This window comes from Scomber japonicus, chromosome 2 (genome assembly GCF_027409825.1).
Source record: "Scomber japonicus isolate fScoJap1 chromosome 2, fScoJap1.pri, whole genome shotgun sequence".
NCBI classification, from domain to species: Eukaryota; Metazoa; Chordata; class Actinopteri; order Scombriformes; family Scombridae; genus Scomber; species Scomber japonicus.
In genome coordinates, this window is record NC_070579.1 from 23,326,669 (window position 1) to 23,398,757 (window position 72,089).

The following is a 72,089-nucleotide window of genomic DNA, read 5'->3' on the forward strand; positions in this document are numbered from 1 at the left end:
TTCCTACACATGGCTGATAAGAAGCAGACACAGGAATATGGTTGGAGGCTGGGATCTAGGGCATAATACCACACAGAGAGGCCCAAAGGCGGAGCTGGTAATACGTGGAGGTCTTGTAAAGCAAGATTTATGGCTTTAGAAATTTCCAAAGCATGTGATCAGTATTTCTGCAATTCTGCAGAGGTCAGAGACGTTATCAAACCAGAACACATATCAAAAAGCACATTTAACAGTAACAGTCATCAAATCCTCTTTAATAAGACCTAAAAGGTGTATACTGCAGCTTATTATCCATGTATTTCATTGTATTCCCACATATATTCAAAGTAGAGAGAGCATTAGAGTAGCAGAGAATAGCATCAACTAAAATAAATCAATAAATAAATCTTAAACAAAAGATAATACAATTTCACTTTTTCTTTTTTTCTTTCTTTTTAAAAAATAAATAAATTACGAAACAACTCAATGTCCATAAACACAAAGTGCCATGTTAGATGTTCAATACACCATTCACCCCTTAAACAGAAGTGCATCTCTTTGGCTTTAAACAATGTTATAATCTTTGCTTATATACAATAATATAATTTTATATACTATATAATATTCCTTCCTTTGTTTCATGTTTTCTACTATTCAGAGTGGCTCATTACATGTACTGTGTACTCCTTGTTACTGCTAACTCCCACTGTCAACACTGCAGCTGTGTATGATGGAGTCAAGAATAAAGCACCACACCAGGGGATTGAGCCATGGTCCTTGCTGTCTGGTGGATGAGTGTTTTTTTCCCTCTGTGACACCCAGGTAGCTCAATTAGGGTGCTACTGTTACTGACTTGACTAAATGCACTTTGCAATTCTTTAGCTCAGGCTGAACTGATATAAATGTGTATCCTAAGTTTATGAAATAACATAAGCATCTGCTTTTATGAGGGTATATTATGCACCTCATAAGTGCAATATACTTTTTAGTGTCATTTCAATGCAAAACAGACCAACAGGGACACTCAAGGACATTTACGACTGAGAGATAAGTTAACTTTACATGGTCTTCGACAGGATGCATGAATGTGCAGCCATCATTTCAAACACTTACTTGTACCTCATTATAAGCCAGTAAACTGGAGCAGCTACGTAGACAGTGAAGGGGTGACTTCCTTGTTGGTGGACAATGTTTATATTATGGAAAAAATACATTTTACACATACACTTTATTTAACTGTAGAGTCTCTGGTTTGCAGACAGCTTACACAGCTTTCACAGCTTTTTATCAAAAAGACAGTTAAAAAAAACAAAAAAAAAAACAATGATGTACATACTTTTTTTTTGTCCACACTGTGAGAAATAATATCTAATTCATTAACTAGGCACTTTCTGGATCACAAAGCGTCGCACACTCTATATAGTTCACTTTTATTGCCAATGCCATATGCTGAATCACTTGAGAAGGAAGTTTGAGGTTAAAGCTTAAGGGTTGTGTTAACTGTTTAAGTTGTATTTTTTTTTTACATTTTTCTCTTAAATGTTCCCATTTAAGAGAAAAAGCAAGATAAACTCTGTAGCTACAAATCAAAGATGGACCAACAACATCAACATGATCCAAAGGTCATGCAGCTCAGTTTCGCCCTGGTTTAATTTGTGTGTCTGTAGCTCCCTCTGGCGGACAAATAGGACGGCACATCTTCCACCTCCTCTTGTGCTCAGGTGAGGGCAACTCTGGTGAATGTTTCACCTGGTGTGATGACGTCACGGCACCTTCAGGAAAAGAAACGCTGGAGTCCATGATCACCTTAGGCTGTAGCATGTCTTCCGTCTGGATGGCGAAGCGATATTGAAAGCAGTTAAGACTTGAGTTCAACTTTTAAACTGAGTTTGTGTGTTTGTGTTTAAGTGCGCTTTATTGATCCTGTGGGTAAACACAATGTCTGCCTCCGCTATATTTGTGCTGGATCTGAAGGGGAAGGTAGGATCACCACTACTACTTCACAACACTGGTCAACATTTATGTGACTGTATATGGCTTTATTTCAGCGATAGTTTATCAAATCGCAAAAACTGCTTCCCCTTTTACACTGTTCATGTGAAGTTTTTAACTGTTGCTTTAACTTGTTAAACATGAATAGCCTCTGCGTCGTTAAAAATTCATTAAGAGTTTGCGCAGACTCATTCATTGGCCTTTATTCCCATTACTTCCGGATACAGGTCTTTCAGTGGAAATACAGGTTTCAGCCTCTAATAACGACATGCCACTAAACAGTGAAAGTGACCAACCGTGTCGCTGCACCTGTACACCTGTCTGTAGCCTTCAGTCATGGTATTTTATCTTGTTGACACACTGCATGACAAAATCATCCTCCTCTTTCTAAACAGAAAATGTAACCTGACACACGGGTCAGTGCTGCAGAGAAAAGAGAAGCACACATGGTTTCAGATGTCCTGTGTGTGATCTGTATAGTAACACATCATGAGCCCTTTTCATTTGACCTGATGTAGGCAACATGCTGTTTTTAAAACTCACAGTGGGATATAATCTGAGGTTGTCAGGTTTGACCAGTTTTGCATCTCTCTTATCTTTCAGTTGTAATTGAGCACATCATTGTTTTTCAAGTGAAGAGAGTATGGAAACTACCAGGAGTTTGTGACAGAACTGGTTCCCCTCTTAGTTGTGTAATTACTATTATTGTAAATCAGAAGGTATCCTAAGCAACCTATATTTAATTTTCACAAAATTATTGCCCCACTGAAATATTTAAGTTAATTGTATCAAAGCTCACCTGCCTCTCTTTATACATCTCTTTTTTGCATGTGATAAAGATAACATAGAATCACCATCAGAATTAAAACAATATAATTGAATTAATTGACATTGTCAGCCATGAGAAAATGAATTGGAAAACATTTTGTTGCTAGTGATTTTTAAGCCAAAATTTTTAAAATTGACTTCCTCTAGCTCCCCAAACTCCGATATTTGCAGGCTTGTTAAGTCTTTCATGACAGTAAACAAAATACCTTCATGGTTTTGTATTGAAAAACAAGCGATTTGAGACCTGGGAACTTGTTTTTATTGGCCAACCTGGGAGAATAATGGTCAGATTAATCATTAGATGCAGCCCTACTTAATTGCATATTGTGATTGATAATGATGATAATAAAGAAACGACTGCAAGCTCCTTTTTAAAAAAAAGATCCATATCTGAAGCTGTTTACTGTCATGGCTACAACTGTTGTGTTTAGAATCAGCTTTATTGGCCAAGCATGTAAACACATACAAAGAAAAAACTTTTTTTAAATGTAATTCCTTCCAAAGTCTTCACTACAAATATTATGAGTCTGGACAGACATGGATGTAAACTGCAACTTAACTGGTTGGTGGAGGATCACAATTGCTAAATGATATTAGTTTCTGTTTTAGTCCCTTTATTTTCATTTTACACACCACTAATGGTTAGAAATCTGTACTATAAAGGTAGTATTCTCTTCTGTGACCAGTAACAACCATAGTCAGTTGAACATAGGCTTGTCTAATAACCATGTGATGTTTCTTTCCCTGCGAAGGTGTTGATATGTCGGAACTACAAAGGCGATGTGGACATGGCGGAGATTGACCACTTCATGCCTTTACTCATGCAACATGAAGAGGAAGGCCTTGTCAGTCCTGTAATGTCACATGGCAGTGTTCACTTCATGTGGATCAAACACAGCAACCTGTACTGTATCCTTATACTGGACGTCGTGGTCACACACTAATTAATGAGGCCAGAATCGTTATGTACATGTAATAAGCTAAAAAATGAATCCTATGAGTTCAATTTAGGGTTAAAATGTACTGAAGTGAACAGTAATTGTTATTTTAACTGTAACAACACATGAATGTGTACATTTCTCCCTAACCTGACTTCTGCACAGTGGTTGCCATCACAAACAAGAACTCCAATGCCTCCCTTGTGTACTCATTTCTCTACAAAGTAGTCGAAGTATGTGCAATTACACACAGTGGTGATTCACAATTCAAGTTTCCAAAGAAAAACAGTGTTTATATGAAGAGCCAATGGAACATAGCACTCAAAGATACCAATAATCCAAAGTGAAAATTGGCAGTTACTCAGAGCCAGAAAAGATAAGGCTGATGTCTGTTGTGCGTATCATGCAGGTGTTCACAGAGTACTTCAAAGAGCTGGAGGAGGAGAGCATTCAGGATAATTTTGTGGTTGTGTACGAGCTACTGGATGAGCTGATGGACTTTGGATTCCCTCAGACTACTGACAGCAAGATCCTGCAGGAGTGAGACATGCACACATGCACATAGATAAAGTATCTACAGTGTATATGAGAGCAGTGTTGCATCACAGCAGGTTACTTCATATCACATCCTCTCCTGCAGATACATTACTCAGGAAGGGGCCAAGCTTGAAGTGGCAAAGAGCAAGGTGCCCACAACAGTCACCAACGCCGTCTCCTGGAGGTCTGAGGGTATCAAATACAAGAAGAACGAGGTCTTTATTGATGTCATCGAGTCCATCAACGTACTGGTACGATGGCATTTTGCATACTTGATATGTAATAGAATAGATGGTACATTTGTGGTGTCACCAAATTCCTGAATTAATTCTAAAATGTGTTATTATTTACAATTGGAGCTAATTCTGTAATGCGTAAAACATCACAATTGACCAGGTAGTGTGAGATTTTTTTTGTAAAGCAGGTAAATATGATAGTATAGTATTCAGTATATTAGTAAGCACTGTAACATTGTAACACTTGGTCCTATAGCTGCTTCTTAACTTACAACTTATTGTAGTAGGTAGTTAAATGTTATACTATATTTTATGGTATAGTTTAGGGGTAGGGTTTCTCTGCTTAATACTTGATTTAATTGACTGATTTATTCACCTCCCTGTGTGGTTTGTTCAGGTGAATGCTAACGGCAGTGTGATGAGCAGTGACATTGTCGGTAGCATCAAGTTGAAGACTATGTTGTCTGGGATGCCTGAACTGCGGCTGGGCCTCAACGATCGAGTGCTCTTTGCCCTCACTGGACGTACATATGCAGTCTCTTTTCATCCCTATTATCAATCCAGTTACTTAGATGGATATGCACCAAATCTGTCTGTGTTAGTTTTGACAAGAAACTGACGTTGTTTGTGTTGTTATGTGTTCAGGTGACAAGGGGAAGACAGTGGTGATGGAGGATGTGAAGTTCCACCAGTGCGTTCGTCTCTCGCGCTTTGACAGTGACCGAACGATCTCCTTCATCCCTCCAGATGGGGAATCTGAACTCATGTCCTACCGCATCAACACTCATGTTAGTCCAATTCAGTACCTTGTACAAATTCTACATAATAACTTGTATATAACCATGTGCCATGTGCCATAATAACCATGTGCCAATTAATGTCAAATAAAAGTATGATAGGTCTGGTGAACCAAAATTAGGTGCTGGTCATGGCACACTATGACCAGCTCAAATTATTGAATCATATTACCATTGTTTCGATCACACCTTATCTTATTCAAGGCAAGTAAAACACAAGTGTCAGATACGGCCTTACTGCATTACCTGATGGCAGTCATCAGTGACATCATTAAAAGGTACACCTGAGCTCAAAACAAATAATTAGTGTTAATTAGAAACAAACCTTTGAAAAAATAAGTTAACAGTAATTTCTGAGATGAAACAAGAGAACTGTATCTCTTTGATTATGTCCCAAAACTGTTCAAATGTCTCAAAACCCCGGCACAAAGAATGAGGTCTATAAGTAAAGGGCTACATAGAATGACCAAATGATTTAAGTATTCAGTTTTTTTACTTTTTAAAGAAATGTCTAGATTGGAGCCCTCACTAAAAATGTAGATAAAATAGAAACAGAACAAAAGGACAATTCAATAAACCCGTCTGTACAAACCATATATAAACATATAATACAGTGAAAGCTATGATTGACTATTGCTCTTTATATATTTATGCCTCACATGAATATATATTACTTTTGATGGATGCTTTAAGCCAAAGTAACGTGTGTTCAATGAAGAAAGTTAGAATATGAATATCACTGCTTGTCCTACATACAGTATTGTCAACCTGTTATACTAATGGCAGAATCATATGCATATGTAACCTAAGACAGTATTTTTTATCCTGTTTTGATTGTTACAGGTTAAACCGCTGATATGGATCGAGTCAGTCATAGAGAAATTCTCTCACAGTCGAGTGGAAATCATGGTTAAGGTGATGAATTTTGTGTATTTTTAATTACAAAGGCAACAATCACTAGTACTGTATCACCAGTGATGCATGATTTTACCAAAAACTGTTAAAGCAAGAAAATCAGAATGAAATCAGCAAAAAATATTCCTGATGTGATTGCAACCTTGAACTGAGCCACATGGAGGCTAATTCAAGTTGTCTTCTGTTGTATTTTTTAGGCAAAGGGACAATTTAAAAAACAGTCTGTGGCAAATAATGTGGAGGTGAGGGTCCCTGTCCCCAGTGATGCTGACTCACCCAAGTTCAAAACCAGCACAGGAAATGCTAAATATGTGCCTGAGAAGAACCTGGTGGTGTGGACCATCAAGTCTTTCCCTGTAAGAGACTGAAAAATAAAAATGTTAACAGCTTTAGATTCAAATTACATTACTTTATATAATGGCTATTATTTCGGTTTATCTGTGTCTTTGTGTAATCCAACTGTCCATCTATTTAGGGAGGTAAAGAGTTTCTAATGAGGGCTCACTTTGGTCTGCCCAGTGTGGAGAAGGATGAGATGGAGGGCAAACCTCCCATAACTGTCAAATTTGAAATCCCATACTTCACAGTCTCAGGAATACAGGTATGTATGCACACAGGTTTATGTGTTTATGCTGTAAGTGTCAAATAAGGTTATTACCTGTGTTAGTATTAGTCCAGCTGCATGCAAAACACATTTTTACTGAATCTGAAACATGTCACAGCGTGTATATTATGTCAAAATGAGTATGGGTGATTAAAGCTTTACAATCACCTGAGATAATCACAGATTTGCATTGGGCGTTTGCAGTTTACAGCACGTGGACTGTCAAGTCAGGTCTCGTAAGACCTGATATTCTGTGTTTAGACTGGCAAATTAAACTAAAGATGATTTGAGGATACACATTATGTTTCTTGCCTCAACAAGTTGAGTGTCTTATGCAACTGACTCTTCTTCACTAGGTGCGATATATGAAGATCATAGAAAAAAGTGGTTACCAGGCATTACCGTGGGTCCGCTACATTACACAGAGTGGAGGTATGTAGTTAATTTTCCATTAGACCTCAAAATTACAAGACATACTGACTTTGGACATATGTGTACTGTTTAAGCAAGTGGTTCAATGCATGTGGCTATAGATACTAACTCACATTTTAATTTAATATTTGTCTTCACATTTGCTGTCTTTCAATTCAGATTACCAGCTGCGGACCAATGTGTAAAACCTGAGGGGATACTGTATATGACTTCCAGAGGAGCATCAAATGATCACTTTAATAACTGGACTGAATGAATGTCTTCAAATTTCACCTTCTCTATTTAAATGTCACTGATCTTGTTTTATGAAATATGTGTTGAACATGACTTGTGTTTTTTGATTAATAGACCATTGCTAATAATTAATAATAATTTAAATGTCTGATCCTATTATTACTTTTAAACAATTTTGTCAGTTTCTTGTATCCTTTTGTTGTTTATTCACAAGTTTGCACCACCTTATAAGTGAAGATTTTGTCTTGACATTGTAGTTATGCATTGTGCAATCACAGTCACTAAATTCCGCCCAAAATTAAAAACCTACACCCGCCTTTTTTCCACACTTGCGTCTGGAGATCTACTACTAAAAGGTCAGAAATGTGAATGAACTGCCTTTGATGACAACAACATATACGAATCGCCCGCTTTCTTCGCTACGCGCTCTGATTGGTCAGCCGCTGGTGTTGCCACGGTGATAGTGTAGTAACAGAGTTGTAGCTCCACCTCTTTAACCATATAAGGAAGAGCGACCGCCTCCAGGCGCACTGTGATTGGTCAACGCGTGTTCTGCCCAATGTTTGTAAATTGTAGTCAGGAGACGCCGCTGTGTAGATCTCAGCGCGCAAATGTATTTTCTAATGTTGATAAACCTTCCCTGCTTGGATATTATTTAAAAGTTACCGGTCTTTGGAGAGAGAGTGAGCGGGTTGGGACAGCTTGGCGACGTTGTGGATCTTGGTGAACCGATCAAGGTAAGGTAGGCTTCAAAGCGTTTGCCCTCCCGTTTTTAATGTTAGCAGCTAGCATGGGTGCTAACCGTCTGTGAGGTTCAGTTGACATAACATAGCTCTCGGTAGCAATTACACTTTGGTTTGAGGGAGCTTTGTTGATAAAACGTACTATTTGTTTAAACGACCTGATGCAACATTACGGTAACCGAGTCAGTTAATATGGCGTCAATGGGGAACTGAAGCTAGCCGGATGCTGTGGTAGTAGCAGCAGCAGCTAGCTGTAGCAGACGTTAATCTTCCTGAAAAAACAACGTCGTTTCTTCTCCCTTCATCTTGACGTTTACTCTGAGGTGCCCGTTGTTCACTGTTGTACATCTCCCACTGAACAGGCACAAAGGAAGACTATAATGGTCCTTAGTCAGATGGATGCCGGTAAAGCGTTGACGGCGGCAGCAGCCAAAGGGAGCACGACCGAGGTGCAGCGGATCCTGGAGGAGTGCAGGGTGCATCCTGACACTGTCAATGAATTTGGCAGGACTGCGCTACAGGTGAGGACTACTGATCCATACTCATCTGTGTATTCACTCAACACATACATATTCTGTATTATTCGGTTACAGACGCGTCTCCTCTTTCTCCTCCTCTTGGCACATACGGTACATAAACATTGTGTTATAACTCCCTGTGTTAAACGGGTAGGTTCACATTTGTTCAAGTCTGTCTTAAAACAACAATCAGGTGCCCAAATGAACACTGATACATGTTGTCTAGCTGTAATCATTCCTCCTGTTCATACTGGGTATTAGTATGATTCCTTCATAATGCACTTACAATGTAAATGATGGCAGACAAAATCCACAGTCCTCCTCCTGTGTAAAATGTATTAAAAAGTTTTCTGAAGCTAATATCAGCTGCCCAAATGATTCAAATCAAATAGAATATCTTTCAATGTTACAGTCTTTTTAAAACCAAAGTTCCTCTTTTTGTTACTGTACTTCCACCACAGCTCAACAGGAAAACACTCTGAGGAATCAAAAAAGAGGGAATTTAATGCTAAAAAGACTGTAAAAGTGACAGATACCCACATGATGTGACTAACTCAGACGGATGAAGCCTCATATAAGCTTCAGATAAACTTTTTAAATGCTTTTTTACACAACATGACTGTATGGACAGACTGTTGATATTGTCTGCATCACTTACATTGAAAGCACATTTGAAGAGGACCTTTAATATCTAGTATGAACAGCAGCAATGATCACAGTGAGGAAAACCTCTTTCACTATTCATATGGACACTTGACTGTTTAAGACATATTTGAACAAATGTGTAACCTGTCCTTTTAAGGCATAGTTAACAGTACAGTGCCTGATTGTCCCTGCAAACCAAGGAAACTCCAGCAAAATGAGAAACATTTAACTATTTGACTCATTGGAAATAAATGGCAAGAGGACATAGACATAGCTCAGTTTAGAAGGTTCAGTAATGCAGCCCTGGAATATTATCTTAACTTCATCAGGTTATAATGTTCAGATTTTGTTGTATCTGTTTTAGACATGATTCATTTTGGAGACTGCTGTTTGTAGTGCTGTTGAATAGCATTGCATAATTGTGAGAGGTGTTTCAATATTTTGTCTAGACTATATATCAATGAGGAACTAAATATTATTTACATTATGGAATTAGTGATTGATTAACCAATGTGACGCTCACTGAAAATACTGACTATAGCACTTTATATGATTTTATGTTGTTTGATGTTCTGTTTGTCCTTTTTTAATGATGCTGCTCCTCATGCCTTTTAAATTACCCCTGGGGGAGTGGGAGTGTTTTGAATTGAATTGAATTAAAACATCAGAAAATAGTGTCAAATGCCACAATCAATTTCCCAGGTCTCAAGTTTACTTCTATAAATTGTATTGTAACCAACACTCCAAAAGCCCAAATATATTTAACTTGCAATAAAATATTAATAACTTAAATGTTTAATTGATTATCAAAGTTGTTGCTGATTAAATTACTAATAGCTTCAGCTCTAGAAACACCTATAACACAAAAAAACTGTTGTTATATGTTCACATTATAGACAGCCGATTCATGGATTAGTTACCAACTATTGAATATTAGTAGTAGTAATAATAGTATTTTGATCTTGAATGAGTCGTTTGGAGTCATTTTTAAAGAAAACAATGTCCAAAATCTCACATTCCAGCTGCTGAGATGTGAATATTTCCTACTTTATTTAGTCATGTACGACAGACCATTTTCAGACTTTTTATGGACCCAAAGCTAATTGATAAATCAGGATAGTAAGCAAGACATGAATCTTTAAATAAAATGATCATGAGTTGCAGCCTTACATTATATCAACACCACAGACATTAACTGTATTTACTACCTAGATGATACTGAATATGGATTGAAGATACTCAGGCTGTAAAAAAAAAAAATCATTTCAATCCAGATGTTGAACATAATAAATTAATAAATGTGTTCTTGTCACATTTCCCGATATCTCTCAGGTAATGATGATGGGGAACTCCAAGATTGCAAGTATGCTGTTGGAAAAAGGAGCAGACCCCAACGTCCAGGACAAACACGGGATAGCGCCTGTCCATGATGCAGCCCGTACAGGATTCCTCGACACAGTGCAGGTTCTGGTGGAGTTCGGCGCTTCAGTAAACATCCCTGACCAGACCGGCACCTTGCCTATCCACATTGCCATCCGGGAAGGCCACCGGGATGTTGTGGAGTTCTTGGCACCGCGGTCCGACCTGAAGCACGCCAACGTCAGCGGTCAGACGGCGATAGACGTGGCCCGAGCTTCATGTGTGCCTGATATGATTGACTTGCTTTTCGCTCACATTCATAGTTAGTCCGACTTCTGGGTTCTGGGTGCCTTCGAGGTGACCTGAACTTCACACTTTTTGCTTCAAACCTGGTGACTTGAATTCATTGCTGTGTAAAGGATTATTTTTTTGTTAATAGTGGCTCAGCATTAATATGTGATACAGGACATATTGTCTTGGCAGCTTATTGTCAGTGGATGGGTGGCTATATACAGTAGACACCTCTTTTGCACAGTGCAATTTAGGCACCTTTATATACAAATATATATATCTGTTTTCCCTATTAATTGGGAGTGCACATTTGTAGATAGTTCCCCCAGTGTTTTGTAATTATTTCCATTGTGTAAGAATTGTAACAGTTGATACATTTTATGTTGTTTTTTTTTAATTTACAAAACTTGAAGTGGTGCACCCTGATTGCTTTGCATAGTTGTGTTTCTCTTAAGTAGATGTACTTAGAATTTGAATTTACTCTTATTTATTGTTGGAATAGGACTGAATATTCCCGTGACTTTGTAAATAGCAACATTTATTGTGACTTGTTGAAATGTTATTTATACAGATACTTTTAAAACAAAAGTGAAATTATTCACTTTACTATTTGAAGATGAAAGCACAAAATAAAGTGTTGAACTTGAAGATGTGAAGTCATAGTTTTGTTTCCAAATGGCAGAGGGCACTGATGTATAAAACATACAGCTAAAATGAGGTGAGTTTATCTATTTTTCACATGAATTTAATTTCTGACAGGATACAGATTAGAAACAGCAAGCAGATAATTATGTAGGGTTACACTGTAAAACTTTGGGATAGTGAGATGATTAACAGGATAAAAAGTATGCTAAAAACCTACCTCTGCTTTACTCTGATTTGTCAGGCTAGTTTATTCTGGTGATTTACTTAGTTTGACCTCCTTCAGGCTTAAAATGTATATAATGGTGAAACTGCTCACACTTAAAATATGCAAGTCATCAGGGAAAATGGATGGAAACTTCTGTTTTCGAGAGATACACAGAATATCCTACTTACCCTACTGTAGTTGCCCTGCCTTTTTATTTTAAGTCTTGACAAACTCCACAGAGCGAACAAGAATAGCTCCATTACAATAAACTCAAATTAAATTATATAATATGATTTGTGCAGCTTTGGTGTAAGTGAAACCGATCTTTACTAAACCACATTAACAGCATTTTCCTTTACATACATAATGACCGTTTCCTTTAAGAGACAAATCTTTTAGGTCATTGTTTACTATATTACATGCATACTCAAGTATCCGCCACTTCCCCAAGGTGATACATCAAGGGCATTTCTAATGACTCCACACTGGTATGCAGTGCACAGTGAAAACCCTCTGAAAGGTCACACAGATAGCTCGATTGAAACTCAAAATGAATGAGGGCCCTGTTTTGTCGAGGCTTGTAGGTAACGGTGGCACAGTTTGCTAATGTTTGTGCTCAGGGCTCTCGTGGTACAATGGGTATTTTGTTTGCTTGTGTGCCACGAGCCAACTTCTCAAGCAGAGAAAGGAGATACAGTTCAGTTGACTGTGTGGAGGGAGGCCCATGATGTCACAGAGAGACCGTGTACATATGTTACGGTGCTGTTACATGTGCTTATGTGTATTTCTCACAGTAACAACATATCTCTCCAGGAACACATTCAAGTGCTCTGAAACGTTACTCTTAAACCATATTTTGTTGCTTCATTTATGAATTTATTTGACAGGAGAATTGAGCTTTCTGTGTGATTTCAACAGTGGTGTCAAATTACTATAGTACTTTATACCTAATTATATTTTACTTTTTACTCCACTGTACACAAAATATATGAAACATACATACAACATATGAAATATATATGATTTGTTCTGATACATTAAACTACACAGCAAAAGAGGAAGTAGTTAAAAGTAGCTTCAATTACAACATGAAAATATACAATAATGCAACAGTAATAATGGTGCCACTTTACTCTAAATTCATTATAAGTATTTACAAGCAGTATATAAACAGTTAATAAATGGTTTATAACACACTGTAATGAAGTTGTAAGCAGATAAGAATTTATTGATACTTATCGACAACTATAACATCCAGAAGTGGAGGCTGGTATGTAAAACAACATTGTAACACTATAATATGTCTTCATAGGAGAAGTTATAATTATTGATATATACTGTACAATAATAAATACTTTAAAACGTCCCTATATTTGTCTACTACTATATTGTAGTGTGTTATAAACCATGTAATAAACATTTAGATGCTGCTTATAAATGCCAAACCAGGGACTTAAAGTGTCACTAAAAATAATACAGCACTCACAAGACTCATGAAAACTTTTACTTTTGATACTTCAAGTACATTTTGATGATAATACTAATATACTTTTCCTGTCTTTTTAAAACTTTATTGAACATCTATCTCAATTAATCAAATTTCAAGTCTTATAGATGCTACAGTGATGACTAATGGTCAAAATGATAAATAATGGTAATGCAAAAAAAAGAAAGAAAAAATGGGTTAGAAAAACACACAAATAATAATTTCCAAATACAGTGAAGCCCAAAAGCCCAATAAGTATTTGTGCATCTATGTGCATTTATTCACATAGATGAGACTGAAGGCAAAGTCTGTTTTGTTTTATTGCTCCTCACATGATGATTTAATGTCTGCACTATTTAGTAAAATGTCTTTAACTTCTAATTAATGTTTCTAGATGATTATTTTAAGAAACGTTGTGCTGTGTTTCAGGAAGAAAACCTTTTGTTCGGCTTATTTTATTAGTAGAAGATGGTGGAACAACAGAAGACATTTCTTGGCTTTTTTGATAGTTACATAAATAACTATACAAATATACTTTTACAATTTTTTTTTAGAATTTACTGTGTGGTTTTGCTATTTTAACTTTAATAGAGTATATGAATACTTCTTCCATCACCAGATTTAAAAGCCTTACTCCGCATTCACGTTTTCTCCTCTGTTTTGAATTTATATCCATCCATACATGGGCACCTGCTTGGAGCCGCAGGCTAACCTTTTCCACTTGAATAACTTTACTGTAGTCGTTGGAGGTAAAATGCATCTCTCAAGGCTACTTCAGCAGTCAGAGGAGAGAAAAGAGATATGAATGTTCCCCACCCATATTTTCCCAGCCAGTTTTGAAACAGTCAACCTTCTGGTCAGCAGTCTGCTTCTCTTTCTTTGGTGCTACCACACCCTCATCTTGTGTAATAAAGACACACAACCACAAACAATGCTTTAATCCTCACACAGTATCAACTCAATCAGTCACAAAGCAGTTATAAACATGAGAGCAAAAAAAGCAGCGTCAGACAGGGATGTATCCAACCACTAGGTAGAGCTGCCTGACTTTGCTGAGCAGCAGTGTGAGAGTACTGCTGGATGTGTAAACACTCCTTGAATAAACACCGTTGTGGTTCGTTTGTTCTGCAGGTTGGGTAAGTTAGAACTTTGCAAGCAACAAGAAATAGTGGGTGTGGACAAGAAAAAACAGCGTCAGCCGATTACTCATGTAGCCAAGCATACACAAACAGAGATGTTTGGAGTACATGATGATGACAAGATGGGGGGGGGCGGGGGGGATTAGAGTCAAGTGTCTGATGGCAGAACTGTTCCTCCTTTTTGAGAAAATATGACAAAGGGATTAACTGTCTAACATGCCCGTCTGTTTGAATGTATGTAATTGGAGACTTTTTCATCCCTTTTTTGGGGGAATTTTCTCTTCAGATAGTAGACAGTGAAGAGACGACAGGAAATGAAGGGAGAGAGGCGGGGGATGACATGCAACAATGGCCACCGCCAAAACCTCCATTAATGTCTTATACTGCTCAGCCACAAGGACAAATAAGGGTCATTAATATTTTGCGACTGTAGGCATATTTTGTACATGTGTGAAAAGGTTTTTGTGCACACATACCATTGGCACAGTGTGTAAAAAGTTTTTGTAGCTCTTGATATATTTTGTGTATGTGTAATTAGAATTTGTGCAGGGATATTTTCAACATTATGTTTCACAAAGTCTGAGAGATAGACACACATTTTCTACCTGTGTATGCAACACTGACCCTGTTTTTTATGACTGGACCAGTAGTTTCAGTCTGTCCAACCTGAATTTTAAGATGGATAACAGTGCAGCTTTTCCCAATTGTACTTTAGGATGTGTAGAAAATAATGGTAAACATTTAATGTGTTGTGTATTAAGCTTGCAGTTACTGTAGTGTGCTGTTATTGTACAGAACACAATTATCCAAATGTATATTTTCAAGTTCAGGTAGGCAGCTTTATGTACCCAGAATAGCACAATAACCTAGCTTTGGGATGTTAGCCAGTGTCTGCTAGTGTTACCAAAGTAGCAGCATCAATGCTGACGAGGAAGTTTTCAAGATGAATTCAAATAAATCACTTGGCTGCATTACATACTGTTGCTCTGCTTTTGCATTTTTGATTTTATAATGTAAGCATTGTTAGGCAAACCATTCAAATATACTTATGAAAACATTTCTCTGAGCAAGCTTTATCTTCAGATGGATCAGCAGCTGATATTATTGTATGACCATTATTTGTTGCGCTGCCACTGATAATGGTGAAGTTTTATTTCTAACATCTTTTTAATAGGAGCAATATCCGGTCTTCCTTTGTGCCAATAAGTAAATAACTCACTTTGTGTGAAGTTACTAAATACATCTGTGAGGAGCAGCGCTGTATTATCAGACATATCTGCAGCTTTGTGTGACCTCATAATAACACCCATTTGCTAGTAGACATGCATCATCGTTCTCATATTTCAAATACTGAAGGAGGCCAAAGATTTCAGCTCCATCCCAAAAGTTTAGAGTGAAGTGGTAATAAAATGAGTGGTATCAGGGCCTAGATCCAGAAGGCCAGATGATGAAAAGCAATTTGATTTGCATTCTTCTGTACCAGCCTTGATTACTCAGGAGCCATTGTAGACACAGATCAGCAGCATTGCATGAAAATGTGTCACTGACTCCACTGCTGTGCAAGGAGTGGTTGAGTCATACATACAACATATGAATATTGTTTGCCCAGTTAATCTATTTGGCAGTTCTGGTCAAACTGTCATTGCTGCTTCCTGAAAAGAGAAAAGTGATTCAAAGTATTTCAAAACCACTTTTCTTTTTTCTCTTGGCATATGAGGTCTAGTAAAAGTAGAAGTTAATGGCACAATGGTGTAACAAACAATTCACTATAATACCCTTTTTAAAACAAACAAACAAACAAACCAATAGCACAAGAAACTGCTTTCTGTGACACTCTGGATATCAGATTCTCCAAAAACAGCAATTTGGGATGACAAATCAGTGACCAGGACCCAGAGTTTCACACTGTCATGCAAATACAGTCAGTTATTCTCTGCTGTTCCTGGCACCTCAGCTATTACCTGGGTGTCATTCCTGATCCTCTGTGCAACACTCCTTCCTGGAATATGTGTGTTCATATGCAGCAGTGTTGGATTTGTCTCTAGTCCTTGGTTGTAGCATTTACTCTTCAATGCTGTATTTCTCTGCGTTTTTGACCTACACGCTGAGCAAGATCTTCAGCGCCAGGGTCATTGACACCATCTGCCCCAATTTTTCACAGCGCCTGCTATGCTCACACTCCCACCTTTCTCAAGAAACAGAATAAGATTAATATGCATGGTCTTCATAGGTGGGCACTCTGTTTTACATGATCATTAATAAGACTTTTTTTTTGGCAGCGTAACATGAACTCACTAATCAGATGAATGGCTGTCTAGGCATAAATGAGGAATAACAACATAATAAGAAATCTAACACTACAGAAACCCTACAGTCAATTTTAATTTAATACGTGTGATTGGCCCACTACTGCAGCAGCTACAACCTATACAGTTTGTGGTGATGAAGTAACGCACAGTGTATTTGATAAAGTTGGCAAATTAGTATGCCAAGATGCCACAAAAATGTTTGAAATAATGGCTATAGTACTGACCTGTGGCAGGATTATTTCAGGAAAGTTGAGGAATACGAGTAACATGTAAAAGCATATCATCAAACTTCAGGGTGGACAGCTACAAGGTGTTTGCAAGGCCAGTGTCATCATTACTGAAGGCCTGCAACCTAAAGATACACTACAGTAAATTCTGAAGCTTCTTAATTCTACAGTGTTAGACTTTCCTAAATCCACAAAATTGAAAATGCAAAGACGTGGGCCAGCATTGATGTTTATCTGTGTAATTATGGTACATGTTTTCATTATTGATTTGCCTTCAACTTGAAAAGTCACTTGGCAGCATTGATGCTTTTACTTTGATACATGCGCAGATAATCATTAACTTCCCTCAAAACATTTTACTGTTCTATTCTGGATACATAAAGCAGCCATCCTTAACTTGAAAATATACATTTGCACAACTGCAACTAACCATTATTATCTACAGCATCCTCAAGTACAATTAAACCCACCTGGGTTGTGGGAAAACCTGCACTGTCGTACATATTAAAATTCAGAACCTGCATGGGGATGAATGCAATACAACCAACTACCCTCTGATTGGACAGATTGACTCAGTGTTTGACAAATTAGGTTCAGCTGTAAAAACTGGGCAAAAATTCATTCTCGTAAATTGTAGCTTGTATCTTGATACACACAGGTAGGAAATGTGTGTGTCTATCTCCCAGATTTTGTGAAACCTCACTGTTGAAAATATTCCTGCACAAATTTTAGTTACACATATGCAAAATACAGTATTTCAACAGCTACAAAACATTTTGTGCAAATATGTGTGCACAAAACTCACAAAACATGCACAAAATACTTCTACAGCTGCAAAACTTTATTATACATTCACAAACCATTTAACATGTTCAAAATTGTAATGACTTTGATATTTTTCACTGTTCTCTGGTTTCTTGACCAAAACATTAATTGTTTAATTGAGAAAAAAATGGCAGATTAACAGTTAGTTAGGTGCAGTGCTGATGTCTTTCTACTGTGAAAAATAATGACACGTTCAAAAGAAAAAGGATTAAAACTTAGAGAATAGGTTAATATTTTTTTAAAGACTAAACTTATTAAACATATCCTAACCTGTCCTTGAAACTACAGTAGTTCTCCTTCATGGGTGTTTTAAAATAAAGTCATAAAATAGAGTCATAAAGTGGTAAAATAATATCAAACATTTCACAAGTTATAAACTTTGATACCATCTTTCTTCACATCGTACTGAAAATGAATGAATGATCTGAATGGTGAATCATTCTCTATGATATGCTTTGTAAACCATAAACTCCCACACTTAAATTCATGCTTCAACTCACATAATCAAGCTGCTGGCAATCACAGCATACAGGAAGTGAATCTTAACCGGACAGACTTCAGAACAAGAGAAACTGAACAGAAAAATGGCAGGAAGTAGCTGCCCATACTCATTTTCCTATTCAAATTCAAAAACTGCATTCAGATAACCAGGCCTGAAAACACGCTCCACAAGTATTTCACACTCAACTCAGCACACAAAGTAAAGATGTCAGCTCTGCCCCCTTAAGGCAACCCTCCTTCCAGCCAAGCCTTATTCACCATGACACAATCACATGGTTTCTGGTTAATACTTGACTGACACCAGTAGTGAAAATGGGGACAGAAAAAAAGAAAAAGGGAAATCATTGCCAGAGCATTTTGACATTAGCTTTACAATTTTGGCTCTGCATCTTTGGAAGTTTACACTGTTTCATCTCCCTCTGACCCTATTTATTCTACTCAAATCATACAGTCTATGACTCAAATCCATCTAAATAGTGCAAAACATGACAGAACCTTGTTCTTTTTATAGGCTTTGAGGTGTGTTGCAATATGGGCAGGTCTGAGTATTACTGAGGTATGTTCCTAAACATTGTATCCATGCATGCCAGAACATGACTACACTGCAGTTCAGACTGATAAAGTGGAAACCCGCTGCTGAGGAATACAGAGGAATGCGAGAAAAAAAAATCAGAATGAAAACAAGCGTGCATTTGTTTGTCGGAGTAAGAAGAAAATGTAGAAAGAAAAAGTAATAAAGTGAGACAGAGACTGAACTTACCCTAATTAAAAGCACCTAATGTACCCCTCATCCTAAAAGCAAAGAAGAGCAACTGCAATGACCTCCAATTTAGCAGTTTTAGGGTAATAAACACCATGTCTTAAGGGAACTATGCATCTTCTCATTGTCTGGAAGTATCATCCTAGGTTTCCCACATTTCACTGTAAATGTTTGATTGTTCTTATGAGGTAGTAAAAACAGAAGAAACAGAAGCAAAAGTTAATTTTCAAGGGAAGCTGCACATTTATAAAGAATGCGTAGGAAAGAAAAGAAGAGATCAGTGAGTCACCCATCACCACTGACATCACTGCACTCATCCAAAAGGCATTTTATTTTAAAGACAGTTTTATTTTTCTCTTCAGTTCATAATCCTATGTATGAATTCAGTCTTTTCTCCATTTGACTGCACATATAAACAGAGAGATGAACACCCATTATACTGCTACTGAAAGGCTTTTTCTCCATCCACTTGTTTGGTGCCTGAAAGGCAGCAACATGAGCCACTCAAGTGTGGGAAACAGTTCTCCATGCTCATGCTGTATAAACCTGTCCAACAGGATACAGCACTGATGAAAAAAAAAGAGTCTTGCCTCGTGCTCTGAAGAATCCACAAAATATTCAGTAAATAACAGCCTGAATGAAAAATGCTGGTCAATGACAATTTGAAGATCACGTTTTATATTTGTGAAAGCGTTTAGCCCTTTTTCTCATCCACAGAGTACTTTTGAAGTGAGACAGTATTTACAGGTCACTTAATATCATCCAAAACATTTAAAAAATGTATCATTCATATGCATACGAAACACACACAAAAAAGGTGCGACATTTTAGTTATCTTAGTGTGTGGTTATCCTTTTGTGTTTAGTTGATTTTGGTTAGTTTCTCCTTTGTTCTGTTTTGTATGAAATAGTCCCCTTAATGGCACTGATCAATCCTCTGTTAATATTTTCTTTCTCCGTGCAAGTCAAAATACCATGCTGCACTGAGAAAAGATTAGTCAATGACAGTCCTTCACTCTGCAAACTCACCCATTACTCAACCTGCTGCGTACATCTGATGGCAGCAGATCCAGCAGGTTGTCCTCTACTATCAGCCCATTGAGAGTCAGCAGGACACAGTCCACTATCTCCACTGGTAGAGACTCCAGACGGTTCCCTTTGATCTCTAGGCGAACCAGCTGAGCCAAGTTGGCCACTCTGGAGCTAAGGTACGACAAGCAGTTGTTTCCAAGAGCCAACGTCTTTAACCTTTTACAGGAGAACAGCTCCTCTGGCAGCATCTCTAAAGAGTTGAATGCAGCGGAGAAAAACTGGAGGCCCTGCAGGATGCCCACTTCAGGAGGAAGCGTGGTGATCTGGTTGTGGGAAACATCGAGGTGTCTGAGCTTGGTGCAGTAGAACAGTCGAGAGGGAAGTTTTCGCAGCTTGTTCCAGCTGATATCCAGTGTCTCCAGGGTGTGGAGCTTGCTGATGTGATCGGGGATGTAAGTGATTTTGTTGTGCCACAGTCGTAGTGTCACTAAACGCCGGCAGTGCTGTAGACTCAGAATCTCCTCCACAGTGGTAAGTTTGTTTTCTTTGAGGTCCAACTCCTGCAGATTGTTCAGGCTGAAGACAGCACTCGGGATGCGCTCCAAACCGCAGCCCACTAACTCCAGTGAGACTAGGTTGGTTAACTTCTTCAGGCTGCTGAAAGCTTGGAGCTTGCTGCCTTCATTATGGATGCACAAACGTTGCAACTGCGTTGCAACATCGGCAACGCTGGGTGGGATCTTTGTGAGGTTGGAGCGCAGAGTAAGGACTCTCAGCGCTTTAAGCTCTCGAAAGGAGTCTAGAGTGGCACCTCGGGACACTTCATTAGTTAATGGACCATTCAGATGTAACTCTTCTAGCCCATGCAAGCTGTACATCCACAAAGGCACCTCTTCTACACTTTCAAAAGCTACACACAGGACCTTTAAATTTTCCTTGAGATGGTTCAGGGCAGGCAGCTGGAGCTTTGCAGGACAGTACATCAGTGATAACTCCTGCAGAGACTCGAACTTTGCCACACTGGCTGAGATGGTGACATTTTTAACTTGCTCCAGTTTGAGTGATTGCACCTCAGGAATCTCAAAGATTGTGTCAGGAAGCCCCGGCAACATTGACAGGTGGAGCTCTAACCGGTCATTTGCATTCTTGGACAGACGAGTACGCAGCTTTTTGGCGGTCCACTCGTAGTTGAGGTTGAGCTGATGGAGACGGCTCTCACTGACCTCAGAGAGAAAGACAGCAAATCTTTTAGAATAAAGAGCATCATATTGGTCCACAAGGTGCAGGAGGAACGCAAAGTCATTCTTAACATCTGGTATGTCATTAATTCCAGTCTCCAGTCTGACTTGCTCGAAGGAGTACTCCTTCAGAGGTCGATGGAACAGCCAGTAGAGGGTATAGATACAAAGAAGTCCGTACACTCCCACAAAGCAGATATAGCAGTAGGCAAGCTTAGAGAAAAGATGGGCTTTATTGTGGTTGCAGCAATAGATATCAAAACCAGTCAGTTCAGGTGGAACCAAACAGCGCACCACTATCTCAATGTTTGGAACCAGTACTGCAGTGTAGATGATGATTAAAACAAACTTAAAGACTTTAATTGATGTTTGTTGCACATACATGATATACAAGAGGTCCGCCTCTTCTACATGAGTTCTGAACTTTTTCACCTTTTCAAACAAAGCCTTGGCCTGCTCGCCTTCCTTTTTATCCAACACAGAGGCAGCTGACTGAGGCTCTGGAATTTTCTTTTCTTGATTAGATTTGACAGAGGAGGATCGAAGAAGCCCTACAGTCTCCTCCTCCTCTCCTCGTTTATCTGTGGAGTCTTTTGACATGGTGTTCCTCCTCCAACTAACTAATTTCTCTTCTCCTCTTTCCTCAGAAACTTCACTCAAGGCCCTTGTGGTCCAGGGTGAATCAAAGCATTTCCCAAGGATGGTGACAAAGAGTTCAATTTTTGAGGATGTCCCAGGGAACTTGAACCAAAAACTGCTTGCTACCATGAAGATCATAGTGTGGATCACAACGAGGTAGGGGAAGTACTTTGCATACCAGTGCACAAATCTCTCATAGCAGTAGTGGTTGACAAACACGTACTGGTGGATGTCTAAGTTGTTCTTGCGACCAAACACCTCCCGCACGATGGGGCTCATGGGTTTGACCATCGTGTGCTCCCAAGTCTCATTCTCACCATAGGTACGGATGTGGCTGCAGTCAATTACCTCAGGTGTTGGGCTGGTGAAAGGACTGGGCAGGCACGCAATCTTGTCTTGGGTGAGCTGTGGAGAATGGATAAATGAATGAATTATTGGGGAAAGAGAGAAAGGACACTAAAATATCTATGTTATGTAATTGAAGGTATGCATGACAATAAAATCATCAGAGCCACATTAACAATGAACTCATCATACTACAAGTATTGTGCATGTATACAAATCCTAATATATCATATCCCTCTGTGCCGTAGACCTCCATTGTTGTCCAAAAACTACTAAAAACACACCAATGAGCCACACCCTTGCACTGGATAACATTTTCCTTCACACTTTTCAGTCTCATGGAGAGCTTACTTGTAAACCACATGCTACACATGCGCAGGAAAACAGTTCCCTTTAGAGTTTGGAGTCTTTGGAGCCATTTCTAAACAAATGAAAGTGCCTAAACTCTTTGTGGTGAAGGACAATGTCACCCAGTGCAGTGGTCTGGCTCACAACAACAACAGAGATCTACAACATAGATGAATGAAGATATATCAGGCTTTGGTCACATACAGTATGCTACTTGTAAGAAGTATCAGTTTATTGTTGGTTTTGTTCTGCATGAGATTTGTTGACAATAAGAAAGATATACAAAATTGGCAGTCTTATTCTTTAAATCAGTTAAAAGAAAATGAAATAAATATACTGAAATTCCAACATTAACATATCTTTCCTACAGTTTGAATGCATTTATATAGATATGTGACCAATTAAAAGAAAAACATCAGTAAACAAGTGGAGAAACACAACAAATGAAAATGATATGAATCATACTTTATGACCTCAACAGTCACCAGATCTCTATTTTGTATCTGATGAAATGCTCTATTTGATCCAATACAAACCCAAAAAATGATCACCCAGACAGCTATTCAGGGTCTTTCAGCTAATTGATTGGGATTTTTGCCAGCATAAAACAGCAGACAGACAGAGTGAGCGGATAGCTGGTGCTCACAGTGGAGCATTTAGAAGCTGAAGAGTCGAATATAAATATATATACTGTAAGTTGATCATATGTCAGTGCTGTGTTTATGGCATGTGCTGTCATACAGCTTAATCAATAACTTTTTCCTCTTCTTTCTTCCTAACAACCTGTCGTACCTGTAGACAGTAGTTAAGACAGCAGCTGCCTCAAGACCCAATGTACTGCTTTTCTGCTTCATCTTTACTCCATGCTGTTTCTTTGTAATCATGTCATGTATGTCTGTATATTAAATTGTACTAATATGAAGATATGAACACATACACCTTTCCCACAACCATCCTATCAACAGTGGTCAAACAAAGAAAAAAACCCCACTGATTACATATTCATTTCTTTGCTTGTCTTCTGAGCTATTTTAACATAACACAGAAATGATAATCAGGTGCTGAGAGACACATTAAGCAGCAGGTTAGCCAGATGAATCCCTGTTTAAGTGGGTCAAGAGGCACAAGTTAGTTCAGTTATACAATTTGTGTTTTTGTCTGGCTTGGAGGTCAGATAACACAGGAATGTCTGTAAGACTTGGGGACAACATATTCTGTTATTGTGATGCATTTTTTAATTCTCCTTGGGAAGGTTAGGTTAGAAATAATCATTTTGTTAAATCTGTGTCCACCCACAGGCTAACATTTAAGGATTTAAGAGCTCATGATCATAAAGTGGCTGGTTTGTAGGCGCCTCACCTGCAAGGTGCACCCAAAGACTCCAATCATAAGCATAGCAACGCACAGGTACTCTGAGAAAACATCCCACCACGGCTTCAGGACCCGATATTGTGAGGACTGCTCTGTGCCAAGGTTTCTGAATTCACCCAGTGGGATCATCCTGGCGACTGCTCCACACTGATGAAAGAAAAGAGTAAATGTGAACAAGAGAAGACTGAGGCTAAAATAGGCTTTCAACACAGAGTGATCTCTGGAGAACATCTTGTTAAAAGGTTTTATAGTTATATGACAAAAAAGACACATGACGCACCAACAGAATGTATCACAGGAAGTGAATATTTAGGTTCATTAGTGAATGAATGAATGAACAACCTCTCCCTGTTGTGGAGGTGGGTGCAAAGTGGAGGAACTCGTTTGGCAACAATGTCTGACAACAAAAAGTATCTGTTTCAGGACTGGGTTGAGATCACTTGTTTTTTTTACATTTAAGTTTAGTAGATTATTTATATATAAACCTAAACCCTTTTAATTATACTACAACATTCAAAATACAGATGACTTAATTCCTAGTGTGATCTGTTTAAAAGTGACATTTAACACGAGTTAACAAGCAGCAAAGTTTCAGTGTGATTTTCATTTGTATTTCTAAAAAGTATTTCTGTGATTAACAGAGACATTTCAGCATCAAAGTCACAAAGGATTTCATATTATTGGAAAATTACAAAGCTGTGCAGTCACATTTTCAAAGCCTCTGACTCTGAATAAGTTTTAATTTGTCACTAAAAGTTTCAGTTTTTGCCGCAAAGTTCAGGTGAATTTCACTTACCTGCGTCTAAAGGAGGATCCACTGGTGTCCGGTGGGACTCGACAGCCTTCTTTCATGTTAAAACACACAGCACACCGGTGTTAAGCTGGCAGGAAACAGCATATCCGGCCAGGACTTTCAAAGTAAAAACTCCTCAGTGACTCAAGCTCACATATGAACTTTACAAAGGACAGAAATGAAACAAGGATCCTGCAGGATTTAAGGGCCTTATTACTAAATTAATACATTTTCACATTCACAGTCTATCATTTCAGTGCTGCCACTGCACATTTTTGTCCTTCAAGAACTAAAAACAAGTTTGAAAAGTAAGCTTTTTTTCATTTCTTAATTAATCATTTAATTTTGCTTATAATTTGTTACTCTGTAAAAAGAAAATATGTTTAAAATAAGTATAGATAGAAGACAACTGAATAAAGATATGTGACGATCACTCATATATCATGTAGCTGACTGTTGATTAATGTTATAATGTATTTTGTTTATTTTCAAAGTGATTATATGATGTAAATGAATTTTTTTTAAAAGTTCTTGTGTTTCATGGTCCATTAAAAAGGGCTGTGGGTTTTAATGGACTATATTGATTTATATTGCAGTAAAACAATTCAATACGTTAACAAATAAATAAAAAAGGTTGCCTCTAGTCTTCTTGTGGCCATTTCTGCCAACACAAATACAAAAAACTATTGTGTGGATGACTACACCTTTGATTATATCCCAATGTAAGTTTTCCCCAGTCCGAGTTGAGGAGCTGTTGATCTGATATCTGAACACAAATATATTGAAGTTAGGAGACGGTGCATGCTATAAGGGCACTTTAAAGTTATTATCCATCCACATGTTTCCAGTATCAAATGCTATTTTGACATTGATTTTTCTCCCTCTTTATCTCATGAAGTAATACTGTCTTACTGGTATACATAGTTAAGGTTTGTTGAGGGTCTAATGTTTTGGGTGACATATTGTTGGCCTGGAGAATTTACGGATTAAGGCTGATTACATCAATAGTCTTATCTAAAGAAGTAGAGTGTACAACTCCATCTGAAATCTGAAAATTGTCAGATGGTGAATCGTTTCCTGTGGTTGTTACTGCAGCTCAGTATTTTTCACTTGAACTCTTTCCTGTCGAGCACCACTGTGGCCTTTCTGTTTGGCAGGATTTTGCCCTTAAGCCTCTATAATCAGGGAAGTTTTCCTCTTGGATAATTTAATAATGGCCTGTCACATCCACCTGCCGGGCTCAGTAAGGAAATGAGATGTGTTGGCAGATATCTTGGGTGGTCCATTAAATACGTGGCATCGCTTGCCACCTTCTTTTGAAATTAACAAACTTTAAACTTGTGACTTTTGACTTGAATCTGTGACACTCAGTTGTTGTTATGCAATACTATGACAGTAAACAGGTAATGGTTATGTTCAGTATAAAAGGGTTTCAGCCCCCTCCAGTGGCCACTGCTGCTGTAAACCTAAATGTATGACTCAAATGTCTGGACACAAACCACATTGGGTAGACGTTTAACATAAAAATATACATTCCTGAGGTTATTGGCTGAATGAAAATAAGAACTAACAACTGAAAATCATTACATGACTAGAGCATTACAATAAACATATATTTTACTTTACAATGTATTATTGTACAGGGTGTTTTGCTGGAAAAACATTTACAAAGCAGACTTTAAATAACCTAATTTCCATTCCAACTACTGACAGACAAAAAAAGAAAAAATCCCTTTCGAAGTGAAGCAAATTTTTACAGACATCCAAAATTAGCATTAACAGGCATTCCTACTTAGTTACAATGCATGCTAGTTATTCAAAACAACACCAGAGTCCAATTCAATACAAAGCTGATGTCAGTTTAGAGGAACAAGAAACCAAAGGATTTAAACAAATAAATAAAAAAGTGAGCTCTTAAATTCTGTACAAGATTTCTTAGAATATCAATGTACAAAAACATCACTTAAAAACCTTTGTAGCTTAAATTGCTGTTACAAATACACTTCTTTAAGCAATTTTTGTCATTAGCATACACAAACATGGTCACTTCTGTTTCTGAGGTCTGGTGGATGTGAAAACCAAAAGTCGACTGCAGGTGGAGGTTCTCCATTGTGTCAGTAATTAGTGTTTTTATAAAACACATTCAGTGAGATGTTTGAATCCAAGTTTTAAAAAAATGCTACAGTATTCTGTTTCCTCTAAACACAGTCACAAACTGTTTCTTCATTCTCTTGGCACTCCACATGCTCATTATAATGGAGCAGACTCTCTGACAGCTGAACAGGAGGCAATGCTCAACATGCCAAAATACTCTCCACAAAAATCCACATTTTATGAACCTACCAGAGGCTTAGGACACATGTGTTACTATGCAGGTCCTGTTTCTCTTAAACCTGAACTCACATTTCAGACATTGAGCCTCATGCAAGAAGCATTCGTATGAAGATATTTATTGAAGTCAGAAGTTTTCTTACACTTAAATATGAACAAAATTAAGTAGAGGTCCAGAGAATTATGAATCAACTTGGAAATGCAACTAAATGCAAAATAATATCCTGTTTGCTGTATCTTTGTGATCCACATTCTGGTTTGCTAGTTTACTGAGAGGTTTTGTTAAAGTTGTCTTTGCTTAAGATTTTAGTGCCATATTTTGGCATGACAACTACAATAATTCAGTGGTTGCTTGAAAAACTGTCTCACATCACAGTCCTCACATCACAGCTGCAGCCTCAGGGACTTTATGTAGATCACAGTCTGTTATAAGACCAGACAATGTGACCATTTACTGTATAAAATCAAATATATTCTCATTTTAGTCATGCATTTTCAAGAGTAACTCCATATCAAACCATTTCTTCTTTATTTCAGTCCTGGCATGACTCTGCAATGACTCAGCACTAACAGCTTTAGTTTATTGTTTTTCTAGAGTCCCGAACTATTAACACTAATTTGTAACCTATTAGCTGATTTCTGATAGCCTGACTACGCCATAATGTGATGTAATCATCTCCAAAAACGGAGCGGAACATGTAGCCTCATATGGAAATTTGGATGCGATGATAAAAAAAAAAAAAAAAATCAGGAACATACCACCTACTCATGAACAGGTGGCATTCATCGGGATGAAACAAGCAGTTCAAAATGATTATGTGTAGTGAAGAGGGTTTGTTAAATCTGTAGTAGAAATTTTGCATAAGAATACAAAAATGTTCTTGCATGAGGCTCAATGTCTTCAGTAAATTTAATCTGGCGGTCTGGGTTCACCTCAACAACTCCCACAGCACACAGTGACAGTCTGTGCATTTCCAACACACAAGCACCTCAAAATAATATACTGATGACAGTAATGCACACAGGCATTGTAATGGCACTTTGAACTCTACTGCCTATAGTGACAAATGCTACTTTTTTCCTATTTTTTTTATAATAATAAAAAATTAAAATGATTTTTTTCTCCCCTCAGATTTAACTTTTGTTTGGGTTGCTCTATAAATATAAATAAAGAGCCCCTGATGACTCTTTGAGCCACTAAATGGCCCTTTTTTTTTTAATAGGCAGCCCTTTCCCCCCATAGGTCAGATCTGGGAGGTGATGGTCAAACTTTGAATGCTGGACCTAAACAGACGGACTGAGGTCTGTTCGATCTGGCAGAACACAACTTGCCACTTAAAAATTTTATTCCAGCTCTTGAGAACGGGAATGACAGATCTGGGAGTCAAAGTTGATTCAGCAGGTCTAATGCTGATACTTAAACTAGTTTTTCGCAGACTTACAGTAGAGTATCAATGCAGAATTTGCAAATTAGAATTACAAAATTTTTATTTATTTTTTTTAATTCACATCTCTACAATCAGTGAGGCAGCACTTTTATGTTTAGGCTGTCTGTTTCTATTCGGTTGTCAGCGTCTTTGTTTTGATTTGGGAAGACTCAGGTAAGTTGAGGTGTGTGCCTGTGTAAGTGGGAGGGTCCAGCTGTGAACCTCATGTGCCTTTACCAAAAGTCCCACTGTGCCGCTGATTGTGGTGAGAGCCAAACCCAGAATTGGGTGACTGTGACGTCGCGCCGTTTTCTCTCTCAGATTTCTGACACTGAGGCAGCTCTTTCTGGCAGGGCTCCATGGTAACGGCCACACCAACGCCACTCCGCCCAGACGTCATGTGCGTAACCTCTGACCATGTGTCCTTTTCTGGTTCATAACACTCCACGCTGTCAAGGAAAGTGTTGCCATCGTAACCTCCTGTGAACATAATGATGATGCTTTGTATGAAAGTCATTCTTGTTGAGTTATACACATTTTTTTCTCTGTATGAATATTAAAACTAGTCAAACATATGTAACTCAAAACATTACAGACGGCCTCCTCTTACATAAATTCAATTAAATCATCATTAATATTACCAGTTGTAACACATGTAACAATAATCAGTTAATGAATTGAATCGATTGGGGACACAGGACTAACACTTTCAAACACTCAACACTGTTTGACAGTAAAAAGTTGCCAGTTTATCCTCTTTAGTTATAACAATATGTAAAAGAATGTAGCATTACAAATAACAATTATTTTCATTATTGACTAATCTGATCATTATTTACATGTTTGAAAGATTAACTGTTTTGTCTATAAAATATCAGAAAATAGTGAAAAAGAGGAATTTCCTCAAAGTGAAGTTGATTTTCTCATGTTGCTTGTTTTGTGTCCATTAGTCCAAAAACATCAGGACATTCAGTTCATTATCACATATCACAAAGCAAGCAGTAAATCCTAAAAACTGAAAAGCTGAAACTTGAGCATTTTCCACTTAAAAAAAAAATTCTATAAACATTGTTGCAGATTATTTTTCTGATCGACTAATTGTCCACATTCTTTTCTTTTTTTTAATTGTTTTTTATTGCTTTAGGGCAAAATACGTATAATAAACTGTGATAAAATGAGTATCACCTTATTTCATAATCATATCCACAGATAATCTCCTCAAAGAGAAGGATAATGTAAAAAGTAAGTTAGACCACATCTACAAATAGTTAGTTATTGTGGTGTAAAAACACTTTGATATCTGTGGTGTCTCAGTCTATTGTCTGTACTCACCCAGGACATAGATGCGTCCATGTAATGCAGTGACTCCCAGAGCACTGCGTCGGTGCCTCATGGAGGCAGCAAAGCTCCACGTATCTGTTTCCACATCATAGCGCTCCACTGTGTTCAGCTGGTTGGTGCCATCATAGCCACCCATCACAAAGATCTGATTCCCCAGAGAGCACACGCCTAGAAGAGGCCAAAGTTTAGTTTATTCATATATCATTTTACAACACATACATACTATGCTGCATATATACTATGCTGTAAATCAGAGTTGGCTGAATTCCAGGTGTATTTCAGTCTTTGATAATGTGAATCTTTGTTACACTGGTGCAGTAGTTTGTCATTTAAATAGATATACTGGAGGGCGTGTGGAGGTGATAAATGGATATATAATCTGTAAATGTACATGATGCTTATACAGGATAGTAAAAGACTAATCTTTGTACTGTACCAGTATCTTTTTAATTGCTGCAAGATACACTTGTATAGATTGCCCTTTAGATGAATGCTTTTAATGAAATTATAGTTTAATTCTGACTCAGTGGGTGATTAATATTGCTTCAAATTGTTTGAAGTCTTTAGCCTTTACCAGACAGCTTTGTAGTAAGTCATGCAACAAGAGTTTCTGAATGGAATCATTTCGACGACATTGCATTTATATGACGTCTCTAAACCATTTGGCTATGATGGCGCCCTTCCTGTCTGGTTTAAATCCCTCTTTTGATCTCACTAACACAAACTGGGGGCCTACTGAAGCAGATAAGGAAACTTTCGTATTTTGAAAACATGGATGGAAACTTGCATGGCCAATTATACAATGCCTAACGCTCCAAGTTTTATGTTTTTCATTAGCTTTCTATTTTTTCCTCACCAGCTCCAGAGCGCACTGTGTTCATGGAGGCCATGGTCTTCCACTCGTCCCTCTCTGGGTTGTAGCACTCACAGGAACTGAGCCGATTGGCCCCGTCGAACCCCCCCACCGCGTAAAGCAGCCGGTTGATGACCGCTACACCCACACCGATACGTCGTGTCAACATGGGAGCCACCAGCTGCCACTGGTCCCTTTCTGGATCATACCTATGGAGCAGGAGCAACACATTTGTTTATTTCTTCATTATCTCCCAGGATGGAAAGTCGGTCGTTGTCACAGCTGTGCCTACGGTTGGCCCCGTGAGAGCTGCAGGCAAACGTGCTTGTTGAGTCATGGTGTTGCCATCTGCCTCTTTTCACCTACAAGTGATGAGCTTCCACAGAGAGGACAAGACACATGGGACATTCACACTAGAGCAGACACAGTCTGCTACCCTGACAAGTCTCATCCTTTCTCTGAGTCATCACATGGGCTTTCAGATACCTGAGACATGTTCCTTTTTCTACACTCACTGTGGTTCGCCTGGTTAATATTTGTCGTATGTCACTGTTCTCTGTCTGCGTCATCTGTTTACTCAAGCAAATGTTTGGGTACCTTTTCAACAGAATACATAATTCACTTTGTTATAAACAACCTGACAAGTTAAGGATTGTGCCACAGGTCTCTGTCTGGGTTGGAAAAATATTAAACACTTCTTGGTGGAAAGTTTTAATGGGCTGCCTTCCTAACATCATCCAGCCACTTGCTGTTCATTAAAATTTATGTTGTTTTTGGCTCACAGTTCAGGACACCTGTTGAAAAGAAGCTATTCTGCAGCTGTGAATTATAAACTGTGTGAAGGAGCTTGGGTAGTCAACTCAAGGTTACAACAGGTTCCTCTGGCGTCAATTTCTTTGCCTTGACATCATTTATTTACTCTTTAGATTTGAATCTGTTTAGATTGTAATCTCCAGTGAAAAAATATTTAACTGGACATTCAAACTTCCTCATTGTTGAGTTGTGTGAACTAAAAATATATTGTAGGAAGTGGAACAAAGCAGTCAATTTCCAGGAAGTTACCTGATTCCTAATTTCAGGGCACTCATTGACTGAATCATGTAAACTGACCAGTGCATAAACGGGTATTACAAATGACCTCGGCACATATCACATACCCTGTCGCTAGTTTATTATTGAATCAGAACACTAAGTCAAACTCCAGAAACACAGACATATTGAGAAACAAACTATCTAAATCGGGCTTTGAAAACAACTTGGCACAAGTCAAAATCCACTAATCTATCCACTATCCACTGATGCTAGTTAAAAGGATAAGATTGGTGTTACATATTTTTATTCTTATCAAGGATAAATCAATTGTTGGTTTAAGTCTCTTCAGGGAATTGTTTTATCCACTCACTTACCGTTCCACACTATTATGATGAATACACCCATGCGATCCACCAACTGCATATATCATGCCGTCAATGACACCAACTCCGATTCGGTTCCTGGGAACGCTCATCGGTGCACACGGCAGCCAGCAGTTGTTCATGGGATTGTAGCAGTCCAATGCATTCGAGTCCATGTTGCCATCAGGTGCGTTGTTTCTTCCACCAACAGCGTAGAAAAGCCCGCTGATCACACAGGCTGCCAGGCCACTGCGGGGTATCTGCAGGTCAGCTAGCCTCAGCCAGGCTCCCGTACAGGCGTTGTACGCCTCCAGGTAGCTGAGGGACTGACGGAAATAGCCCCCTGCTGTGTAGATGAGCTGCGGCACCTTGGGGGTTCGGCAAGAGTAGACTTTGGTGGGTTTGTGGAGGGTGAGGTCCTGGAAGATCTGGGCAAGGTAGTCTTTACATTGTGGGTCCCAGTCCAGAGACTGGAGTTGAGCCTGCAGGAAGTTGGGGGTAAGGGAATGGCAGCGGACAGCCTGGAGTAAGGCCTGGACGTATGGTCGCCGGTTCTCTCGGTCGTAGCGCACCCAGGCCACGCATGCCTGGAAGACTTCGGACTCACAGCGCACATTGAGCTCATCGCGGCTGATGAGGGTTACCAGCTGGCAGTGGGACAAGTTAAAGAACTCCTCCTGGGTCGCCACCTGGGAACAGAAGGCATAGACTTTGAAAAAACATTTTCATAAGACAAGACCGGAGCTGTGTATTAAAAATGAAAGAAGAATATAAGCAGAAGTTTACTTAGGTTTCAAAAAGTCATGAAAACATTTGGTAACAAAAAAGTAGAACTGAAACAAATTTGTTGAAGAAAGAAGTCAAGATTTGACATATTGTTTGGTTATAGTTCTGATTCACAAATTTTGACTGACAGTTTGGCCACTGATTGGGCTACTGACCATGTCCTTAATTGTTTTGACTGATATAAGAGTGAAATATGCCAATTACAATTTCTTTTACTGAATGTTCCAAAACCAAGATATTCAGATACTACGTTCAAAACTTCATAAGACAAAGTATCATAAAATCATAAACGAGAAGCTATAACTAGCAAATTCAGGGCATTTTTGCTTGAAAAATGTAATTGCTTTGACATAACCGCTTAAATAAAACCAAAAAGAAAATCGTGCTTCAGTGAAACACTTTGGTTAAATGTCAAAACATTTAGGAGACAATACGGTGGCAAGATAAGGCTTATTTAGACGAGCTGAATTGCAAGGACATTTGGCTTCCTGACATTTCAATCCAAATCTGTGGAGGCAAGTATGCACACGACAGACTCAGTAACCTTCTTCACTTCCCACCAATCTTATCAGGTGTCGATATCAAGGATCCTTTTATTTATTTTATGCTGCAGTGTACTAACATCCTTTGCAGTAAGGTATGCTACAACCACACGTGAACCCACACACCACTCATTGTGACTCATAACATGACTGTCCTCGCTCAAAGGCAGTGAGTGAGCCTGAAAAGTCAACCAGCAGAAACCACAATGGAACAAGTGAAACAGCCCTTGCTTACGCTGCCGAAACACTTGCACGACTCTCAGGTGCCCAAAAGAAAAAAAAGAAAAAAGTTATAAATATAAATCCCTTTCTTTTTCAGTCATGAGCTTTTAGACACATTTAGAACATGTCACTGAGGGTAATAAAAGCACCTCCGCCGCGCTTCTTAATGTTTCTTTTCATTGATTAAAATTTAACGTACAGAAAACATTGAATTACCCATTTTCTTCTCTCTTTCCTAAACACCCCTATCTATTATATTTTTTATTTTATTACTACTCACATTGTATCTGTGTTCTGTCACATTTAACTATGATGAGTCACCGATTATGTTTTGTCTTGTGTCCAATAAAAAAATAAATGCATATATCTACGAGGCTGTTACCTTTCAAGCTCTTATATTATGCAGTAGTGAATCACCGCTAAATGGTGCCATTAAAATTTATTTGACTGGTTAAACTGGAAGAGGAAGCAGCTCTCATTTTCCGGTGCACCTGGCACGGCCTGCTTAATGCCACTTCTGTACAGGCACCGTGCCAAGTTCCATGTGTTATTTTTGACAACAGTCTTGCGAAAACGTTGACAGTAGACAGCAGACAGACCCGGCAGAGCTTTCATTGAGAAATGCTGTTCCAGTTTTACCTGGCTGAAGTTCATGTAGATGTATTCACGAGCCTTCTGGTGGAGCTCCGTGCAGCCAATCTGCTCTGCGAAGTTGGCGATGCCGATGGCGTTACTGGGGTCAAGCTGCTGGACCAGGAAATCGCAGCAGGCTTTGACAACGCTGTCTATCTGGTACATGACCGCGCCGTTCATCACGTGGATCACACACTTCTCCCCCACAGAAATGCTGGCCGTGTAGGCAAACTCTATCAGTCTGTCCATCACCTGAACAGGAGAGACAGACAAAGGAAAACGTGAGGAAGAAAGTTAATGGGAGATGGCAAAAAAGATTTGTGATTTGTGTGTTTATTTATTTCTCCCAGAAAGGGCCGCACAGATCGGCAAGGAAACTAGTGGTACTGTATCCGTTTGTGTATCAATGCAAACTTAGTAAACACACAGCACAAGTAAAGGAGGTCAAACTAAGTGTACTTGGCCACGTTTTGTTGTACTTTTCAGTGTGTAAACTTTCACTGCAGTCATTTTCAAAAAAATGCAACTTGTGCAAAAATGCTTCCTCATTGTACTTTGAAGGAAGGATAACTATAATTTGGTATAATACCACATTCAAAGCCATTGGAAGCATCTATCTCACCAAACCACTGTCAATATTTAAATGTTTTTTGAAACTGAGATTGAGACTTAACCTAAAACACACTAACAAAGGGTTGCAAGGACAATGCTGCCATGGCAACAATAGAAAACCTTGAACATCAGCAGCGGTTTCTGCTTGAAGAATAATGGTTCTCTTTAACACTTACATACTGTTCATATTCTGACTCATAATTAGTCTCTACACCAATTTCACATTCATAAATTCCCCATCAGTCATTAATAAATTAGTTGGATTAATCCTTAATGAAGCTGTCAGAGAGCAAACAGTGTTTTTCTATGGGAAAATAGACAATCACTTTATTATGATCCAGGAGAACATCTTATAGAATATGTAAAGTACAAAAGGTCGAATTTGGACATTTGCTTATATGAAAATATGATGCAATTTTTTGTATATTGGTAGTCACATTAGGAAAAATCCACCTAAAGAAATGTATAAGGTGTTTTATTTACAGCTTTAAAATGTAAAAATAGGTCAAATTTGACCCTGAACAGTATGTAAGGGTTAAGTTAAGTACTGTAAACATCTATGTCTGTGCTGGAAAGCAGAATATTGTTGTTATTGTTGTTTACATTTTTTTAAACATTGTTCATATTAAATAAAGTATCAGGATGTCTCAAAATAAATGTAATGTAATGATGTTGTTTTGGTATAACACTTAACTCCGACTCACCCTGGGGTGGATCCCCTCGATGGGCACCAACTCCATGCCACACTCCTTCAGGCCATTGGTGAACATGGCCCTGAAGACCGGGGAGGAAGAGGCCAGCACCACCTTGTGAGCCACAAAGTCCACCGCCTCCAGGTCTTTGTAGCGCACACGCAGCGTCACGTCGCAGAGCTGACGCTCCAAACGCAGCTCGTTCATGATGGCGAAGGCAGCTGCCGTGTGGCTTTCTAGCGTGTAGCTGAAGACACGGTGGCCGTTGCGCGTGGACGGAGTCACCAGCGCTTTGCATTCTGTCAGGCACTCTGTCATTTCCTACCCTTTCTCTCCTCCTCCTTGCTCTCTTTCTCAAGAACAGCGGGCAGCGTTATGGGGCATCCTTGCACCATGCGCAGGCATGAGTAAAATAAAAAGAGTTTTAGCTGAGGACCTTGGCAAACAGCTTCACAGAAATCTCAGGGCTATCCTGGGTATGCCCGATTTTTTGAGAGTTTGAATCTGATTTATGTGGACATGAGGATTTCTTGCTCTGTTCAGTACTTGAGTCCAGCCATACCGCTAGTTATGGCATTACTAGAGACTTCTGTGTGAGCTGTCAGTCATGGCTGGCTGTACTGTCACATGTTGCAGTTCCATCATAATCAAAATGTCTTGAGTTAAGAAATTCTCTGAGTTTGTCCGAGGGTTAACTTTGTGAAAGAAAAACAGGCACTGAATGTTTTTATGACAGCGAGAGACAAGCAGGTCCAACAAGACTCATGGAATCATGTCTAGTTCGTCCATTTGTGGTATCAACAGTGTCAATCAATTCTGACAAAGACAAAAAGTCTATTGCAGTATGCGTCTCTTTTTTTGAAGTTTTTGACAACAAATTGCTCAAACAACTTCAACACGACTCAAAAAATTAAAAAAAATAAAGATGAACTTAAATGCTTGTGAGACTCACACAGCTGGATCAGATCAGTTTTGCATATTGATTGCTCAAGAAAACATAAAAGTCAAATTTACTGCTTCATTTTTATAGATGTAATAATTAAAAGTTCCCCTTAGAGGGCTGCACAGTAAGACACTGTTGATGAGAAAAAAAAAGAAAAAAAAAGAAGGTTGAGTGCCAAAAGTGTCATAAGTTTAACTTGGAAATGGAGAAGCAGGGGTGGGGATGGGTGTTAGGTGGCTTTCTCCGGAGACCCCTTCCTCGAGATTGCCCAGTTTAGGAATTTGTTCACACCACTGTGTTTACTAGGAAGCTGTTGGCTCTGCGAAGAACTGGAAATAAAGAGGGAGAGAGACAGTGAGGAAGCATGTAGCTGCTGAAACAGTCACAGTCTTTTAATATTTCTGCTGCTCAAACCTGTGATGATGTCTAAACATCTAAGAAGAGATGGGATTGCAGCCTTTTTATTTTGCCATGTGTTGCTTTTATATTCTTTGTTGATGCATTTTATGTTTTATGTAAAGCATTTTGAATTGCCTTGTTGTTGAAATGTGTTATAGAAATACATTTACCTTATTTTGCAGAAACAATTTAAATGAATGTCCGTACACGTGTGCAATCACAATCACAAAACATCTATGCACTCATCTGCTAAATGCTGACAAATAAGTCGTCTTATCTGATGAATGCCTCAGCATCAGTCGCTTTGTATCAACTTACATGGCAAAGTTTTATTTACTACGCAAAGAGACGCTGTTCTCACACCCATGGTCTGTTTTTCCTGGTGCGGTTCACTGGAGTCGGAGCATTCTACTTTTCATCGTGAACATTCTGCTTTTCACTGATCATAATAAAAACAAAAACAAAACAGTGTTCCTGTCATCTTCGCTTTAAATCTGAACCTGAAATACAATATTGGCAAAACAGACACACAGGGGGTGCGTGCATGGGAGTGATGGTTGTTTGAAGGACACTGGAGTGACTTAAATTAGGCCTGAGTTTAGCTGGCCAGCATGATTGAGTGTTTTACCCTGTCCTGTGACCAATCCAGCTGGGGGGGCTGTCACAAAGGGAACGGTTTGTGCAACACCAGCCAGAAAAACCCAAGCATGCTCAAAGTGATTCTGACCAACAAACAAACATGTACACAAAACATGTCAACAAAAAAACCCAAACATCTCTGGTTCAGCATCAAGGGCTGTTTTCATTTTAAAACCTCAAATGCACTGCAGCAGATGATAACATGAGCAGGAGCTTTGCAGACAAGCTTGGAAATGAATACTTCTTTTGGGAATAAGTGCACTCAGGTCCACAGAGAGGGACATTTGCACTGTTGCACACCATTAAAACGACTGAGAGGCACACTGTGGAAATAATGCTTCTGTTCTCCATCTGCTGAACTTCTCCTTTACAGCTTATGAATCGACTGTAATAGTGACACAGTCAGCTGTGGCTAATTATCTGTCCGCTGCTCTCTGATTGGGAAGAGTCAGAGTTACTCAGCAACAATGCAGCTGTGAGCGTTCAGTTATATAACAATGCACCCATAAGTTGTGCACACACACATTCAGGCGCAGTAATCATTACCTGAGGTGATGATAAGGGGACGCACTGCACTGGCCAGCTTATTCTGCAATAAGATTTTTGTGTCCAACTCTCAGATGAAGCGAAATAAAACACTAAAGATGTCTGGGCCTTTTTTTCTCTCCTTTTTTCACCAGATGGTGACACGTCAGTGGCTATCACGGAGCTCGTCATGAACGCAGTCAGCCAGCAGTTAAGTCCACCATAATATGAAACACACTGTGATTCTGATTTACCGCTGTGCTTTTCTCCCTCCAGGTTTCTGGGTAAAATAGTTTCACAGGAGAACATATTGCTCAACTCACTCTCTCTGAGAGGCAGACAGAAAGCGCTTGCTGACAAACAGGCTCTTAGTATCCCTGAATCTGAGCTCACATCTGATTCATAGCTCTGATGTTTCCTGCAACAAATAAACAGTGTGACAGTTTCAGCCAAGTATGCAATCGAAAAGATAATCTAATATAGAAAAAAGCTTCAAGAGCGGCACAAGTTGACACATGAGAGGACATTTGTTGCTGCTGGACGTAACCTGAAAGGATTAATCGATAAATGAACCGATTGAAACCATTTTTTTTTGATAATCTGTCATAATTTGAATAATTTTCTGCTTAGGATGGTCTGATATGACCTTTTTGGGGTTTTGGATTGAAAGCATCACCTTAGGCACTATTTTCTGACATATAATAACTAATTACCTGACAATATTGAGAAATCAGATTAACCTATAATGAAAATATCACTACAGTGAAACCTGTTAACTAAACACAAATCCTTATACACGCTCTGAAAAAGTGTTCTTGTAGAGAGTGTGAAAACAATGACATTAAACTACCAGTCTCTGAGACAACTTCAATGACCCCTGATAGACCCTGCACCCCAGTTTGGGAACCACAGTCCAGGCCTGCAATCCATGGATACCATTCAACTCGGATTGCCCAATAACCCGAGGGATTCAAACTTTAACAGTTTTAAGCAGAGTTTCATCCGTCAGGAGACATAATACAGCAGTGTGGGAGATTTTTAGGAACACAAAAAGAGGCAACCGAGGACGCGCCGAGAGTGAAACAAATGTATTTAACGTGTTTCACGGGCATGTAGGCAACGAGCTTTCCTCAGTGACTCATCCTGAACTCTCCAACGATCAAACAGTGGAACTGGATGTACCAAAACATGACCCAGAAGTGAAGCCAGTCCTTACATAAACCCAGCTGGGACTGGATTTCCGCGCAATCTAACCAACACTGAGAGTTTTTATACAAGCATACACACAAAGCACCGTCTCTAGCGGTCATCATTTCTGCGCTTGTTTTGATAAAAAATAATCCAGGGCACGCACGGAAAATAAGGGTAACACAGGTGAGGCAGGCTCGACTTGAAGCCTCTGTTTGGTTTAGCGACAACAGACTCAACGTATCCGTTACTAACAGCCGGAGACACCGCAAATATCAAGTTAAACCTTTCGGAAATTGAGCTGACAGCAAAGCAGGCTCCTAATAATAACGTTAGACAGCAAGTTAGCGTAGCGGCTGTGAGCCGAGCACAAACATGCTAACAAAAGCAAACATGTTCCTACCGGCTCCTCCTCACTTTAAAACGTACCAACAGAGCGGCTCGACCACAACAATATTGACACCTTAAATCTGTAGTTAATAAAATAAACTCACGTAGTCTAGTTCAATTGCTCCATCGCGGTGTGCCGAGCTGTGCGCCACATATAGGAAGGAGGGGGGAAAGCTGTAACTCACCGTGACTAAGCATTGTGCCGGCCTCCCCTCGCCTTCACAATAAGAGCCCGCCTCCACCGCCTCCGTTCACTGGTAACGGCGTCCCGAGGGGCGAAGCTTTTATTGAGAAGGAGACCTCAACGTGAAGGAAAAAGCAAGGCCAACTATTGGAAGCATGCCAGAAACTGTCAATCAAACCTGGTAAATAATGCAGGGCCTCTCAAAGTGGGGTCCGTGGACCCCCAGAGGTTGTTTGACGCAGTCCCAATGGGTCCCCAGCAAAAACAGGGAAAAGGGGGGGGGGATCATTTATTTTCAGTATAATATATAATGATAAGTAACACAATGACAGAATGTAGCCTGTGACTATTTTTGGTCATAAAATATCAAAAAAGCAAAAGTAAATCTCATCAGATGGGGGACTTGGGGACAAATTGGGGTCTAATTTGTGTCAGTTTAGTAAGTAAGTAAATCTACTTATAAAGCACATGTCAAGAGCAGAGGCCTCACATGTCGTGCTTCGTAGTGGATATGAAGCAAAAACATACATACAGACATAAAACACAATGAAAAAACATAATAAATAGATAATAGAAAAAATACACAAAGGCAAGTATTGACCTGCTTTTTAAAGGTGTTTACAGATGTTAAATCCTATGAGAGAGAGCTCCAACATTTAGGAGCCACAACCTCAAAAGCACAGTCCCCCATGGTTTTAAGCCTCAGTCTGGGACCAATCAGCACATCCTGATCAGAAGTCTCTGGGGACCCGCTGACGACATAGGGCTGTAGTAGGCTAGATCTTTAATGTCTGACCATGCAAAGCTCTAAAGGTGATCACAAGAACTTTGAATTGCATTCTGAATTTGATGAGGTGCCAGTGAAGAGCAGAGTCAATGTTACATGAACCCTTTTGAAAGACCTGGTCACAAGTTTAGCAGCAGCATTTTGGAAAACGGTTCAGGGATGTTTTGCAGAGACAGGTGAAAAAGGAGTTAGAGTAGTCAAGATAGGACAATATAAAAGCCTGAATTAATATTTACAGCTGTGCTTGAGACACAATGGGTCTGAGCTTTGCCCAAGAAGTCAGGGTGTCCTAGACATTAAAACATCACACCCACTGAAGTAATGTTAATGCCACCAACATTACAAACTTGTCAAATGTGTCCACAACACTTAGTAACTAGCTGAGACGGCTATTCTAATAAGGAAAGTAAAAGTAATTCACAGTTACAAACAGAAAGTGTGCTACACAAATTCAGTAAAATTATTAAAAGGCAGTTCATTTTGACATCATGACTGTGCATTGCCGAATATAAAAGAGATTGTTAAGAATGATGAATCAAAAACATATGTGTTGCTCAAGTGAATTTGGCTAACAGTATAATATCCCCAAATTACCTCATACCCCTAGCTGCTTCCTCATTTATACATGTATGTCACCTTTCTTGTTTCCTTCTTTAGAAAAATCCATTATTGTGAAGTGTCCTACAGTACAGCTGCTTGAGAGAAATATGCTGCAGGCAGAGATAGTGAGTTTTTCCCTCTCTTGGAAAATAGGGAACTCAGGTCAGTACAGTATTCATGCCGTATACTCAATACTAATTTGCATCCACAAGGTGGCACCAAAAGACAGCTGTGAGGTTGCAGCACCAAAGACCAGGCTCAAAAATATATGTTGTCAAATAATAATTATAATAATAATAACACATTCATACAGGACACATGACTTTACAAATCCAATAAGAGAGTCAATACATATTAAACAACTGCAACATGAATTAAATATACATAAAGATACAAGAATACATTCATAATGTACACATTATTAAGCACCAGCAAAGGTCAATCTTAACAGGTGAGTTTTCAGTTGCCACTTTAAAGAAGCAAAAGATGTGCACTGCAGACCCCGAGGTTAGGGCCAGCCATACTGATGGTCCTGTCACCCATAGTGCAAAACCTAGAAGGGGGAGTAGATAGGCATCAGAGGAACATAGTGAGCGAGTAGTTGTGTAGGGATGGAGAAGATTGGACAAGAGAAGACATCAAACCATGAAGAGATCCGTAAACAAGATTAAGTACTTAAAAAATTTTTTTTTAACTGTGAGCCAGTGCAAACAGGTTTAAATTATTTGGAAATGAATCACCAGTAATTAGACAGTTCAAAAATATTTAAACATTGTTCATCAGATCACTGCCCCACAGCTGGGGATTCACAGCTGATTCAACTATTAATTAATTATAAGATTGAATCTCAACTCCCTCAGGCTCATGGCACCATGAAACTGACTGTGAGGAATCAACAGTCATGAAAACATCCTTGATATGATATGACAAATCTTGAATCAGCCTTCATTTGTGCTTCTGCAGCTGTGCAATGCCTCTGTCCTAACTGTGTTAATCGTTCCCATCAGAAGAATTAGGTGACTTAGTCTCGGGTCTTAGGCAAGAGTCATGCTGTCTGTCTGCTGCTCATGTATCTGAAGTTAAGGCTCCATGTGTATATTGCTCTAGGATCAGTTTTGTAATCTTCTGTTATATAATACACCATGTCTTCTTCCTCTCTACATCTGTACATCTCTAAAACAACTCTGTTGGGGCTGGTGGTAGTTATAAGGACAGATGAGTTTATGACTTCCAGTTATAAAGTCAGCCCAGTTTATTGTATTTCAGCAGAGGGAAGGAAGCTGGGGGATGGGAAAGATCCCCTCTCTTGTTGACCTCTGTCAGCAGGCACAGCTCTGGATACAGCCAACATCTGGAGAAACACCTGTAAATAATATCAAAGGTATCCCAGCGCCATGTGGTGCCATTTATTCTACATGTTGTTACTGAGGGTTACATCAAAAGTGAAACAACTACACACTTTGTCAGACTGCCAGTTTGATACCACTCTTGAAGAGAATTAATGTGGGTCATAGTGGTTTTATAAGAGGTGTGTGTGATGAGTGGGTACATGTACCTGAATAGAAATTGAAAAAATAGATTACTACACAAGTTGTTTCTAACATACTACAAATAATTGCTTTACATCACACTTGTGTTACAGTTGGGTGGGTTTGGTAATGTTTATAGTTTTAGATTTGAAAGATATCTTATGAGCTCTGGCAATCCTCCAGAATTCATGGTTGCAAAATAATAAAGCAGATAAGATTTCATTCACATTTGCCAACCTTGGAATTTGTTGCATTCATAATACTCACACCACAAAGAAGTTTTTCTTAAATCTATGAGCCAAAATGTGAAATAAAACCCCAACAATAGTTCCCCTGAACAGCGCCCCATAGTAGAACTGTAATGTCTCTTTCAGCACTGGGCAACAACAAAAAAGTTGAATTAACAGTCTGCTTACTTTGTCCTTCCTATGTTATATGATCTTTCTCTGTTTTAGCCATGACAAGCATGGACTGCAGGAGTGTGGTGAAGGTCAGTCTCACCCACAGGTTGACGGTCTAAGGAAAAAGAAAAATTGAACTTCAGTCTTTGAATAAAAGGTGCATTGTGCTGCTCTTTAGCTGTCCTGACACATGTGGAACTTGCAGAGGCGCACAGTATATAGGCCAATGCCATTACCAGATGTGAGACAAGGGGGCTGATTTCCTGTGGTGCTTCTTCAAAAAACTGTTCTTCCACTAACACAACTTCAGCTACACAAGACATACACACTACATACATGAATGTACAGTGTCCAACACACAATGAAAATAAACTCTTTAGAAACATTCAAGAAAGCATTTTAATTCTTTTATGAAAAGAAAGGTAACATTTGCTAGTCGTTTGCTGTTACAAAATAGATATAATTTACAATGCAGATATTATGAAAAGTCTTCAGAAATACAAAAATACAAAGTTCACTACATACAATACAGTACCAAAAAGCTCACTGTCTCATTTGTAAAAAAAGAAAAAACAACGTTTGTATAAAAATCTGGCATCAAACTCATTCATAATAACAAAAAAGACATATTCAGTACCTTAAACTATAACCAGAAATGTTGTACTAACATAATGGATAGTAAAGGGAAGTAATGGAATAATTGCACTGTGATTAATTTCCCCTGATTCCATATGATTTACCTTACCTTAAGTGCAAGCACATTATTGTCTTTAAAACTGCTGATGCAGCTGGAAGATGATGACTACTTACATCTGTGACTTTATATGCAAGAAATATAAACCTTTAACATAATTTATTGGGCTTATACATACAAGTGATGTAATGGCAGCTGATGTGGTTTCTGTCTAACCATGTAGTGACAGATGGAAAAAAATCACATCTGTTAGTTAATCACATAAAGAACAACAACATGTTGTATTTGCTATTGCTGTTTTCCTGTAGATGCTAGAATGACATTTCAAAAGAATCAGACAACAACCCCAAACAACTATTCACTCAGCATCAGATAACTTAACCATATGTCACCATCTGTCATTTCAAAACTGGGGGATTTTAATTGTGCGCCTCCCTCCCAACCACATTTATACCACAGCAATCTTTATCGAGTTTCTGTGCTTTCTGGCAGAGTTAAGAGTGAGTGCCACCTCTCTCTTTCCTTTTATCACCCTGTAACTCTCCCTGCGTCATATACACAGATATGTGTGGACTGCTCTATGCAATTTTATCATAGCAATTCTAGCACACCCTGGGCCTTTGAACCAGCAAAATCCAGGTGTTTGCTGATGCACAGATTACACAGTGCACATTGGATGTATTTGTGCTGTATTTAAGACACTTTAATAAGAAAAGGGACAGGGAAATTAACCCAGCAAGAACTTTTCAGTCATAAGAGTCTTTGTGTTTGTCCTTCCAGACTTTGATACAAAGTACAGTTCAACAGGAAAACTGAGTCCAAGGCTGCTTCTCCATTCATGATGGTATTTCAGTGCAAATGAATTAAGGAAAGGCTGCATATACACATACAAATGTTGTTTGTTCACATTCGAGTGGCTTCTTCTTGGCCCTTTGTTTAGTATTCCTTCTTATGTTGAAGCTCACTGATACTGTTATTTTGTTGTAACTACACCACTCATGGTGCAGGTATGTGTTAGATGCCTCCATATTTCATACAATTACTATTTCTGGCTGTACTCCAAATTCAAGAGTACCAGAAATGCTTCCTTTCCATCAAAGATGTGCTACATGTCCTCTGTTTAGTAAGAAACCCAGGCTCTTAGGGACTCAGTCAGACAGTCTATGTCCTTAGGACTTGAAGAGTTTGGGATAGAGGGCCTTAATGGGAGATGGGGTGGTGATAACATTCCCAGAGGAGATTGTAGTCTCTAGTCCCCCTTCTAACTTCTGGGAGGCCACCTCGGTTTTACTGAAACTGCACTCCAGGAATGGCATCCCAATCTTCTTCACCTGACCATCTCTGGTCATGAGACACGGCCGACAGAGCAGCCTCAGAATTGCTCTCCTCATGTCCTTGCTGGTCAGAGTATATATAATGGGGTTGAGGAGTGAGTTGACCATGGCTACTCCCAGGAAGTAATCGGCCTTGTAGAGCAAGCGGCAGCTGCGGGTGGGGAAGAAAAAGTCCAAGAGGAGGAGGACAAAGAGGGGCAGCCAGCATGCAATGAAGACACCCAGCACAATGGTGACTGTCTTGAGAAGGGCGATGTACTTTTGTGACTTCCTCGCCAATCCCTTTCTCATGCTGCCTGACAGGCCCATCCTCTGACGCTGCGTGTTGCTGCGGACAATGCGGAAAACCCTGGCATAAAGGACCACGATGGCTAGGAGCACTGCACTGAACACAGAAACACAGAAGAGGATGTAGCTCTTGGCATAAAGTGGGAGGACTGTTGAACACTGGTCCAGTCTGTGGATGCAGTTCCATCCCAGAATTGGTAAGACCCCCAAAAACCCTGCAAGGGCCCAACTTGCACCAATCAGTGCCAACATCCTTCCCCGCTTTGCCCCGTGGTATGGCCTCATAGTCACCATAGTAACATGACGTTCGATTGCAATGGCGAGCAGACTAATGATAGAAGCAGCCAGAGTGATGAAGACCCCTCCCTCCCTGAGAAACCACATCAGTGGTGTCAGTTTCAAAGTATAGGGTCCAGACATGATGATGTTTGCCATGTAGGCAATCCCAGCCAGCAGGTCAGACAGAGTCAGGTTTCCCAGAAGGTAATACATGGGCAAGTGGAACTTCTTGTTCCTCCAAATAGCGAGAAGAACCACTGCGTTCTCCAGGACGATGAGGAGACACACCACCAGGAATGCAATACCCTCAGGTTTGAGCCCTTCACGGTAGCGGTCTCCCTGCAGCTTGCCCGTGTAGTTGTAATGCTCCACAATGACAGAATTGTCCTGGTACTCCCAGAAGAACTGCAGGTAGCCATGAGAGGTGGGTGTAGGGGAGAAAGGGCGCATAGTTGTAGTGGGGGGATTCCCTATATGAGCAGAACTTGAAGCCTCCATGCTTGATGTTGCTTTTCTTGTATTCTCCTACAGCTACAAAGTCATTTTTGTTGACATAATTTTGGCAGTAAGAGCTGATAAAAATTTGTTTACGTACAAAAAAATGTTCCTTTAGTATGTGGAAGGATTTTATGAAGTTGATGCAGTTTAATCCAACAGATGAGTGATGATATCTGTTTCACCAGAAGTGGGTGCTCTTGAGCTCTGTTAGAAGGTTCTGACCCTGCAAAAAGAGGTGAAAATAGCATGAAAAAATGATTGACCCAACCCTTCATGAATCACTTGAAAGCATCTGACATAAACTCATCAAACTCTTAAAGTGCTAATACACTGACAAAGTGAGCATTCACATTTTCAGTTACATTATACTGATATTCAACTTCATGAATCAGCAAAGTGTGGGCTGTGAATGGAGAAACTGATATTGTCTATGTCTTGCCCAGACATATGCAAGAAACCAAATGTTACCAAATGGAAGTTAAACGGACTGCATACACTCTTATGTGACATTTCAGTGGGATAATATGAAAGTTAACCAACGGTCATGGCATCCTGGCATCTGTTAAAACAGATGAATAATTATTGCTGCTTGTGTTTACAGGGCAGAATGTGATACTAAAGGCCAGAGGGAATGTCAAACAAACATTTAGTCTCTCTAAATGTGTTTAAAGTGTATGTCGGTCACTGAAATGTTGTTGGACATGAACCATCACAACATGTGCACTTAATTTGGCACACATGCAGCTGTTTCCCCTCCAACATCACCGGCTCACTTTCACAGTGTATACGAGGTGTGTTTGAAGTAGCCACATGCAAATGTGGTTTAAACATAAACCCTCAATGTAAAAAACAGAAACAGCATTTACAAACTATAACCACGTATAAGCGGAAGGTTGTGGTTCAATAATCTTTCCTGACACTGTTTTACTGAAAATAATCAGTAGTGATTAGAGTTGCATTCCTTTAAGTTTCTGTCGTGTGAGGGAATGTTTTCTTGCTTCTACAGTCATATGTTAACATTTAACAAATGGCTGGGAGAATTTAGTCCGTTCTATCTGTTGCCAAGAATTTGGGAAATTAATGTAACTTATCCATGCGGGCACAAGCAGCTGAATGTGAAGTTCTTCCATTGTACAAACAGTCTACACCAACAATTAAAATGTGAGTGAAGATCATTAATCAATACCAGTATCCCAATTTCAGATTGTTTATGAAGTGATCTGATTGTGAAAAAAGTATGTTATGGTTGCATTCAGCAGCATCTTTGCTTAGAATAACTTTCTTTCAAAAATATATTTTCTTTGCATTTGAAGGCAGATAATGAGTCAAAATCATATGTCAAAATCTGTTACTTTTTTTTTTGCTTTTCTACCCCCGCATTGCTCTTTGTACATTACCATCTCCAATATCAGTTTAAATTTACTTCCAAAGTTTTTGCAGTCTTTCTTTCCCATAAAATTCACTTAAACATTAAAGTATTTATATTGGCACAAATCACCAACAATCCTCAAACTCTAAATGCAATCATTCTGTCTTGTATACACACAGTACAAATGCAACTATATCAAAAACTTTCCAAACAGATTTTCCAGTAATAGCATCTTTTATCAAATGTTGCATCAGAAGAACCACAAAGAAATTACCTGGAATTTGTTGTAGCGTTGCCTTTATCTGGCACTTCATCTGCTTTTCAGAGAAGAGAATCCAAACACCAAGTGATTCACAGTCAAACTGACACAGCAGAGCGACTGAAGTAGGACCTTAGTTGAAACATGCAACAGCTAAGGGGGTTGGTCTAAACCCAAACTCTCTCTCTCTCTCTCTCTCTCTCTCTCTCTCTCTCTCTCTCTCTCTCTCTCTCTCTCTCTCTCTCTCTCTCGCTCTCTCTCATGCACAGACAGATATAGCATGATGAAAGTTAAAAAAAAGGTTAAAATTAAAAGGCTGACAGATGAGGAGGAACTGTAGTGATAATAACATAGAACATAGAATCTATTGATTTCCAACAGTGTATTCAGTGGTTGTGCTTACTCTGCTGTAATAGCTGTAGCTATTGTGGAGACTGTTTTGCATTTCAAAGTTCACATTACAATATGTCTCACATTATGTTACTGATCAACAGGCTAATGTCAAAATAAAGTCTCCCTGATATCATCGAGACTCTTTTCCTCTGTTTTCAATGACAGCACAATAGCATCTGAAGAAAATTTTACTTACCCCTCCTTTTCAGATGTTTCCTAAAATGTAAGATGTCTATATGCAGAATACTAAATGCCACAAAAAGACACATACAGTCATCTTGCTAAACAGATGTTGCCAAGGTCACCAGCTTGGAAAGAAGAGTCTTACTGATGTGTGACATTTGCAAGACTGCAAAGTAAACTGCCAACACCATGAAGTGGTCTGATAACAATGTATAAAATAGTAAATTATGAAAAAATGCCTTTACTGTCAAGGAGTTTGTGCATTCTAATCAAACACCACTTTCCAACTTTCCAAAGGAATAAAAGGGCAGTAAAATTTGTGTTGCTCTTCTGCTGGAAGAACCAGTTTTGAGGAAAAAAAAAGTCTTTCAGCAGCAATTCTTCCTGCACCAAGTGAAATGTAGACACTAAAGCTTTTGTGTTTCTTCGGTTCATTAGAGTTTAGATTCATTGGTCCCACGATTATCAATTCTGCAACCCCTACTTATGGTTTATGTAGTAATGATGGTATCCCAGTTCCCAGAGCCTGTCAGTGACATTTCAGCATGCTTTGACATGCTTCAGCGTGTCACCTGCAAAACCTCCCCTGCAGGGCCTGCAGAAGGTTTTTCAGGACAAAACAAAGCAGGGGAGAGGTGAGAAGGGAAGCTTTATAAGCCTCAAATCAAATAAAACCTTTATTGGTTTGTTGCATGCTTCAAAGTTATTGCTTGCTATGATGTAAATGTGGTCCTGTGCAGCCATACTGTAGTGTGCACACATGATACATTAATTCAAGAAACTTCCCTTACCCACAATGCTTTGACAGTTGGAAATCCTGCTCTTTATCCGGTTGCTCCTCTGATACGTTACACTGACTATTCAAACAGAGGCTTACCTCAACTAAACCTGTTTCTTGTGGGATTACCTTGTCTAATTTAAGACTCATTTAGCTCTATTGTATACAGTATATGTTTGTATTTGGAAAATACACAAGCATATATTTCTCTTTCTTTCTTTCTTTCTTTCTTTCTTTCTTTCTTTCTTTCTTTCTTTCTTTCTTTCTTTCTTTCTTTTTTTCTTTCTTTCTCTGTCAATACACCTCTTCTATATTTTCTCTTTCTCTCACGTTTTTCATAAAAATCATTAGTTTGTGTCTGCTTTTCAAGCTCAGTTAAGTGTGACTGTTGACACGCTGACACAAATCGGTGAATCAACAGATAAAAACAGTCACAAAATGCAGAGCCAACAAATACAAAAAGCCAAGTATGCTCAGAGCTTTGTATTGTAATAAAACAGCAGTTGAAATGAGGTCAGTACAAGTTGTTGGCTGAAATAAGAACATTAATTTCTCCCTTCTTAAATGACGACCACTGCCTATTTGCGTCATTGGGAAGTCTGAAGGCTGTGTGTTTCGAAGTTATTGTATCCAGTAATTTTGTATCAGTTTGAGTCTAGTGAAGGGCTTGAAGTTCACGGACTTCTACTGCTGATACTTGATGACTGTGTAAATGTTACATTTCACCCACACTCATTGCTGTCTGCACCGCTGTGTGTAGGCCTTGAGCCCTATCAGAAGATCATTAAAATGTAATATCCTGCTAAGGGGTGAATGCAGAAACCTCACATCAAAGCCTCAGGGGTCTGACATTGAGGATGAGTAGTCTAACAGACCAACAGGAAGTGAAAGCTACCCTCTTTCATCTCCTTATCTTGATCATTATAGGGTTACTCAGTCTTGTCTGCGTCTGTTTCCCTGTCACTGATTTGTCTTTCTATCTTTATCACACTTTTCCTTACTCATTTATATGTGTCTATTTTTTATATGCTCCACTTCCTGTACATCAACACCAGAAACAAACTGCACATGGATTTCCCACTCTGGTATTTGTAATGTATGTTTTTGGCCACACACACTGCTGTAATGTGGATTGTTTTCAGCTGAGTCATCTCCTCTTGGGTGTGGATGTAATGTGGACCTTGATGAACCAGTTATGTGACCAACATGACCTGTGTGTGGTGCTTGAGGTGTTTATTTTTGATTCTACCCAAGGAGTGATGTTATGATGGGTTCTCTAAGCTGGCACTGCTGGAAGCTACAAATTCCAGCTGTAGTGCTAATGTTAAACGCCCTTGATATTCTTCAGCCTGTGTGGAGAGACATGGTTGTCAAGAGGTATATGCTGCCATTGGAAATTCTGGAGAATCAAGACCACCTACAGAATGAGAGTTGGAAGCATAACTGTTATGTCATCATGGTATTTATTTCACTTTTTGAAAGTAAATTCTGGCCTGCGCATGAACCTGTCCCAGACGTTATTTCACAGCTTCAGCTTTTGCCTGTCAGAGTCACTAAGAGGCAAAGATATGAATGTGGCATATTGGGCTTTGAAACACCATCTAAATGGTCTTTGCCTGCCAAGTTCTCTCCAGCCCTCTTCCTCATCACCTAAGCACTTCAGGCTAAGGTCTTTCTAAGGCTATCGCACTGTTCCCCCTCCTGCAACCTATCACCACTCAATTCCCAGTCCTAAACCACTGATAAGTCCCCAAAAGCAGGCTCGCCAGACCAGTCTGTGATGATAAGAAAGCATTCCTCACTGCTTGCAGTTGCATCTGTTACTCTTTTCTGTCCTTTTTCCTCTGTTACACACATCTCCCCCCTCCATATTTCCATATAGTCTCACTAAAGCATGATGTTTACTTTCCAGTATCCAATCACTCGATGGGCTCAGGGCTGCACTGCGTGACCTAAGGCAGCCCAAACCACTCATCAGGGTGCTGTTTGTTTGGATTTTCCAGCCGACTTACCGTGGCTTGGGACTAAAGGGCGATTTATGAGCATCCTTGTTCTTTTGAAGTGCTCACAGGGCACAGTGGCTTCAGAGGGAGGGATGAGCTGAGGAATAAGTTCAGAGGAAAAGTCAGGGAGTGGGAAGGAGGTATTGTGTATGGGGTACTGGCGACAATTGAGTGGTCGCTGGGTAACGCAGCGAACAGCAGTGATTGATCATAATTAAGTTTCTTTCTCGCAGTAAATGACCCCCTATTGCTCCAGTTAAAGTGATAACAGCAGATAACACCTTGGATGAAGAGACATTGTTGATCCCTATGTGTGTGTGTTCATCCATGCATGTGTGTATACGTGTACTGTATACACATCTGTGTTCTGTGTATTTTTTCACAGCGTGCAGACGGCAGACATCTGAACCCGTCTGCAGTTTTCATCCAGTGGTTTCCATCCTCTGTTGTAGGGGTGGTTCAGGTCATCAAAGACTCTATTGGTTATCTGGTCTATTTCTCTTGGCTTGGCTGTGTTTCAGTGTCGAAGCTTTGTTGGGTGAGTGTGGCTGCATGCTGGATGTGTTCACTCCAGCGCTGGCAGACTACAGACCTAATGAGATCCAGATTTGACTTTGTTGGTTTAGAGTGTGATACTGACACCCCTCTCGGCTCCACAGAGCTGTAACTGCCTCACTAAACCCTCAAAATGATGTTGTCATATATTCCTGCCGTATCAGTATTAACACACAATGCCAATTGATGCTCGCTCCCTGAGGGCATTTGTGTTTACATCTGAGCGTTTGTCAGTTAGAAACTTTGCATACTCACACTTTTACTCTTTTTTTTGTTATCTACATCAAAATATTATGACTGACTTTGATGTAAGTGCTCCTCCCTAAACAAAGTCTGTAACTCCACCAGTACATATTTTAACACAAAATAAAAGTAAGTAGTAAAAGTAAGTAAGTAAAAGCATTAATCTAAGTATTAAATTTAAGTATTAACAGCAAAATGTAGTTGAAATATTGCAATTAAAGTAGTTTCTTGGTCCCTCTGACTGATATATTATTAAATATGACATCACTAGATTATTAATACTAAAGCATCAGTAAGCAGTATGTTACTGTTGTAGCTGCTGGAGGTAGAGCTAGTTTGAACTACTTTATAAACAGTTAGCAGTGAAAGTGAACTAAAACTGTGTAAAACTGTGAATCGTAAAACTAAAACAATGAGCTGAAATAATGCTGCGTATTGATAAATAGGGTGATCATTTTCTGTGGGTTCTTCACTACGAGCGGCACCTTCACAGCTTTACCTTCATATAAAAAAAGATTTACTTAACATTAACCCCCTGCCCAAAATTAAAAGTTGAGCAAACACAATCAATACATATTTATATCAATGTTATGAAAAATACTGCTGCCAGATTTTGTAGCAAAGCATAGAAGAATATACTCTTTTTGTATGATATCAAATGAATCACAGTGTCCACCTCACACTTGCCAACACATTCATACAAAGCCTTACAACACACAAATTTTGCCCTCATGGAGCTCTAGAGACATGATGGTAATCAGAGGAGATGGGCGGACAAAGACATTACAACCGCACGGCAGCCATACGGATCCCTTTGGGACGTTCATTCTGGGATTTTGTTGCTTGAATGATTTGTGCTGTTTCTTTTTTGGCCCCTTGGAATTCCATCTTGCTCTCTCTTCTTGAAGAAGAAAAAAGAGAGCAGGAGAGGTACAAACCAGTAAGAATGTAAATGAATGCCAGATCTCCCAGTATTGGCCCCTCTCTGCATCCCAGCATAATTTGTAAAAACATGCAGCCAAGATGCTGATAGGTGAGAGTGAGGAGAAAGGCATAAGACAAGTTGGGGCCTGAAAGCCCTTTTTAAAAAAAATATTTTTCCTTTCTGTTTCTTTCTTTTTTTGTTTTAGACTTTCTTCTCATTTTCCATGTTTGAACTCTATTCACTTTCTTTTTCACTAACTCTGTCTCTATATCTCCATTCAGAAGGTGTTTTATAAAGGGAAAAGGCTCAGGAAAAATGGGCAGGGTACCAGCTCAGTCAACCAAAGGGTAAGGTTAGCGTGACTGAAAGTGATTTGAAATTAAGTCTGGTTTCCCCTGTTTTATTCCTTCAAGTTTTTATTCTTACAGAGCATGAAACTCAAAAAAAAAAAGTTGACCTCAGCTTAGCAATTAGCCCCTTGCATCATCTTCAATCCAAACCAAGTGATGCTGGCTGCATTAAATGTTCAAAGAATCTCTCCCATTGGTGGTTCAGTCAGTTCAATGTGGTCGTAAGTGTAAAAGAGTGACTTTGAATTGGTGCCAGATGTTTGCGCACTAAGTATCAACAATAACAATAATGCAATAATTACTAAAAATCCTCACCAACACACTTATTAGAGGGCCTGAATTTATCAAGACCATAATGACTAAAATTAAATGATTGACTTAGTATTTCTAGAGTGAAGTTTACGCATTCTGAATGAGTCAGTTGGAGAGGGGGACTTTTTGGAGCCAGCATTTAGTGGTTGTTGGTAGCATTGAATTTTAAGGTACTGCTGCAACAGCTTTAGCCTTAAGTTGTACAACAACAATACAACATAATTTCTAAGCTTTAGAGGTGATTGCGGGTCTATTTTTATCTCTTTCCCCCAAGTTTAACCTATGCTAAGCTAAGATACTCATCTCTTGGCTCTGGTTTTAGCTACATTATCAAGAAAGTGACTATTTCCAAAATGTCAAACTATAGGAAAGACAGTTTAATAGTGCTTTCAGTGTCTCACGAGGTCAACCTGGATACATACATACAGAGAAATTAGATACTGTTTGCTGATAGGTGAATTCCCTGATTGACCTTATAACACAATTAGCACAACACGTTAAGTGTAAATACTTGATTGCAAGCACAAACTTACTTGGAGGAATCAAAGCATTCAGGATTCAACAACAAGCTGAACATGTGTCCCAGATCTGAGCCATGTTAACACGTTTGGCATTCTACCATTTGGTGTGTTGTTATACTTAAATCATTTTGGCTGCTCTCCCATTCAAGTTGGCTTGTTCTGTTTTAAAATGGGATGTTTTATCAGAGCAGCAGTGCATATTTCATCTTCTTACTATGCCTGAAATATCTGTCACATCTTATGTTGCTGCCTTGGCAAGGAATGCTTGAGATGAGAACAGATTAAGATAAGGAGCAAGGGTAATATAGAAATCCTCACTCACAGAACTCCTAATGGAGATTAATTTATTATACAGACAACTGGATTCCGAAGCATTGTATGGATTGCGTGTAAATCTTCATGTATGATCTCTGATAGCCTATTTTGTTTCAAACACCCCGTGATCCTTCAGCAAACCCATTAGTGGAAGTCAACGCTCTGATGTCATTCAGGCTCTGCAACCAATTAAGCGTGGTTCGGAGAAATTCAAATGCAGAAACTTAATGTCTTCCTCGGTTTCTGAGCCTCCACGTCTATGTGTCAGTCATCCATCACTTTAACCCCCCTAACTCACCACCACTGCCCCCACCACCTCCCTTACTCCAGAAACCACATTTCCAAGCCGGTTGTTCCATTGCAAGCAATTAGATGTCAGGTCCCAAGCACATGAGCAGCTGGGTCCTGTTTAAATGTGCAGCGGTGCAAGTTCAGTGCAGGTTTCAGTAAATAGGGTATCATAAGTACGTCAGCCAGACTGTACACATGCAGATACAAACCAGCTGCCCTACTCCGCTTATTTGCTCCACGGCTAAAAAGCTAAAGAAAAGTGAAGGGAATTTTAATTCTATTTGAAAAGTGTTCTTGATGAAAAGTATCCCCCCTCCACCCCCTCCACCTTGAATGATTGCAGCAGCAGAATAATCACACTGGCCTACACACTTACATGTATAGGCATGTATGCATGCACACACACTCTCTCTCTGGAGAGTGGGGCAAATTCTTCCAGGCAATGTTTGACTCCTCATTTATCAGGCAACCCCTCTCTTTCCTTCATGCTTCAGTAGATCAGAAATAGGCTCAGCTGACAGCCAAAGGGGACAGAAGAAATCTCCAGAGTCGCAAAGTTCCTCGTCAAACATTCCTCTGTTGAAAATCAGTTAGTTTCTCATGTTTTTAACTGTGACATCTGGTCATTTGATTGTGACCCACTAATGCTTAAGGGATTATGTTTTTGTCATCACAGATTCAGATTTTGCAGTTGTTTGTTTGTCAGCAATGTGCAGTTGCAATCCAAGTTGTGATTTCAACTGAGCAGAGGGGTTTCAAATCAAGTAATGGTTCTTAGGCTTGCTAGCCTTCACCAAACATCTGTGCACTAAGGCGATTACTCATCAATCACACAAACCCATTGGCAGGTCTATCATGAGTTTTGCTTAAACCTGCAGAACTTGTAAATTCAAGTCCATATGCCAAAGTTTCCAAGGAAATCAAATATGCCAGGGTGAACTACATTAGAATGTGTATAAAATGAATGACTCAAAGATGTCATGCATGTTCCATTTTCTGTAAGGATATTTTAATCGACATACTTATGTAGCCTCAGTGATGTGTTGGGGAAGGCAAATACAGTATGTGTGTTGTCTTGAATCTAAACTGGCTTTATCTCGTCTCATTTTGAAACTGCTTCAAAAGATTTTTTAAAGAAACATTGGGAATAATACAGTTGAAATCACACAGTAATGTAATTGTGTGTCTGTGCATAGTTGTGTGTCAGTGCCAATCAGCACTGTGGGACTGCAGAGATCAGCAGGTCACTGTGAGTTTCAGCTCCATGTCTTATTTTGGTGTTTTGTTTGGGTGCTTTTCAGGAGGGAGGGTATTTTAGTTTTCCCAGTGACTGATAGACCTTGTTGTTTACGGAAGCACAATTATACGAGCGACTGGGCAGCATACTGGTCCCAAATGAGTCCCTATAGGCCAGCTAATGGCCTCTAGGGACTTAGCTTAGGTTTGGTAAAAGGGCAGCTAGTATCTTTGCTAGCTGCTATAAACAATTTTACTGTTTGTTAACACGGTAGAAACTGTACTGGGTCTCTGTTTGCAAGGTCTTCCATGATTAAAGTTAGGACTGAGAGGGACTGGCAGAGGTATTTTTACATGTGGCGCAGAAGATGGAGAAGGAGCCAGTGGCGATGGATTTCACAGGCTTCCTGATGTGCCTCTGACATTCCCACTGGGACATGTCATCTGTGACCTTTCCCCCTCTCTGAAAGGTAGGATGTCAGCGGCAGTTTAGAGGAATAGAAGAGTAGAAGAGGGAAGAGGGAAGATAAGCTAGGGGAAAATCTCAGTGAGAAAGTCACTTTGAAGAAGCAAGGAAAATGGAGGAAGAGACAGCTGGACAGAGATAAAAGACCAACACCAACAAAGACGACGATATGCAGATTTTAACATTAGCCAGTTGCTATACGCGTAAAGCAGCTTTAATGAAAACATGGAAAGTGCCTCTCTAAGTGTATAGCCAGGAATATGCCAGTGCCTGAAGAGAAATGGCACTCTTATTTCAGGTTTGTTTAGACTGGAGAGCAAAAGATCCTCCATAATTCCACACTGCCATTTGATGTCTTTTCTTCTTCTCTAACATAAACATTTTTCTCAATCTCTACAGAATATCCTTTCTTCTGGCTTTTACTCCCACATATGGCTTAGAGGTGAAATGTCTACTCTTGTATATTTGTCCTTGTGTTTATACAGGAAAAAAAAAAATCCTTTGCCACAGTGACATGGTCAGAATCAGCTGCGGTGCATCTTTTAGCGTGGTGTGTTTAATTGTCTCACATCACATACAGGACAATCAATTGGATTTGGTAAAGGACAATAAATCAGTGGGTCCAAGTCTGACTTTAGAGTAAATGTTCTGCAACACGCAGGGTACAGTGTGTATATGTTATTTTCTGCTACCGGCTGAGGGAAATGCTTTAGAAGAGAAGAATAGACTGAGATACAATTGAAGGAGGAAATATGTGGTACATGTAATATATGGTGTTCAGTATGAGCATGTGAACTCATCAGGAGGAGGGGGGATGGGTTTATTTACCATTGAATACTTCCGTTCTCTCCTGAGCCCTGCTCAAACTTTCTCCCTCTGTTTTCTGGGACTCCCCCTCTTTCTTGCTCCTGAGATCTTTTCTTACTTTACTCTGGGTATTTTCATCCAGTGGCTCACTTGTGCCTTTTTTTCCAATTTGTTAATTCTTCAAGTCTGTGAATCGGCTGCTTGACATGCCAGCATCAACACTCAGTCTTCCTCTAAAAGTTTTATTTTCTGTAACTTTTGGAAAACTGCAATCTCACAAGCATACCCACTTCTAGACGTGTGTGGTGGTGATAAAGCAGACGTTCCTCTCAAACTTCCATTATTTTTCACTCTATACACATTTACTTCAGTCACTTTGTAAAAGGAGTACAAAAGTATGCATTGTTATCCCCATTTGAAAGGTCATCGCAACTCACTGCTAATATGAAGGGCATGTTTTTCAACCACGCCTTTGAATGTGGCAGAAAGCTCATTCTAATGCCTTTTGACATGTTCATGAATACGTTATACAAACTAGTTTGTTCAAGCATTACCCCTTTACTCAGGCCTTTAGCCTTTACTCTCTGCCCACTCTATAAACTACCACATAGTCTATCTCTTGTAGTCCAGAATCCTTTAATGACTTTTTCAGACATGGATGACAAAGGAATTTAGATGGGTATTGTTGCCATCAGCAGAGAATATGAACGGAAAATGGGTCAAAATCAATATGGAATATATGCGAGCGAAGGATAATACATTAATAGTCTCATAATTGCATTCTGAAGAAAAAGGGAAAATATTTTTTAGGACATTACTTTTCCATGATTAGCACTTCTCCATTCAGTTCAGTGCAGAATTGTGTTGGCTGGCAATATTTGGAGTCAAATGGAAACAGAATACAGATGGTCACCAAATCTCCCTGCAGCCTATTTCCCAAACTCTGTCTCTTCTAGGACAGCTGACAATTTCATGCCTATTTGTGTACGACTCTTTTAGGGTATCTATACTACCCAGAACAAAACATGTAGTCAGCATCACGGTCATCAAATGTTATTATCACATTTGCCTCTCTCAAGTCAAATGCTGCATTCTGCCAATAATGATCAAGATAATGTCAATTTATTTAAACATTGGCTCAAAACAAACAGGCTGTTATTTCCTATTAATAACTATCATTACTCTTTCTAGGTATACATGTCATGCTAGCAGGACATGGAAGACTGATTAAGTGAACAAAGCAGATAAGATCTCTAGGCCATGTTTGTATATTTTTCCAATCGGTATTACTTGTTTATTTTGGTTCTCGTAGAGGGACTCCCTAATTGCAGATGTGATTTTACGATGGCTGATTCATGAAGATATACACTTCACCATGGGTGACCTTCCAAGTGGCAAGAGGAAACTATGGAAGGAAGAAAGTTCTCTGTGATACCTTTGGCCCACTTATGAGCATTTGCATATGTTTAGGTATCTTTTTGCTGTGTGTGTGTGTGTCTGTGTGTGTGTGCGTATTCTCAGGAAACAAAGTTCAGCAACAGTATCTGCCAACTTTGACCTTTAGCTCTTAATGGTGATTCCTGAGAGCTTGTTTTCATTCTTTACATTACCCTCATTCCCTCACGAGCGCTCCACCCACTCCTGTGAAACCTTTCATCGAAGCTTTGGGTCTCAGTGTCACTTTAAAAACATTTTTTTTACATGTTTTCTCAGTGACCCACTGCCTTGGCTCTTAAGTGATGCATTAACATCAATTTACACAATTTAACCAGAATGCGTGGAGAGTTAGCACGTTGGTGCTCTCCAGCCAAATATGCAATTGAGCTAATAGCAGCTGTTCAAGCCGGATCTTATAACACATTCACATGTTCCATTAGGAGCTGCACTCATGAGCCAACAGTGGAGTGACTGGCTCCAGATGTTCTCCGTGGCAGTAAAGAAAAACCTCACAGGATACAACCGGGGAGATGAGGAGATGTGTTTTCTGTCACAAGAGAATGATGAGAATCATCCCTGGTGATTTTAAATACCCTAAAAGGAGCTCTATTTTTTGCCAACGCAGAGCCAATTGGACTGCATTTAATCAGACATCCTTTGAACCCTAACCCTTAACCCTACCAAAACCTCAGGAGTAATGATGTCTCACGAGTTGTTCAAATAATAACACCTCAGTGATTTTGTTATTTTTTTTTGTTATGGGAAACTGTGATTAGGTCACATTTGTGGTGGAAGGATTTAAACAGTTCTGGGTGGCTCATTAACAAAACTGACGAAAGGAGGCTCTTCCATAAATGTAATTTTCCTGCTCAGGCTTTACTGTTAAATGGATGTTTTCATGGTAGTCTTTGTGCTCTTGTCTCACAAACATGTCTTGAGGTGATTTCATCAGGGTTTGTTTGCGTCAAAAATTCCCATTGTTTGTGAAGTAAAATTTGATTAAATTTGATTTGACTGCCGGTAAACTCTGTCCAAACCAGACAGCGGTGTTCCCAAGGGAAAGCTGTTATCATCACTGATGAGAGACTCTCTCCTTAGGCAGTTCATGTAGAATCAAGCTTTTCAAACCTATTATGACTCAGGATTTCTCTTTAGCAATGGTGTAAACTCTCCCTAAATCTCCAGCCAAGATGAAGTTAATTATTTGTGCATTTTTTCACCTGGTTTGGAACAGCGTACTTGCCTCTGTAGGAACATGACTTGATTGCATAATATTTGACTCATTTATTACACCTATTTTAATATATTTTTATTGGCTCCCTAATTCAAAAGTGAAGTCATAATCATTGCCATTATTACCTTTAGAGCTCTGCACTGAAGTCCACCACTGAATTATTGCAAGATGTAGGTGACGGAGGTCCTTTTAACAAGACTTGTTGGTTATATTTGCCTCAGGCTTTAAACAAAAAATGATTGCCCCTTTGACATTGTGGCTCCTAAACTTTGGGAGCCCTGTTGGACTCCAAATCTGGAGACTATGGGCACCATTAACAATTACATTCTGTTTAGGACACCTGAGAGCAGTAAAATCACTGTAAGCACCCTTTTTTTAGCCTAAAGCTTATATAAAATACATAAAAATGGAAAGAACATTTTAAAATGTTTTTGAAGCTGATACACAACACACTTTTTGTACATAGAAGGTATTTATGAGTTGAATTTAACCCTGTATTTCCCATATTTACCACTCAGAGATGTTGCATTTATCACATTTATCATTCTTTTTGATAACATAGGACCATAATATAATATGTTTGTGAATGTTTTTAGTGTGATTGTGAACATTAATGTTAAGCAAGAGTTTTCGTTGTTGAATCCTAATTGTTTATTATTGTTATATCTCTAACCTTAACCATACTGTAGCTGCCATATGTAATGTATTATAAATATTTGGATCTGCAGAGTCGTCCACTTTTGATTTCAAAAATCTGCTCTAGAAAGGTACAATATAAAGAACATGTACTAATTTAAATCTGCAATGTATCACTTTGTCACACTCTTTGTCTCTGTGTTTAAGCCCATAATTGGCCTTTTGAAGTTGTTTTAGTGTTCAGGACATTTCACCCTTTCCTGTATGCATGACCAGTAATAAACTTGGTTTTAACTCTCCAGGTTGCAACTTCAGTGCAACACAATGAAGTCACAACAACACAGATAGAGAAAAGCAGTAAGTGCACCAAAGCTGACGTACAAGACAGATTTGTGTCTGTGTTGCCTGCATCGTTTATAAGCTTCTTCATCAGTTTAACATGACACGGCACATGCTGTTTTCCTCAGCCTCAGGGTTAATGACAGCTCATCAAAATAACAGACAAGTAGTGGAGTAGAACTGTCAGCCAATGAGAGAGAGAGGGGGGCAGGACAGCCACATACTTGCTGCTTTAATGTAAAAAAAATATTGCACCCTTTATCATTCAGGCATGTTTACTTGTTTTAGTTATTCATGTATCTGTGTCATGTATTCTTTTCATTACTGTTTTGCAAACAGTTTGCATCTGTTTCAGATTTGTGAAAGCTTTTCCCTGTGCCTTCCAGACAGGCCTGATTTCCATGTGTTTGTGTTTGAAATAAAATCATCTGGCAGAATCTTTAATATTTTACAGAAATTGATGAATTGATACCTGAAGGTTAAGAGAGCATGCAGTACATCCAAAAATCTGACTGACCCACAATCAATCAACATGCCCTGTATTTTGAGCTAATAAGAGTAAAATTTACTGTCATACTTACTCTGCGTGAAAATAGGACAATGAGACCAAATAACTGGCACTTGAGTCATTTGCAAGTAAATGTTAATTTTTGTGTAACTCCTAAAGATTTGAATAAGTGTTTCTCAAACTGACATTGGGACACTGATTCCTTTTCTACAGAGTCCCAATCCAGAGGCTTCTCCTGTGTCAGGCAATGTGGTTTTTGTGAGCCCATCTTCTCATCTGTGTGCTCTCTTGTGGTGTGGGTTTATGTGGCTCTGATCTCTGCAGCGAACTGCTCCTTAAGCAGTCAACTCAACTATAAATCTTAAATTTTAACCAGATCTTGGATCTAGAGAAGAGATTTGCCACATCATAGCTTAAGTAGTAGGTAATTGGAGGAATTGGCGTCTGGGGACTCTTTTAATGATGCAGTCATCGGGGTGGCTTATGTGCTTAATGACTGTGGTTCACATCTGCTTGCTCACAGTAAAACACATCCAATTTGATGAAGAACTGGATGCAGTGTGCTTCATGTAAACACGAATCAGTAAACGAAGAGCAGTGTTCTCTCTCAGTCCCCTTTCCATCCTTTCGCCATTACATCATCTATCGAAGCGCCACAACACCTTTTATCTGGTTAGACAAATATGTGGAGGCTCTTTCTCAGTCCTGGAGTAAACACAGTGAAACATCATCAGCAAACCCACAGCACAAGAAAACAAAACAAAAGGCTGCTCAGAGAAACTTTATATAGCTTACATCAAGTAGTGCTACACTAACACAGTGCAGACAGCAACTGATTTAGACTGATGGCAAGCCTAATTCCCAACTTCTTGTCACTCGCTGTGTCTCTTTTAGCTCCCTGCAAGAGTGAGAACATTTTGAAGATAAATAGTGTGTAGGGAATGACACTTGTCATTAATGACCTTTGACTGTGACTGAAATTAAACAAGGAAATGACACTGTAATGGTGTCACAGGATCCTTGGTTTACACTAACAGCACTCTAAGTAATCCAAATCTATTTGGTGCCACTTAATGACAGGGAATTAATGTCAAGTCTGACATGCTGGTTGATGGTGTAAGTGACTACACACTCTTGAAGTGATGTCACATCCTCTGCTAATGAAGCCTTCAGAGACACATTAGTTGGAGAGAGAGAAAGAGAGAGAGAGAGATATTCCCTATGTTCTTATTGCAGGGTCTATTACTGTTCTTGTAGCTATGATTATGGTTAGGTCTTTTAATTGGCAAACTGACAGGTCTTCACTTGAAATCTCAGTTATAAATCTTGTTGAATTACTGCTGTTTTTCACAATGTGACCCACCGTTGACCAGCAACCGTAATGTTGCAGAGTTTTGGATATTTGTGGAAATTTCAGTTGTCAAGTCACACTGTATTTGGAAAAAATACGCAGACAGAGTGCAAAACCTCTGACCAAGATGGTTAATAGCCTATACATCTTTGCTGAACTCAATCTAGTGCAATTTTTCAAGACTACAATCCTCATTAAAAGAGTTGTTGGTCGCTGTAATCATTCCTCCAGTTCATACTGTGGTTCATATTGTGGCTAAGGTTCAGCCAAAGCTCATATGAAGCTTCAGCAGTCGAGTTAGCCGAATCAAGTGGGTCAAGTTACAGTCTTTAATCCCTCTTTGTGTTTCCCCAGACAGTGTTTCCTTGCTAAGCCGTTTGGGAGGATTACTTCCTGGTAGTTGTTTCAGGGAAATTACACCCACACATGACTGCTAGGATAAAGATATGCACTTGATTCAGATATCTTTCACTGCTGATGCCTTGTTAGTTTTAGCTAAATGTGAAGACCCAGTCACATCAGCATTTAAAATGGCACAATTGTGTGACTGAGCATGTTAGCAGCTAGCTCACCAGCTAATGAATCACGCATGTAAGCGTCTAGCACTGCTTATTTATGCAAGTATGGTGCCACTTTCTGACATTCAGAATGCATTTTTACACGCATTTTGTCCCCCATCTTCTCTTGCTGGCAATTTTGGAGCCGCATAGGTAAGATCTCTGTGATTGTGTGTGGTGAAGCATGCTCATCATACATGCTAGCAATGCAAGCTGTAAAGCTAGCAAGTCCCACTACTCTGTGTCAACACACTTTGTTGTTCAGCCCTCCTCCTAGACAACTGGAGCCATTACCAGTCACCACAGAAACCCAAAGCTCTCTCCTTATTAAAGATTGCCTTCATCCACAGCCGTTTTCATAAGCCCCTCTACTCCCTCCCTCTCGCCTTCCCTCCATCCCTTTCTCCCTTTCTCCTGCGATGTCATTCTTTGTGGGTTGGGGTTGGCGAATGTTTGGCGTCACAGAAATTGAGGCCGACTCTTTTGCTCTCCCTCTCTTTAATTTTTTTGCTTTCTCTCTGCTCCCCCTCCTCTTCCTCTGTCCTTCCTTCCTTCACTCCCTTTCTGGGGACTGGGTGTTCACATTTTTTAAAGGAGAGGCCTTGCCAAAGCACATGTCAACCGCCAAGCGTTGTCGAAAAACAATGAGGGAAGGTTAGTTTGAGAGAAAACACAGGAAGCCAAGACGTATGGACTCCAGCGGGCCTGTACCCCGGTGAGAGTGCGAGCCAGCCAAAGGAGAGTGTGGTTTGTGGGTGCGGCCCACTGGGTTTTCTACCCAAGAACAGAACAATTTACCTCACACAGACAGAACCCGCTGAACCTACACGCACACACAAAAACGCACACTTGCCAGGACAGACAGATACACACACATTGATATTCCAAATTCTCTATTTCCTTTTATTCTCCAACTAAATTTCACGAACACAGCTCAGTATTAATGGTCCAGAAAATTCTACCGTGTTTCCAAGTGTATGTTTGTGTGTGTGTGTGTGTGTGTGTGTGTGTGTGTGTGTGTGTGTGTGTGTGTGTTTGGCTTCAACAGGAGATTGATAAGCAAGACAGCTAATTGAAACCTGCAAGGACAGATAAGAAGTGAGCTTACTGTTGAGTGTGAAGATTTTACGACCAGTGTGTGCGTGTGTGTGCGTGGGAGGGGGCAGATGGACCCCTGCAGATGACGATGAAGGGGGTCTAAGAGAGCCTTTGTTGATAACAGTGATGGATGATGTTCTTATGGACTTATGGAGTGGTAGATGGTATCTGTTTTTACAAGGACCTAAAGATGGGTCTGGAGGAGATTGGCGCAGGGCCACACTCCATTTACCATGTATGAAAAAAAGAGGGAAGGACAGACAGAGAAAGAGATACCGTTGTTTGAACATAAGTTGTTTATGGTGAGTCCTGTTCCTTACATGGGGCTTTCCAACAAAGGTCTTTCAACTATGAAACATAGCAACATGAAACACATGGTGGAAATGGGAGTTGGGAGGAGAACAAGAGTAATTATTGGCATGGTGGGAGTCATAGAATCATGGAGGAGGGCAGTCTGTGCAACTGGCATATCCTCCCATTCTGCGGTTTCATATGAATCATTAAGAAGAGTTTGCTGAAGAATTTCAACTTCAGTTCTCACACATGGACTTTGCATTGTAGCTGCAAGCTCACGGAGTGAACCTGTTGAAACGCATTGGGTGTTTCATTTGCCTGCTGCTCCTGCTTGCCTGCCTGGTATTGTGGCTCCTCATCAAGCGTGTCCTCATATTTTACACAGATGGCAAAGTTGACCTCTCGGCTAGAACCAAACCAAAACCAAACGTATTCATCTTCTGTGAGGGGAAAAAATGACATAAGTGGATAGCTTCAAGAAAAACGCAGCTCTCAAGAAACATCTGCTCTGTATTTCTTCTTTTTCTGCATTGGAGGCGTTTGACTGACAAGCCACTACCACTGTGCGACATTTAGCATTTGTAACACAGGAAAGGTCAGCGGGGAGAGTTTTAGGTGGCAAAGTGCCAATAACAAGGGAAACATGACCAAAGATGCCATGATGCTGGACCAAAGTTCATCCTTGAAAAACCTCGACTGCCTGTGGTTATGGGAATGCAACATCAGCAGTCTGTCTGCATGTGTGAAACATAATCTAATTTACACCAAAAGTAAATTCAGCCTGTAGCCAAGTCACTTGGAGAAACTGATGTACATTAGGTTAGGAAATGCCTTGAGGAAAGTGAAAAAGCAATTTGTAATGAATTCTTTCCATGGAGGGAATTTCCAAACGCCTCTAGGTTACTGTTAGACTTGTCTAAATTGAATATCTTCTGTGTCAGAGGAATGTGTATCGTAACCTCCTCCTGTTTCATCTATACAGTACTGACTTTGAGAAATAAAACCCACATTTATGTAGCTGTGGATTTCAACTTATCTAACTAACTAACTAATTAAAACCCATATCACAAAATGGATTTTGGTCAAATGACTATGCAACCAAAGATTTGGCAGACACTCTCTATGACTACAGTTCCAGTAAAGATACAGTCATCGCACTGTCTTGGACTTTTTTTTAAATGATTATAATTGAAACTCCTCCTTGTTTGTTGGTTTTATAACATTATAATAGTCTATTACAATTATCCATTTTATTATGTACCCATTTATTTTCATTTTAATTGTCTTGTCGTCCTGGCTTTTTTTTTTAATTTTTACTGTGATCTATAAATAAATTGACTTAACTTGCCTAAAGGTTTGACTGCTTCTTTTTATGTCTGTATATGCAGGTTTATTTTGGTCTTTATGTGACCAGGTGCTGCCTTATAGACTTGAGAGAAAGGATGAGGTAAGTGTACCAGGATAATTACAGTAAAGAACCCTGTGTGTGTGTGTGTGTGTGTGTGTGTGTGTGTGTGTGTGTGTCTGTCAGCGTCTGACTACTTGTTTAGATGTGTGCAGCATGAGTGTCTTGGAATGCGTATGACTAAAACCTGCATTGTGCAGAGGCTTGATGTTACAGTGACAGACACACAGTAGCCTGTGACACACCTGTTCACATCACGTCACCTCCTCAGCTGTCTGGTTTAGTTCTGCTCTTTAATAACAGGAACCTACAGATGTCTATACTGTTTGCTTGTGTGAATCCTCACTATAAGACTATAAAGAGGTGATTATAGAACACACATGACTCAAAAACCCTCTTGGTTGCACGCGATCACATTGTATGTAATGTATACATCATTAATTTGACAGCACGTGTCTTTGTGCCTTCATGTGTGTGACTGTGTCAGCAGGAAACCCCAGGGTAATAACTCACACAGTGCAGTGACAGGAACTGCCGTGATGCCCAGTGCAGATACACCATCCAGGGTCAGGCGATGCTGCTCACAGCTGCCCCTTTTCCAGGAACAACCGCACCAAGCCGTTCAACTGCCACTTGCCAAGCCTTTATCATCGGGGGGGTGGGGGGGGGGGGGGGGGGGGGGGGTGGGGGTAAAGTGAAGGAATGGCTTCAAAGAATTGCGTCAAAGGCTGTAGTGAGTGAAAGTGAGGAAAAGCTGGCGGAAGGCAGATGTGTGTGTATGCGTGTTTCAAACTGTCTCATTTCCACAATGGAAATCATGCAGATGGTTAATCATTTCCACACAGTGTGCCCATTGTAAGTCACATGATATTCTGTGTAATGTTCATTTACTTAACAAATTATCATCTCAAATAAAATGAAAGCTCTGGCTGTTTTTTGATTCAGTCTTCATGATATATAATATCTTTTCACTGAGCTGACCTAAAAACAATCTAATGAGAGATTAGTGCCAGTTTGAACGAGATAACTTTGCCTGACTTTTGTCTGATAGATTTTGGCGTCCTCTTCTTTTATTTTGCACACTCTCCTATCCATCTCGTCATATATCTGTCTTGTCATAATCCTCCTCCAGCCTGCTGCACAAACCCCTGATATGTACAAAGAATGAAGGCTTTGTTTAAGTTTGCTTAAGCGTTGCTTAAATCTTAAATCTTTGCAGCTCTTTTACAGCTTGGAGAGACTAATCTTCTCACATGCCTTCAACCGCAGCAGAGTTTACGGTACAAACACCAACATCAGAAAGAGACCTAGATTAAATCTGAAGCGCGGAAGAGAAAATCCTCTCGAGCTTGTTCAAGTTCAGTCAGCACAAATTCACTAAGGAGCTGTTTGTGTGCAGAATTTCAAATGATTGTACATATGTTGGGAGCTTTCAGAAAACTGTTTTCACATGAGCTCTTTTTGTCTTTCAGCGGACTGTAAGTTTTCTAGTTCACAGCAACCAAAACAAATTTCATGATTTGGACAAACTAAATCCAGAAAGAATTGTGATTTAGGTGCCAAATGACACACATGAAATGACCATGTTTTCCCATGTTCCCATTAGGCAGTCAGAAGTACAGTAATTTAACATGACATTTCACATTACCTCTTGAAAGGTTGTTTTCAGTTCACCCAAATTTAAAAAATCACATTTTCTCACATGCCTTGTGCAAAGATTTGGATTAATTTGCCTAGTTTATACTGTACATTCATCCTGTGTTTTCTGCCTTCACCCCAATGACATTGAGATACATTTTGTTTGGGGTGCTCATAGCATTTAGAACATAATGTAACTAAATTAAACAGTAACCTATCTTTACATAATCAGTTCCTCCTTCAATGTAATACATAGAAAGCTGTCACTAGTTTTCATTAGGACTACAGCATGTAGGTTGGTTTGTAAACATATGTCACAATGTCACATTTGTGGACCAGTTTAGACATAAAACCATGAGGTATGTGTGCAGAAACAGATTGCAGACAGACCAACATCCCGTTGTCTCTTATCATCTCTGCTGTAGAATGATAAAGCCCTGAGCTCCAGATGATAACAGTACCCAGGCAGGAGACGACAGCCCCAAAATGTGTAATACACAAACAAACCACACACACACATGCAACGAAAACATACCACATGAAGGATTCTCATACCACTTACAATTCACTGTACCACAGTACCACTTATATACTATATATTACTTTAAAATGATAAAAGTAAAAGTAATGGTAAGAAACAGTTCCAAACATTTTAAAAGATATAATTGCAATTTAAAATGTGATTGAATGGTTCAAAAATCATTTATGGCATTTTTAAAATCATTTACACAGTAGATTTTGATGTATGATATATTCTTTCAGGTAAACACATTATTGATTTAAAAAAAAAACTTCTCGGAAAGTTTTGGATGAAGATGCACGTGCACTGATGCCTGCCATGATTATGTAACAATAAAAAAATATTCAAGTCACACACACACACACACACACACACACACACACACACACACACACACACACACACACCTTCTCACGTAAAACAAGCTTTCCGTCTGGTGCTCCTTTGGGCCATTTCAGTCTGCAAACTACCACTGTTAGCACTGATAACACTGTTTAGACTGGCTATTCTGTAGACATGTCTGTCTGATTCATTATAAAAAAAAGTTGTGCTTGTGTTTTGTTTTGGTCATGAAGTGGATGAGGGATGGGGGTTGATCTGAGAAAGAGGAGTAGAAGGGGAGAACATGCAGGACGGGAAAGAGAGAAAGAAGTGGAGTATGCCAGGATAAGCAGAAATGATACACTGCCTGAGATTTGACATGTCTGAAACTGGAGTGAAGCTTGTTTTACGTTTTGTTTTTTTAAGTTGTAGAGGCAACAAAGAGAAGAGAATACTTCAACTGTAGCTAACAATTTAAAATAATCATAAGAAATGCCACACATGTTTTGGTCTTCTTGCAAGTTCTATCTTAGTTTGATGCAGAATTGTACATGCAGTTGCGCACCTAATTACTACAGCCACAAGTGCTTTGTCTGATTCAGATTTTGGGGGAGGACAAACCAAGTTGGCAAATTAGAATCAGATCCTGTTTCTGTTGGTTTAAGCTTTAGGTCCGGACTTAAAATCCTGCTCACTTTAACACAGTGTGACCTAGAAATGTTAGTGCTTAGTGCTCAGCTTGAGCCTCTATTAGGGTTAATGTCTACTCCAGTCTGTACCCATACTTTATTTTCATTTTAATTACATCTAAACAGATGTGACATTTTCTTAAATGCACTGTTGAAACACAGATAATTTACAGCTGCAATGAAAAGTTGCACTTGGTCATGTGGAGTGAAACAGAGTCCAGTTTGTCGTGGAGTTAACACCTCTTGGTTCCCCAGAGAGACATTGTACACTGTTTTGGACTAAATGTTTCACAGACACCAGGTCTGGATCATGAAGGGTCAATTACAGTTGAGGTTCCTGTCATAATTCAATGACAACACACAGACCTGAATGAACTCACACTCTCTCTCTCTCTCTCTCTCTCACACACACACACACACACACACACACACACACACACACACACACACACACACACACACACACACACACACACACACACACACACACACACACACACACAACAAAGTCATCATTACCTGCTGACAACACAGGGAGCAGGCTTGGGGCTGCCCTCTCTCCCCAAGGAGCCTATCAATCATTCTGCTGCCATGACAACAGAAGAAGGCCTGTGGTTGGTTGGCTTGCAGTGTGATGTTTGAAGTCCTGGAGTGCCAATGTTTCCCTGGTAACCACTGAGTGACTGGAAAGCTTTGTATACAGAGATGATTTATGGATATTGTGTGGGGAATAAATGATCATTAAGATCATATGAAACTATAAGTCTATGTGATTATGTGTACGGCGTAAAAAAACTATTTAGTGTGTACTGTCTTTGCTGCTTCTTCTTCTAAAAATTAGCTTATTTCTGTCCACTTGAATTTGCAGCTGGACCAGATGGCATTCCCAGGGTGGGTACTTCAGGCATGTGCAGATCAGTTGGCAGAGGTCTTCACTAATGGTGCTTTTCCACTATGCAGTTCTAGCACTACTCAGCTCGACTCGACTCGGTTTGGTACCAGGAACAACCTTTTCCATAACTATAGTACCTCAACATGGGCGGGGTCGTCATAGCATAGCGGCGCGAAACTGCCATGACTTCATTTTATATGTGACACAAACATACAATGGAGGACATGGAGGCGATGGTGTACTTGCTGCTGTATGTGGAAGCTGAGGAGAGCCAGTCTGCCACAGAACCTGCTAGTTAACTTCTACTGGTGCACTGTGGAGAGTATCATCACATACTGCATCACAGCATGGTTTACCAAGGGGCTCTGCAAAGACTCATCAAGACGGCACAATACATCATTGTACCCAGCTTCCTGCAATCAGGGACATTTTACAAGCCTGCTGTCAGGGCAGGACCTTAAACATCTTTCATGACCCAACACATCCTGGCTACCACCACTTCCAACTACTTCCATCTGACAGGTGATACAGGACAATTCAGTCACACATTGCAAGACTGAAAAACAGCTTCTTCCTCAAATCTGTTAAACTAATGAACACGGCCTGATACCCTCATCCCACTCACCCTCACTGGAGTGTGGCCTACTGTTACAACAAGCATTGCTGCTGTTTGCTGTGTTTGGACCTTTTTATATTGCATATTGCACTTCTCTTGTAGATAATCTATGTTTTATGTCTTGAATGGTTTTTAATTGTCTTAAACAGTCTTATGGCTCAAGGAGTGTATTGTTGTCTGGCCCTCAATATAATGACAATAAAAAGCTACTACTATTTTAAAATTCAGTTCAGTTCTCTGCTCCTCCCTAATTGTGAGGGTAACAGGCAAAACTCTGAGGTCTATTTCATTTGAGCTACTGCATCAATACAGATATCAGAAGATTGGCTGTGAGTGATGGGGGATCCTGGTCAACCTGTTATTGTTCTTATTGCCACATTATGTTATTTGTTTACCTCTTTAGACAAAAATTATTGAAAGGAAAAAATATTGCCTTAATTGAATTTGTTATGAAAATGTATTCTGAATATATGTGTGGAATGTATGTCAAATTTCTCAATAAAAAGACATTCGAGAAAAAAAAGAAGATTGGCTGACTGTAGGCCCAGTTTGTGCCTCTCACACGCATGTGGTGCTAGCAAGCCTGATAACAATAAGATTTATTCCTTTTCTGTGGCAGTAAATACAACACATGAACCTGCCAGTAACTATATTCAGACGTTTACGAGAGACGATGGTAACCTTAACCTTAACCCACCCCTCCCCCGACACAGAGAGGGTCCCTATTCATGCTACTGAATGGTGGTCAGTCTATGGCCCCTGACCTCACGGGTCACACAATGTATACCTAAAAGGCCACACCCCCATAGAGTTGTTTCCTGGCATTCTTGTGTTGCATTTTTAAACATGCTACGAAAGGAGGGAGCTAGTAGTATTTGAGTGTGTAGTTACCCATTAAATACTCAATAGGGGCACCTATCTTCATTCACCCACCATCAGAATTGGGCTGAGTACTACGAAACAGTCTGGGTAGGTCCAAAGGTATTAAAAGACCAACTTTAAAGCAAAAGCTGCTTTATGGGGTTTATTGACAATAACAAATTGTTGGATGTCACCAGCTTCTTTTAAATGTGAGGAAATCTGATCAACATAATGTGCATTCTCCTTTCAATGCTCAAGTATATTAA

The 72,089-nt window shown here is 39.5% G+C and overlaps 5 protein-coding genes across 5 annotated transcripts; 2 read left to right on the forward strand and 3 right to left on the reverse strand.

Annotated features, from left to right (window-relative positions):
* Positions 1–1,797: 1,797 nt before the first annotated feature.
* ap1m2 (adaptor related protein complex 1 subunit mu 2) lies at positions 1,798–7,772 on the forward strand. Its single transcript, XM_053328953.1, has 12 exons — positions 1,798–1,959; positions 3,552–3,708; positions 3,903–3,970; positions 4,147–4,277; positions 4,378–4,525; positions 4,908–5,034; positions 5,156–5,298; positions 6,151–6,222; positions 6,420–6,578; positions 6,698–6,823; positions 7,183–7,258; positions 7,418–7,772. Exons 1-12 carry the CDS (start codon positions 1,918–1,920, stop codon positions 7,441–7,443), a joined length of 1,275 nt encoding a protein of 424 aa, XP_053184928.1. The 5' UTR covers positions 1,798–1,917; the 3' UTR covers positions 7,444–7,772.
* Positions 7,773–8,178: 406 nt separating this feature from the next.
* Positions 8,179–11,466, forward strand: cdkn2d (cyclin-dependent kinase inhibitor 2D (p19, inhibits CDK4)). Its single transcript, XM_053329057.1, has 3 exons — positions 8,179–8,229; positions 8,598–8,756; positions 10,731–11,466. The coding sequence occupies exons 2-3, from the start codon at positions 8,616–8,618 to the stop codon at positions 11,082–11,084; spliced, it is 495 nt and encodes a 164-aa protein (XP_053185032.1). The 5' UTR covers positions 8,179–8,229; positions 8,598–8,615; the 3' UTR covers positions 11,085–11,466.
* Positions 11,467–20,169: 8,703 nt separating this feature from the next.
* On the reverse strand, positions 20,170–24,246 carry si:zfos-323e3.4 (volume-regulated anion channel subunit LRRC8C). Its single transcript, XM_053328838.1, has 2 exons — positions 24,106–24,246; positions 20,170–22,458 (listed from the first exon to the last, which is right to left on the reverse strand). The coding sequence occupies exons 1-2, from the start codon at positions 24,244–24,246 to the stop codon at positions 20,170–20,172; spliced, it is 2,430 nt and encodes an 809-aa protein (XP_053184813.1).
* Positions 24,247–28,043: 3,797 nt separating this feature from the next.
* On the reverse strand, positions 28,044–36,748 carry keap1b (kelch-like ECH-associated protein 1b). Its single transcript, XM_053328849.1, has 6 exons — positions 35,756–36,748; positions 34,446–34,691; positions 32,269–32,945; positions 30,866–31,071; positions 30,001–30,177; positions 28,044–29,148 (listed from the first exon to the last, which is right to left on the reverse strand). The coding sequence occupies exons 1-6, from the start codon at positions 36,059–36,061 to the stop codon at positions 28,892–28,894; spliced, it is 1,869 nt and encodes a 622-aa protein (XP_053184824.1). The 5' UTR covers positions 36,062–36,748; the 3' UTR covers positions 28,044–28,891.
* An 8,384-nt stretch (positions 36,749–45,132) lies between these two features.
* On the reverse strand, positions 45,133–46,502 carry s1pr5b (sphingosine-1-phosphate receptor 5b). Its single transcript, XM_053328965.1, has one exon. The coding sequence runs from the start codon at positions 46,419–46,421 to the stop codon at positions 45,192–45,194; it is 1,230 nt and encodes a 409-aa protein (XP_053184940.1). The 5' UTR covers positions 46,422–46,502; the 3' UTR covers positions 45,133–45,191.
* Between the last annotated feature and the right edge of the window lie 25,587 nt (positions 46,503–72,089).

Excerpts from the sequence above, each read along its gene's own strand:
- cdkn2d (XM_053329057.1), top strand. The coding sequence starts at position 8,616 with ATGGTCCTTAGTCAGATGGATGCCGGTAAAGCGTTGACGGCGGCAGCA. Across the intron at positions 8,757-10,730 it reads TTGGCAGGACTGCGCTACAG|GTAATGATGATGGGGAACTC; the intron begins GTGAGGACTACT and ends GATATCTCTCAG.
- keap1b (XM_053328849.1), bottom strand. The coding sequence starts at position 36,061 with ATGACAGAGTGCCTGACAGAATGCAAAGCGCTGGTGACTCCGTCCACG. Across the intron at positions 34,692-35,755 it reads TCGAGGGGATCCACCCCAGG|GTGATGGACAGACTGATAGA; the intron begins GTGAGTCGGAGT and ends TCTCCTGTTCAG. Across the intron at positions 29,149-30,000 it reads TGGACGCATCTATGTCCTGG|GAGGTTACGATGGCAACACT; the intron begins GTGAGTACAGAC and ends TTATGTTCACAG.
- ap1m2 (XM_053328953.1), top strand. The coding sequence starts at position 1,918 with ATGTCTGCCTCCGCTATATTTGTGCTGGATCTGAAGGGGAAG. Across the intron at positions 6,223-6,419 it reads GAGTGGAAATCATGGTTAAG|GCAAAGGGACAATTTAAAAA; the intron begins GTGATGAATTTT and ends TGTATTTTTTAG. Across the intron at positions 7,259-7,417 it reads CTACATTACACAGAGTGGAG|ATTACCAGCTGCGGACCAAT; the intron begins GTATGTAGTTAA and ends CTTTCAATTCAG.
- si:zfos-323e3.4 (XM_053328838.1), bottom strand. The coding sequence starts at position 24,246 with ATGATCCCACTGGGTGAATTCAGAAACCTTGGCACAGAGCAGTCCTCA. Across the intron at positions 22,459-24,105 it reads TCTTTGGGTGCACCTTGCAG|CTCACCCAAGACAAGATTGC; the intron begins GTGAGGCGCCTA and ends CATTCTCCACAG.
- s1pr5b (XM_053328965.1), bottom strand. The coding sequence starts at position 46,421 with ATGGAGGCTTCAAGTTCTGCTCATATAGGGAATCCCCCCACTACAACT.